Below are 72089 nucleotides of genomic sequence, written 5' to 3'. Positions count from 1 at the left end.
TTCAAGAAGTAACTTGTGCAAACGCTATCAATTTTAAAACAGTTTCAAACATTAAATAGCCATCAATTCAGGTAAATTTCAAATTACTTAAACAATAGTGTGGGTAGGTCATCGAACAATGTCTAAAGTTAAGCTGATTCGGGCATGGTTAGTACTTGCATGGGAGACTACCTGAGTAAACCAGCTGGAGTAAATGTTTGGTTGGTTCCATCACATACATGTCAAAGATATGAGGCAACGTTCGTGCATCATTTTTACTGTAATGTCAATTATTTATAGTAGAAAGACATTGCAATTTATGTATTTTTTTCAAATTCATGTAAAGTTTTCGATTTTCCCTATTATTTTCAAAGAACAAGGTGTTGATGCGGTCGGCACATAGTGCGTTTTAGCTGTTAAATTACCGTAAAAAGTTGTTCAAAGTGAACGCAAAGTTGTACAAAGTGATTGCAAAGTTTGTAGATGTATATGCACGTTTGACCTAACTTCTTGGCATATAGAAACCCGCAGTTGTAAAGTCAAAAAATGAATAAAAGCCAGATAAATGCAGCCTATATGAGCAGAGTGTCACATGAGCTGATTGACTGTAAAAATGACAGAAAACAGAGTGCACAGTTGGTAAAAGCGTTCGAAACGTTGGCGTGGCTGCTTGTATATTTGTATATAGTCATTGGCACGACAACCCCGCAGTTAAATTTTCAAAACATTAAGTAAATGTATAGAAAATGTCCTATATAGAAACAGATTATGGCCACTGGGAACCGACAATTCGAATACAAACAGCTTACAAAGTTGTGAAAACCGATTGCAAAGTTGGTAGATTCGATTGGGAATGTTACATATGATATTATACTGACGGGTTCTATAGTTGAAAGTTCGAAAACAAGAATACATATTTCGTAAAATGCCGTTAAAATAGAGTAGTTTTACTCGAAGCATGTAAAGGTCATAGGTCAATTCAAGAAGTAACTTGTGCAAACGCTATCAATTTTAAAACAGTTTCAAACATTAAATAGCCATCAATTCAGGTAAATTTCAAATTACTTAAACAATAGTGTGGGTAGGTGATCGAACAATGTCTAAAGTTAAGCTGATTCGGGCATGGTTAGTACTTGCATGGGAGACTACCTGAGTAAACCAGCTGGAGTAAATTTTTGGTTGGTTCCATCACATACATGTCAAAGATATGAGGCAACGTTCGTGCATCATTTTTACTGTAATGTCAATTATTTATAGTAGAAAGACATTGAAATTTATATATTTTTTTCAAATTCATGGAAAGTTTTCGATTTTCCCTATTATTTTCAAAGAACAAGGTGTTGATGCGGTCGGCACATAGTGCGTTTTAGCTGTTAAATTACCGTAAATAGTTGTTCAAAGTGAACGCAAAGTTGTACAAAGTGATTGCAAAGTTTGTAGATGTATATGCATGTTTGACCTAACTTGTTGGCATATAGAAACCCGCAGTTGTAAAGTCAAAAAATGAATAAAAGCCAGATAAAAGCAGCCTATATGAGCAGAGTGTCACATGAGCTGATTGACTGTAAAAATGACAGAAAACAGAGTGCACAGTTGGTAAAAGCGTTCGAAACGTTGGCGTGGCTGCTTGTATATTAAACCTACGTCATTGGCACGACAACCCCGCAGTTAAATTTTCAAAACATTAAGTAAATGTATAGAAAATGTCCTATATAGAAACAGATTATGGCCACTGGGAACCGACAATTCGAATACAAACAGCTTACAAAGTTGTGAAAACCGATTGCAAAGTTGGTAGATTCGATTGGGAATGTTACATATGATATTATACTGACGGGATCTATAGTTGAAAGTTCGAAAACAAGAATACATATTTCGTAAAATGCCGTTAAAATAGAGTAGTTTTACTCGAAGCATGTAAAGGTCATAGGTCAATTCAAGAAGTAACTTGTGCAAACGCTATCAATTTTAAAACAGTTTCAAACATTAAATAGCCATCAATTCAGGTAAATTTCAAATTACTTAAACAATAGTGTGGGTAGGTCATCGAACAATGTCTAAAGTTAAGCTGATTCGGGCATGGTTAGTACTTGCATGGGAGACTACCTGAGTAAACCAGCTGGAGTAAATGTTTGGTTGGTTCCATCACATACATGTCAAAGATATGAGGCAACGTTCGTGCATCATTTTTACTGTAATGTCAATTATTTATAGTAGAAAGACATTGCAATTTATGTATTTTTTTCAAATTCATGTAAAGTTTTCGATTTTCCCTATTATTTTCAAAGAACAAGGTGTTGATGCGGTCGGCACATAGTGCGTTTTAGCTGTTAAATTACCGTAAAAAGTTGTTCAAAGTGAACGCAAAGTTGTACAAAGTGATTGCAAAGTTTGTAGATGTATATGCACGTTTGACCTAACTTCTTGGCATATAGAAACCCGCAGTTGTAAAGTCAAAAAATGAATAAAAGCCAGATAAATGCAGCCTATATGAGCAGAGTGTCACATGAGCTGATTGACTGTAAAAATGACAGAAAACAGAGTGCACAGTTGGTAAAAGCGTTCGAAACGTTGGCGTGCTGCTTGTATATTTGTATATAGTCATTGGCACGACAACCCCGCAGTTAAATTTTCAAAACATTAAGTAAATGTATAGAAAATGTCCTATATAGAAACAGATTATGGCCACTGGGAACCGACAATTCGAATACAAACAGCTTACAAAGTTGTGAAAACCGATTGCAAAGTTGGTAGATTCGATTGGGAATGTTACATATGATATTATACTGACGGGTTCTATAGTTGAAAGTTCGAAAACAAGAATACATATTTCGTAAAATGCCGTTAAAATAGAGTAGTTTTACTCGAAGCATGTAAAGGTCATAGGTCAATTCAAGAAGTAACTTGTGCAAACGCTATCAATTTTAAAACAGTTTCAAACATTAAATAGCCATCAATTCAGGTAAATTTCAAATTACTTAAACAATAGTGTGGGTAGGTGATCGAACAATGTCTAAAGTTAAGCTGATTCGGGCATGGTTAGTACTTGCATGGGAGACTACCTGAGTAAACCAGCTGGAGTAAATTTTTGGTTGGTTCCATCACATACATGTCAAAGATATGAGGCAACGTTCGTGCATCATTTTTACTGTAATGTCAATTATTTATAGTAGAAAGACATTGAAATTTATATATTTTTTTCAAATTCATGGAAAGTTTTCGATTTTCCCTATTATTTTCAAAGAACAAGGTGTTGATGCGGTCGGCACATAGTGCGTTTTAGCTGTTAAATTACCGTAAATAGTTGTTCAAAGTGAACGCAAAGTTGTACAAAGTGATTGCAAAGTTTGTAGATGTATATGCATGTTTGACCTAACTTGTTGGCATATAGAAACCCGCAGTTGTAAAGTCAAAAAATGAATAAAAGCCAGATAAAAGCAGCCTATATGAGCAGAGTGTCACATGAGCTGATTGACTGTAAAAATGACAGAAAACAGAGTGCACAGTTGGTAAAAGCGTTCGAAACGTTGGCGTGGCTGCTTGTATATTTAACCTAAGTCATTGGCACGACAACCCCGCAGTTAAATTTTCAAAACATTAAGTAAATGTATAGAAAATGTCCTATATAGAAACAGATTATGGCCACTGGGAACCGACAATTCGAATACAAACAGCTTACAAAGTTGTGAAAACCGATTGCAAAGTTGGTAGATTCGATTGGGAATGTTACATATGATATTATACTGACGGGTCCTATAGTTGAAAGTTCGAAAACAAGAATACATATTTCGTAAAATGCCGTTAAAATAGCGTAGTGTTACTCGAAGCATGTAAAGGTCATAGGTCAATTCAAGAAGTAACTTGTGCAAACGCTATCAATTTTAAAACAGTTTCAAACATTAAATAGCCATCAATTCAGATAAATTTGAAATTCCTTAAACAATAGTGTGGGTAGGTGATCGAACAATGTTTATAGCTCAGCTGAATAGGGCATGGTTAGTACTTGCATGGGAGACTACCTGAGTAAACCAGCTGGAGTAAATTTTTGGTTGGTTCCATCACATACATGTCAACGATATGAGGCAACGTTCGTGCATCATTTTTACTGTAATGTCAGTTATTTATTGTAGAAAGACATTGAAATTTATGTATTTTTTCAAATTCATGGACAGTTTTCGATTTTCCCTATTATTTTCAAAGAACAAGTTTTTGATGCGGTCGGCACATAGTGCGTTTTAGCTGTTAAATTACCGTAAAAATTGTTCAAAGTGAACGCAAAGTTGTACAAAGTGATTGCAAAGTTTGTAGATGTACATGCATGTTTGACCTAACTTGTTGGCATATAGAAACCCGCAGTTGTAAAGTCAAAAAATGAATAAAAGCCAGATAAAAGCAGCCTATATGAGCAGAGTGTCACATGAGCTGATTGACTGTAAAAATGACAGAAAACAGAGTGCACAGTTGGTAAAAGCGTTCGAAACGTTGGCGTGGCTGCTTGTATATTTAACCTAAGTCATTGGCACGACAAACCCGCAGTTAAATTTTCAAAACATTAAGTAAATGTATAGAAAATGTCCTATATAGAAACAGATTATCGCCACTGGGAACCAACAATTCGAATACAAACAGCTTACAAAGTTGTGAAAACCGATTGCAAAGTTGGTAGATTCGATTGGGAATGTTACATATGATATTATACTGACGGGTTCTATAGTTGAAAGTTCGAAAACAAGAATACATATTTCGTAAAATGCCGTTAAAATAGAGTAGTTTTACTCGAAGCATGTAAAGGTCATAGGTCAATTCAAGAAGTAACTTGTGCAAACGCTATCAATTTTAAAACAGTTTCAAACATTAAATAGCCATCAATTCAGGTAAATTTCAAATTACTTAAACAATAGTGTGGGTAGGTGATCGAACAATGTCTAAAGTTAAGCTGATTCGGGCATGGTTAGTACTTGCATGGGAGACTACCTGAGTAAACCAGCTGGAGTAAATTTTTGGTTGGTTCCATCACATACATGTCAAAGATATGAGGCAACGTTCGTGCATCATTTTTACTGTAACGTCAATTATTTATAGTAGAAAGACATTGAAATTTATGTATTTTTTTCAAATTCATGGAAAGTTTTCGATTTTCCCTATTATTTTCAAAGAACAAGGTGTTGATGCGGTCGGCACATAGTGCGTTTTAGCTGTTAAATTACCGTAAAAAGTTGTACAAAGTGAACGCAAAGTTGTACAAAGTGATTGCAAAGTTTGTAGATGTATATGCATGTTTGACCTAACTTGTTGGCATATAGAAACCCGCAGTTGTAAAGTCAAAAAATGATTAAAAGCCAGATAAAAGCAGCCTATATGAGCAGAGTGTCACATGAGCTGATTGACTGTAAAAATGACAGAAAACAGAGTGCACAGTTGGTAAAAGCGTTCGAAACGTTGGCGTGGCTGCTTGTATATTTAACCTAAGTCATTGGCACGACAAACCCGCAGTTAAATTTTCAAAACATTAAGTAAATGTATAGAAAATGTCCTATATAGAAACAGATTATGGCCACTGGGAACCGACAATTCGAATACAAACAGCTTACAAAGTTGTGAAAACCGATTGCAAAGTTGGTAGATTCGATTGGGAATGTTACATATGATATTATACTGACGGGTTCTATAGTTGAAAGTTCGAAAACAAGAATACATATTTCGTAAAATGCCGTTAAAATAGAGTAGTTTTACTCGAAGCATGTAAAGGTCATAGGTCAATTCAAGAAGTAACTTGTGCAAACGCTATCAATTTTAAAACAGTTTCAAACATTAAATAGCCATCAATTCAGGTAAATTTCAAATTACTTAAACAATAGTGTGGGTAGGTGATCGAACAATGTCTAAAGTTAAGCTGATTCGGGCATGGTTAGTACTTGCATGGGAGAATACCTGAGTAAACCAGCGGGAGTAAAATTTTGGTTGGTTCCATCACATACATGTCAAAGATATGAGGCAACGTTCGTGCATCATTTTTACTGTAATGTCAATTATTTATAGTAGAAAGACATTGAAATTTATGTATTTTTTTCAAATTCATGGAAAGTTTTCGATTTTCCCTATTATTTTCAAAGAACAAGGTGTTGATGCGGTCGGCACATAGTGCGTTTTAGCTGTTAAATTACCGTAAAAAGTTGTACAAAGTGAACGCAAAGTTGTACAAAGTTATTGCAAAGTTTGTAGATGTATATGCACGTTTGACCTAACTTCTTGGCATATAGAAACCCGCAGTTGTAAAGTCAAAAAATGAATAAAAGCCAGATAAATGCAGCCTATATGAGCAGAGTGTCACATGAGCTGATTGACTGTAAAAATGACAGAAAACAGAGTGCACAGTTGGTAAAAGCGTTCGAAACGTTGGCGTGGCTGCTTGTATATTTGTATATAGTCATTGGCACGACAACCCCGCAGTTAAATTTTCAAAACATTAAGTAAATGTATAGAAAATGTCCTATATAGAAACAGATTATGGCCACTGGGAACCGACAATTCGAATACAAACAGCTTACAAAGTTGTGAAAACCGATTGCAAAGTTGGTAGATTCGATTGGGAATGTTACATATGATATTATACTGACGGGTTCTATAGTTGAAAGTTCGAAAACAAGAATACATATTTCGTAAAATGCCGTTAAAATAGAGTAGTTTTACTCGAAGCATGTAAAGGTCATAGGTCAATTCAAGAAGTAACTTGTGCAAACGCTATCAATTTTAAAACAGTTTCAAACATTAAATAGCCATCAATTCAGGTAAATTTCAAATTACTTAAACAATAGTGTGGGTAGGTGATCGAACAATGTCTAAAGTTAAGCTGATTCGGGCATGGTTAGTACTTGCATGGGAGACTACCTGAGTAAACCAGCTGGAGTAAATTTTTGGTTGGTTCCATCACATACATGTCAAAGATATGAGGCAACGTTCGTGCATCATTTTTACTGTAATGTCAATTATTTATAGTAGAAAGACATTGAAATTTATATATTTTTTTCAAATTCATGGAAAGTTTTCGATTTTCCCTATTATTTTCAAAGAACAAGGTGTTGATGCGGTCGGCACATAGTGCGTTTTAGCTGTTAAATTACCGTAAATAGTTGTTCAAAGTGAACGCAAAGTTGTACAAAGTGATTGCAAAGTTTGTAGATGTATATGCATGTTTGACCTAACTTGTTGGCATATAGAAACCCGCAGTTGTAAAGTCAAAAAATGAATAAAAGCCAGATAAAAGCAGCCTATATGAGCAGAGTGTCACATGAGCTGATTGACTGTAAAAATGACAGAAAACAGAGTGCACAGTTGGTAAAAGCGTTCGAAACGTTGGCGTGGCTGCTTGTATATTTAACCTAAGTCATTGGCACGACAACCCCGCAGTTAAATTTTCAAAACATTAAGTAAATGTATAGAAAATGTCCTATATAGAAACAGATTATGGCCACTGGGAACCGACAATTCGAATACAAACAGCTTACAAAGTTGTGAAAACCGATTGCAAAGTTGGTAGATTCGATTGGGAATGTTACATATGATATTATACTGACGGGTCCTATAGTTGAAAGTTCGAAAACAAGAATACATATTTCGTAAAATGCCGTTAAAATAGCGTAGTGTTACTCGAAGCATGTAAAGGTCATAGGTCAATTCAAGAAGTAACTTGTGCAAACGCTATCAATTTTAAAACAGTTTCAAACATTAAATAGCCATCAATTCAGGTAAATTTGAAATTCCTTAAACAATAGTGTGGGTAGGTGATCGAACAATGTTTAAAGCTAAGCTGAATAGGGCATGGTTAGTACTTGCATGGGAGACTACCTGAGTAAACCAGCTGGAGTAAATTTTTGGTTGGTTCCATCACATACATGTCAACGATATGAGGCAACGTTCGTGCATCATTTTTACTGTAATGTCAGTTATTTATTGTAGAAAGACATTGAAATTTATGTATTTTTTCAAATTCATGGACAGTTTTCGATTTTCCCTATTATTTTCAAAGAACAAGTTTTTGATGCGGTCGGCACATAGTGCGTTTTAGCTGTTAAATTACCGTAAAAATTGTTCAAAGTGAACGCAAAGTTGTACAAAGTGATTGCAAAGTTTGTAGATGTACATGCATGTTTGACCTAACTTGTTGGCATATAGAAACCCGCAGTTGTAAAGTCAAAAAATGAATAAAAGCCAGATAAAAGCAGCCTATATGAGGAGAGTGTCACATGAGCTGATTGACTGTAAAAATGACAGAAAACAGAGTGCACAGTTGGTAAAAGCGTTCGAAACGTTGGCGTGGCTGCTTGTATATTTAACCTAAGTCATTGGCACGACAAACCCGCAGTTAAATTTTCAAAACATTAAGTAAATGTATAGAAAATGTCCTATATAGAAACAGATTATCGCCACTGGGAACCAACAATTCGAATACAAACAGCTTACAAAGTTGTGAAAACCGATTGCAAAGTTGGTAGATTCGATTGGGAATGTTACATATGATATTATACTGACGGGTCCTATAGTTGAAAGTTCGAAAACAAGAATACATATTTCGTAAAATGCCGTTAAAATAGCGTAGTGTTACTCGAAGCATGTAAAGGTCATAGGTCAATTCAAGAAGTAACTTGTGCAAACGCTATCAATTTTAAAACAGTTTCAAACATTAAATAGCCATCAATTCAGGTAAATTTGAAATTCCTTAAACAATAGTGTGGGTAGGTGATCGAACAATGTTTAAAGCTAAGCTGAATAGGGCATGGTTAGTACTTGCATGGGAGACTACCTGAGTAAACCAGCTGGAGTAAATTTTTGGTTGGTTCCATCACATACATGTCAACGATATGAGGCAACGTTCGTGCATCATTTTTACTGTAATGTCAGTTATTTATTGTAGAAAGACATTGAAATTTATGTATTTTTTCAAATTCATGGACAGTTTTCGATTTTCCCTATTATTTTCAAAGAACAAGTTTTTGATGCGGTCGGCACATAGTGCGTTTTAGCTGTTAAATTACCGTAAAAATTGTTCAAAGTGAACGCAAAGTTGTACAAAGTGATTGCAAAGTTTGTAGATGTACATGCATGTTTGACCTAACTTGTTGGCATATAGAAACCCGCAGTTGTAAAGTCAAAAAATGAATAAAAGCCAGATAAAAGCAGCCTATATGAGGAGAGTGTCACATGAGCTGATTGACTGTAAAAATGACAGAAAACAGAGTGCACAGTTGGTAAAAGCGTTCGAAACGTTGGCGTGGCTGCTTGTATATTTAACCTAAGTCATTGGCACGACAAACCCGCAGTTAAATTTTCAAAACATTAAGTAAATGTATAGAAAATGTCCTATATAGAAACAGATTATCGCCACTGGGAACCAACAATTCGAATACAAACAGCTTACAAAGTTGTGAAAACCGATTGCAAAGTTGGTAGATTCGATTGGGAATGTTACATATGATATTATACTGACGGGTCCTATAGTTGAAAGTTCGAAAACAAGAATACATATTTCGTAAAATGCCGTTAAAATAGAGTAGTTTTACTCGAAGCATGTAAAGGTCATAGGTCAATTCAAGAAGTAACTTGTGCAAACGCTATCAATTTTAAAACAGTTTCAAACATTAAATAGCCATCAATTCAGGTAAATTTGAAATTACTTAAACAATAGTGTGGGTAGGTGATCGAACAATGTTTAAAGTTAAGCTGATTCCGGCATGGTTAGTACTTGCATGGGAGACTACCAAAGTAAACCAGCTGGAGTAAATTTTTGGTTGGTTCCATCACAAACATGTCAACGATATGAGGCAACGTTCGTGCATCATTTTTACTGTAATGTCAATTATTTATAGTAGAAAGACATTGAAATTTATGTATTTTTTCAAATTCATGGAAAGTTTTCGATTTTCCCTATTATTTTCAAAGAACAAGTTGTTGATGCGGTCGGCACATAGTGCGTTTTAGCTGTTAAATTACCGTAAAAAGTTGTTCAAAGTGAACGCAAAGTTGTACAAAGTGATTGCAAAGTTTGTAGATGTATATGCATGTTTGACCTAACTTGTTGGCATATAGAAACCCGCAGTTGTAAAGGAAAAAAATGAATAAAAGCCAGATAAAAGCAGCCTATATGAGCAGAGTGTCACATGAGCTGATTGACTGTAAAAATGACAGAAAACAGAGTGCACAGTTGGTAAAAGCGTTCGAAACGTTGGCGTGGCTGCTTGTATATTAAACCTACGTCATTGGCACGCAACCCCGCAGTTAAATGTTCAAAACATTAAGTAAATGTATAGAAAATGTCCTATATAGAAACAGATTATCGCCACTGGGAACCGACAATTCGAATACAAACAGCTTACAAAGTTGTGGAAACCGATTGCAAAGTTGGTAGATTCGATTGGCAATGTTACATATGATATTATACTGACGGGTCCTATAGTTGAAAGTTCGAAAACAAGAATACATATTTCGTAAAATGCCGTTAAAATTGGGTAGTGTTACTCGAAGCATGTAAAGGTCATAGGTCAATTCAAGAAGTAACTTGTGCAAACGCTATCAATTTTAAAACAGTTTCAAACATTAAATAGCCATCAATTCAGATAAATTTCAAATTACTTAAACAATAGTGTGGGTAGGTGATCGAACAATGTCTAAAGTTAAGCTGATTCGGACATGGTTAGTACTTGCATGGGAGACTACCTGAGTAAACCAGCTGGAGTAAATTTTTGGTTGGTTCCATCACATACATGTCAAAGATATGAGGCAACGTTCGTGCATCATTTTTACTGTAATGTCAATTATTTATAGTAGAAAGACATTGAAATTTATGTATTTTTTCAAATTCATGGAAAGTTTTCGATTTTCCCTATTATTTTCAAAGAACAAGATGTTGATGCGGTCGGCACATAGTGTGTTTTAGCTGTTAAATTACCGTAAAAAGTTGTTCAAAGTGAACGCAAAGTTGTACAAAGTGATTGCAAAGTTTGTAGATGTATATGCATGTTTGACCTAACTTGTTGGCATATAGAAACCCGCAGTCGTAAAGTCAAAAAATGAATAAAAGCCAGATAAAAGCAGCCTATATGAGCAGAGTGTCACATGAGCTGATTGACTGTAAAAATGATAGAAAACAGAGTGCACAGTTGGTAAAAGCGTTCGAAACGTTGGCGTGGCTGCTTGTATATTTAACCTAAGTCATTGGCACGACAACCCCGCAGTAAAATTTTGAAAACATTAAGTAAATGTATAGAAAATGTCCTATACAGAAACAGATTATCGCCACTGGGAACCAACAATTCGAATACAAACAGCTTACAAAGTTGTGAAAACCGATTGCAAAGTTGGTAGATTCGATTGGGAATGTTACATATGATATTATACTGACGGGTCCTATAGTTGAAAGTTCGAAAACAAGAATACATATTTCGTAAAATGCCGTTAAAATAGCGTAGTGTTACTCGAAGCATGTAAAGGTCATAGGTCAATTCAAGAAGTAACTTGTGCAAACGCTATCAATTTTAAAACAGTTTCAAACATTAAATAGCCATCAATTCAGGTAAATTTGAAATTCCTTAAACAATAGTGTGGGTAGGTCATCGAACAATGTCTAAAGTTAAGTTGATTCGGGCATGGTTAGTACTTGCATGGGAGACTACCTGAGTAAACCAGCTGGAGTAAATTTTTGGTTGGTTCCATCACATACATGTCAACGGTATGAGGCAACGTTCGTGCATCATTTTTACTGTAATGTCAGTTATTTATTGTAGAAAGACATTGAAATTTATGTATTTTTTCAAATTCATGGAAAGTTTTCGATTTTCCCTATTATTTTCAAAGAACAAGTTTTTGATGCGGTCGGCACATAGTGCGTATTAGCTGTTAAATTACCGTAAAAATTGTTCAAAGTGAACGCAAAGTTGTACAAAGTGATTGCAAAGTTTGTAGATGTATATGCATGTTTGACCTAACTTGTTGGCATATAGAAACCCGCAGTTGTAAAGTCAAAAAATGAATAAAAGCCAGATAAAAGCAGCCTATATGAGCAGAGTGTCACATGAGCTGATTGACTGTAAAAATGACAGAAAACAGAGTGCACAGTTGGTAAAAGCGTTCGAAACGTTGGCGTGGCTGCTTGTATATTTAACCTAAGTCATTGGCACGACAAACCCGCAGTTAAATTTTCAAAACATTAAGTAAATGTATAGAAAATGTCCTATATAGAAACAGATTATCGCCACTGGGAACCAACAATTCGAATACAAACAGCTTACAAAGTTGTGAAAACCGATTGCAAAGTTGGTAGATTCGATTGGGAATGTTACATATGATATTATACTGACGGGTCCTATAGTTAAAAGTTCGAAAACAAGAATACATATTTCGAAAATGCCGTTAAAATAGCGTAGTGTTACTCGAAGCATGTAAAGGTCATAGGTCAATTCAAGAAGTAACTTGTGCAAACGCTATCAATTTTAAAACAGTTTCAAACATTAAATAGCCATCAATTCAGGTAAATTTGAAATTACTTAAACAATAGTGTGGGTAGGTGATCGAGCAATGTTTAAAGTTAAGCTGATTCGGGCATGGTTAGTACTTGCATGGGAGACTACCTGAGTAAACCAGCTTGGAGTAAATTTTTGGTTGGTTCCTTCACAAACATGTCAACGATATGAGGCAACGTTCGTGCATCATTTTTACTGTAATGTCAATTATTTATAGTAGAAAGACATTGAAATTTATGTATTTTTTCAAATTCATGGAAAGTTTTCGATTTTCCCTATTATTTTCAAAGAACAAGTTTTTGATGCGGTCGGCACATAGTGCGTTTTAGCTGTTAAATTACCGTAAAAATTGTTCAAAGTGAACGCAAAGTTGTACAAAGTGATTGCAAAGTTTGTAGATGTATATGCATGTTTGACCTAACTTGTTGGCATATAGAAACCCGCAGTTGTAAAGTCAAAAAATGAATAAAAGCCAGATAAAAGCAGCCTATATGAGCAGAGTGTCACATGAGCTGATTGACTGTAAAAATGACAGAAAACAGAGTGCACAGTTGGTAAAAGCGTTCGAAACGTTGGCGTGGCTGCTTGTATATTTAACCTAAGTCATTGGCACGACAAACCCGCAGTTAAATTTTCAAAACATTAAGTAAATGTATAGAAAATGTCCTATATAGAAACAGATTATCGCCACTGGGAACCAACAATTCGAATACAAACAGCTTACAAAGTTGTGAAAACCGATTGCAAAGTTGGTAGATTCGATTGGGAATGTTACATATGATATTATACTGACGGGTTCTATAGTTGAAAGTTCGAAAACAAGAATACATATTTCGTAAAATGCCGTTAAAATAGAGTAGTTTTACTCGAAGCATGTAAAGGTCATAGGTCAATTCAAGAAGTAACTTGTGCAAACGCTATCAATTTTAAAACAGTTTCAAACATTAAATAGCCATCAATTCAGGTAAATTTCAAATTACTTAAACAATAGTGTGGGTAGGTGATCGAACAATGTCTAAAGTTAAGCTGATTCGGGCATGGTTAGTACTTGCATGGGAGACTACCTGAGTAAACCAGCTGGAGTAAATTTTTGGTTGGTTCCATCACATACATGTCAAAGATATGAGGCAACGTTCGTGCATCATTTTTACTGTAACGTCAATTATTTATAGTAGAAAGACATTGAAATTTATGTATTTTTTTCAAATTCATGGAAAGTTTTCGATTTTCCCTATTATTTTCAAAGAACAAGGTGTTGATGCGGTCGGCACATAGTGCGTTTTAGCTGTTAAATTACCGTAAAAAGTTGTACAAAGTGAACGCAAAGTTGTACAAAGTGATTGCAAAGTTTGTAGATGTATATGCATGTTTGACCTAAATTGTTGGCATATAGAAACCCGCAGTTGTAAAGTCAAAAAATGAATAAAAGCCAGATAAAAGCAGCCTATATGAGCAGAGTGTCACATGAGCTGATTGACTGTAAAAATGACAGAAAACAGAGTGCACAGTTGGTAAAAGCGTTCGAAACGTTGGCGTGGCTGCTTGTATATTTAACCTAAGTCATTGGCACGACAAACCCGCAGTTAAATTTTCAAAACATTAAGTAAATGTATAGAAAATGTCCTATATAGAAACAGATTATCGCCACTGGGAACCAACAATTCGAATACAAACAGCTTACAAAGTTGTGAAAACCGATTGCAAAGTTGGTAGATTCGATTGGGAATGTTACATATGATATTATACTGACGGGTCCTATAGTTAAAAGTTCGAAAACAAGAATACATATTTCGAAAATGCCGTTAAAATAGCGTAGTGTTACTCGAAGCATGTAAAGGTCATAGGTCAATTCAAGAAGTAACTTGTGCAAACGCTATCAATTTTAAAACAGTTTCAAACATTAAATAGCCATCAATTCAGGTAAATTTCAAATTACTTAAACAATAGTGTGGGTAGGTGATCGAACAATGTCTAAAGTTAAGCTGATTCGGGCATGGTTAGTACTTGCATGGGAGACTACCTGAGTAAACCAGCTGGAGTAAATTTTTGGTTGGTTCCATCACATACATGTCAAAGATATGAGGCAACGTTCGTGCATCATTTTTACTGTAACGTCAATTATTTATAGTAGAAAGACATTGAAATTTATGTATTTTTTTCAAATTCATGGAAAGTTTTCGATTTTCCCTATTATTTTCAAAGAACAAGGTGTTGATGCGGTCGGCACATAGTGCGTTTTAGCTGTTAAATTACCGTAAAAAGTTGTACAAAGTGAACGCAAAGTTGTACAAAGTGATTGCAAAGTTTGTAGATGTATATGCATGTTTGACCTAAATTGTTGGCATATAGAAACCCGCAGTTGTAAAGTCAAAAAATGAATAAAAGCCAGATAAAAGCAGCCTATATGAGCAGAGTGTCACATGAGCTGATTGACTGTAAAAATGACAGAAAACAGAGTGCACAGTTGGTAAAAGCGTTCGAAACGTTGGCGTGGCTGCTTGTATATTTAACCTAAGTCATTGGCACGACAAACCCGCAGTTAAATTTTCAAAACATTAAGTAAATGTATAGAAAATGTCCTATATAGAAACAGATTATCGCCACTGGGAACCAACAATTCGAATACAAACAGCTTACAAAGTTGTGAAAACCGATTGCAAAGTTGGTAGATTCGATTGGGAATGTTACATATGATATTATACTGACGGGTCCTATAGTTAAAAGTTCGAAAACAAGAATACATATTTCGAAAATGCCGTTAAAATAGCGTAGTGTTACTCGAAGCATGTAAAGGTCATAGGTCAATTCAAGAAGTAACTTGTGCAAACGCTATCAATTTTAAAACAGTTTCAAACATTAAATAGCCATCAATTCAGGTAAATTTCAAATTACTTAAACAATAGTGTGGGTAGGTCATCGAACAATGTCTAAAGTTAAGCTGATTCGGGCATGGTTAGTACTTGCATGGGAGACTACCTGAGTAAACCAGCTGGAGTAAATGTTTGGTTGGTTCCATCACATACATGTCAAAGATATGAGGCAACGTTCGTGCATCATTTTTACTGTAATGTCAATTATTTATAGTAGAAAGACATTGCAATTTATGTATTTTTTTCAAATTCATGTAAAGTTTTCGATTTTCCCTATTATTTTCAAAGAACAAGGTGTTGATGCGGTCGGCACATAGTGCGTTTTAGCTGTTAAATTACCGTAAAAATTGTTCAAAGTGAACGCAAAGTTGTACAAAGTGATTGCAAAGTTTGTAGATGTATATGCATGTTTGACCTAACTTGTTGGCATATAGAAACCCGCAGTTGTAAAGTCAAAAAATGAATAAAAGCCAGATAAAAGCAGCCTATATGAGCAGAGTGTCACATGAGCTGATTGACTGTAAAAATGACAGAAAACAGAGTGCACAGTTGGTAAAAGCGTTCGAAACGTTGGCGTGGCTGCTTGTATATTTAACCTAAGTCATTGGCACGACAAACCCGCAGTTAAATTTTCAAAACATTAAGTAAATGTATAGAAAATGTCCTATATAGAAACAGATTATCGCCACTGGGAACCAACAATTCGAATACAAACAGCTTACAAAGTTGTGAAAACCGATTGCAAAGTTGGTAGATTCGATTGGGAATGTTACATATGATATTATACTGACGGGTCCTATAGTTAAAAGTTCGAAAACAAGAATACATATTTCGAAAATGCCGTTAAAATAGCGTAGTGTTACTCGAAGCATGTAAAGGTCATAGGTCAATTCAAGAAGTAACTTGTGCAAACGCTATCAATTTTAAAACAGTTTCAAACATTAAATAGCCATCAATTCAGGTAAATTTCAAATTACTTAAACAATAGTGTGGGTAGGTCATCGAACAATGTCTAAAGTTAAGCTGATTCGGGCATGGTTAGTACTTGCATGGGAGACTACCTGAGTAAACCAGCTGGAGTAAATTTTTGGTTGGTTCCATCACATACATGTCAAAGATATGAGGCAACGTTCGTGCATCATTTTTACTGTAACGTCAATTATTTATAGTAGAAAGACATTGAAATTTATGTATTTTTTTCAAATTCATGGAAAGTTTTCGATTTTCCCTATTATTTTCAAAGAACAAGGTGTTGATGCGGTCGGCACATAGTGCGTTTTAGCTGTTAAATTACCGTAAAAAGTTGTACAAAGTGAACGCAAAGTTGTACAAAGTGATTGCAAAGTTTGTAGATGTATATGCATGTTTGACCTAAATTGTTGGCATATAGAAACCCGCAGTTGTAAAGTCAAAAAATGAATAAAAGCCAGATAAAAGCAGCCTATATGAGCAGAGTGTCACATGAGCTGATTGACTGTAAAAATGACAGAAAACAGAGTGCACAGTTGGTAAAAGCGTTCGAAACGTTGGCGTGGCTGCTTGTATATTTAACCTAAGTCATTGGCACGACAAACCCGCAGTTAAATTTTCAAAACATTAAGTAAATGTATAGAAAATGTCCTATATAGAAACAGATTATCGCCACTGGGAACCAACAATTCGAATACAAACAGCTTACAAAGTTGTGAAAACCGATTGCAAAGTTGGTAGATTCGATTGGGAATGTTACATATGATATTATACTGACGGGTCCTATAGTTAAAAGTTCGAAAACAAGAATACATATTTCGAAAATGCCGTTAAAATAGCGTAGTGTTACTCGAAGCATGTAAAGGTCATAGGTCAATTCAAGAAGTAACTTGTGCAAACGCTATCAATTTTAAAACAGTTTCAAACATTAAATAGCCATCAATTCAGGTAAATTTCAAATTACTTAAACAATAGTGTGGGTAGGTCATCGAACAATGTCTAAAGTTAAGCTGATTCGGGCATGGTTAGTACTTGCATGGGAGACTACCTGAGTAAACCAGCTGGAGTAAATGTTTGGTTGGTTCCATCACATACATGTCAAAGATATGAGGCAACGTTCGTGCATCATTTTTACTGTAATGTCAATTATTTATAGTAGAAAGACATTGCAATTTATGTATTTTTTTCAAATTCATGTAAAGTTTTCGATTTTCCCTATTATTTTCAAAGAACAAGGTGTTGATGCGGTCGGCACATAGTGCGTTTTAGCTGTTAAATTACCGTAAAAATTGTTCAAAGTGAACGCAAAGTTGTACAAAGTGATTGCAAAGTTTGTAGATGTATATGCATGTTTGACCTAACTTGTTGGCATATAGAAACCCGCAGTTGTAAAGTCAAAAAATGAATAAAAGCCAGATAAAAGCAGCCTATATGAGCAGAGTGTCACATGAGCTGATTGACTGTAAAAATGACAGAAAACAGAGTGCACAGTTGGTAAAAGCGTTCGAAACGTTGGCGTGGCTGCTTGTATATTTAACCTAAGTCATTGGCACGACAAACCCGCAGTTAAATTTTCAAAACATTAAGTAAATGTATAGAAAATGTCCTATATAGAAACAGATTATCGCCACTGGGAACCAACAATTCGAATACAAACAGCTTACAAAGTTGTGAAAACCGATTGCAAAGTTGGTAGATTCGATTGGGAATGTTACATATGATATTATACTGACGGGTCCTATAGTTAAAAGTTCGAAAACAAGAATACATATTTCGAAAATGCCGTTAAAATAGCGTAGTGTTACTCGAAGCATGTAAAGGTCATAGGTCAATTCAAGAAGTAACTTGTGCAAACGCTATCAATTTTAAAACAGTTTCAAACATTAAATAGCCATCAATTCAGGTAAATTTCAAATTACTTAAACAATAGTGTGGGTAGGTCATCGAACAATGTCTAAAGTTAAGCTGATTCGGGCATGGTTAGTACTTGCATGGGAGACTTCCTGAGTAAACCAGCTGGAGTAAATGTTTGGTTGGTTCCATCACATACATGTCAAAGATATGAGGCAACGTTCGTGCATCATTTTTACTGTAATGTCAATTATTTATAGTAGAAAGACATTGCAATTTATGTATTTTTTTCAAATTCATGTAAAGTTTTCGATTTTCCCTATTATTTTCAAAGAACAAGGTGTTGATGCGGTCGGCACATAGTGCGTTTTAGCTGTTAAATTACCGTAAAAAGTTGTTCAAAGTGAACGCAAAGTTGTACAAAGTGATTGCAAAGTTTGTAGATGTATATGCATGTTTGACCTAACTTGTTGGCATATAGAAACCCGCAGTTGTAAAGTCAAAAATTGAATAAAAGCCAGATAAAAGCAGCCTATATGAGCAGAGTGTCACATGAGCTGATTGACTGTAAAAATGACAGAAAACAGAGTGCACAGTTGGTAAAAGCGTTCGAAACGTTGGCGTGGCTGCTTGTATATTTAACCTAAGTCATTGGCACGACAAACCCGCAGTTAAATTTTCAAAACATTAAGTAAATGTATAGAAAATGTCCTATATAGAAACAGATTATCGCCACTGGGAACCAACAATTCGAATACAAACAGCTTACAAAGTTGTGAAAACCGATTGCAAAGTTGGTAGATTCGATTGGGAATGTTACATATGATATTATACTGACGGGTCCTATAGTTAAAAGTTCGAAAACAAGAATACATATTTCGAAAATGCCGTTAAAATAGCGTAGTGTTACTCGAAGCATGTAAAGGTCATAGGTCAATTCAAGAAGTAACTTGTGCAAACGCTATCAATTTTAAAACAGTTTCAAACATTAAATAGCCATCAATTCAGGTAAATTTCAAATTACTTAAACAATAGTGTGGGTAGGTCATCGAACAATGTCTAAAGTTAAGCTGATTCGGGCATGGTTAGTACTTGCATGGGAGACTACCTGAGTAAACCAGCTGGAGTAAATGTTTGGTTGGTTCCATCACATACATGTCAAAGATATGAGGCAACGTTCGTGCATCATTTTTACTGTAATGTCAATTATTTATAGTAGAAAGACATTGCAATTTATGTATTTTTTTCAAATTCATGTAAAGTTTTCGATTTTCCCTATTATTTTCAAAGAACAAGGTGTTGATGCGGTCGGCACATAGTGCGTTTTAGCTGTTAAATTACCGTAAAAAGTTGTTCAAAGTGAACGCAAAGTTGTACAAAGTGATTGCAAAGTTTGTAGATGTATATGCATGTTTGACCTAACTTGTTGGCATATAGAAACCCGCAGTTGTAAAGTCAAAAAATGAATAAAAGCCAGATAAAAGCAGCCTATATGAGCAGAGTGTCACATGAGCTGATTGACTGTAAAAATGACAGAAAACAGAGTGCACAGTTGGTAAAAGCGTTCGAAACGTTGGCGTGGCTGCTTGTATATTTAACCTAAGTCATTGGCACGACAAACCCGCAGTTAAATTTTCAAAACATTAAGTAAATGTATAGAAAATGTCCTATATAGAAACAGATTATCGCCACTGGGAACCAACAATTCGAATACAAACAGCTTACAAAGTTGTGAAAACCGATTGCAAAGTTGGTAGATTCGATTGGGAATGTTACATATGATATTATACTGACGGGTCCTATAGTTAAAAGTTCGAAAACAAGAATACATATTTCGAAAATGCCGTTAAAATAGCGTAGTGTTACTCGAAGCATGTAAAGGTCATAGGTCAATTCAAGAAGTAACTTGTGCAAACGCTATCAATTTTAAAACAGTTTCAAACATTAAATAGCCATCAATTCAGGTAAATTTCAAATTACTTAAACAATAGTGTGGGTAGGTGATCGAACAATGTCTAAAGTTAAGCTGATTCGGGCATGGTTAGTACTTGCATGGGAGACTACCTGAGTAAACCAGCTGGAGTAAATTTTTGGTTGGTTCCATCACATACATGTCAAAGATATGAGGCAACGTTCGTGCATCATTTTTACTGTAACGTCAATTATTTATAGTAGAAAGACATTGAAATTTATGTATTTTTTTCAAATTCATGGAAAGTTTTCGATTTTCCCTATTATTTTCAAAGAACAAGGTGTTGATGCGGTCGGCACATAGTGCGTTTTAGCTGTTAAATTACCGTAAAAAGTTGTTCAAAGTGAACGCAAAGTTGTACAAAGTGATTGCAAAGTTTGTAGATGTATATGCACGTTTGACCTAACTTGTTGGCATATAGAAACCCGCAGTTGTAAAGTCAAAAAATGAATAAAAGCCAGATAAAAGCAGCCTATATGAGCAGAGTGTCACATGAGCTGATTGACTGTAAAAATGACAGAAAACAGAGTGCACAGTTGGTAAAAGCGTTCGAAACGTTGGCGTGGCTGCTTGTATATTTAACCTAAGTCATTGGCACGACAAACCCGCAGTTAAATTTTCAAAACATTAAGTAAATGTATAGAAAATGTCCTATATAGAAACAGATTATCGCCACTGGGAACCAACAATTCGAATACAAACAGCTTACAAAGTTGTGAAAACCGATTGCAAAGTTGGTAGATTCGATTGGGAATGTTACATATGATATTATACTGACGGGTCCTATAGTTAAAAGTTCGAAAACAAGAATACATATTTCGAAAATGCCGTTAAAATAGCGTAGTGTTACTCGAAGCATGTAAAGGTCATAGGTCAATTCAAGAAGTAACTTGTGCAAACGCTATCAATTTTAAAACAGTTTCAAACATTAAATAGCCATCAATTCAGGTAAATTTCAAATTACTTAAACAATAGTGTGGGTAGGTCATCGAACAATGTCTAAAGTTAAGCTGATTCGGGCATGGTTAGTACTTGCATGGGAGACTACCTGAGTAAACCAGCTGGAGTAAATGTTTGGTTGGTTCCATCACATACATGTCAAAGATATGAGGCAACGTTCGTGCATCATTTTTACTGTAATGTCAATTATTTATAGTAGAAAGACATTGCAATTTATGTATTTTTTTCAAATTCATGTAAAGTTTTCGATTTTCCCTATTATTTTCAAAGAACAAGGTGTTGATGCGGTCGGCACATAGTGCGTTTTAGCTGTTAAATTACCGTAAAAAGTTGTTCAAAGTGAACGCAAAGTTGTACAAAGTGATTGCAAAGTTTGTAGATGTATATGCATGTTTGACCTAACTTGTTGGCATATAGAAACCCGCAGTTGTAAAGTCAAAAAATGAATAAAAGCCAGATAAAAGCAGCCTATATGAGCAGAGTGTCACATGAGCTGATTGACTGTAAAAATGACAGAAAACAGAGTGCACAGTTGGTAAAAGCGTTCGAAACGTTGGCGTGGCTGCTTGTATATTTAACCTAAGTCATTGGCACGACAAACCCGCAGTTAAATTTTCAAAACATTAAGTAAATGTATAGAAAATGTCCTATATAGAAACAGATTATCGCCACTGGGAACCAACAATTCGAATACAAACAGCTTACAAAGTTGTGAAAACCGATTGCAAAGTTGGTAGATTCGATTGGGAATGTTACATATGATATTATACTGACGGGTCCTATAGTTAAAAGTTCGAAAACAAGAATACATATTTCGAAAATGCCGTTAAAATAGCGTAGTGTTACTCGAAGCATGTAAAGGTCATTGGTCAATTCAAGAAGTAACTTGTGCAAACGCTATCAATTTTAAAACAGTTTCAAACATTAAATAGCCATCAATTCAGGTAAATTTCAAATTACTTAAACAATAGTGTGGGTAGGTCATCGAACAATGTCTAAAGTTAAGCTGATTCGGGCATGGTTAGTACTTGCATGGGAGACTACCTGAGTAAACCAGCTGGAGTAAATGTTTGGTTGGTTCCATCACATACATGTCAAAGATATGAGGCAACGTTCGTGCATCATTTTTACTGTAATGTCAATTATTTATAGTAGAAAGACATTGCAATTTATGTATTTTTTTCAAATTCATGTAAAGTTTTCGATTTTCCCTATTATTTTCAAAGAACAAGGTGTTGATGCGGTCGGCACATAGTGCGTTTTAGCTGTTAAATTACCGTAAAAAGTTGTTCAAAGTGAACGCAAAGTTGTACAAAGTGATTGCAAAGTTTGTAGATGTATATGCATGTTTGACCTAACTTGTTGGCATATAGAAACCCGCAGTTGTAAAGTCAAAAAATGAATAAAAGCCAGATAAAAGCAGCCTATATGAGCAGAGTGTCACATGAGCTGATTGACTGTAAAAATGACAGAAAACAGAGTGCACAGTTGGTAAAAGCGTTCGAAACGTTGGCGTGGCTGCTTGTATATTTAACCTAAGTCATTGGCACGACAACCCCGCAGTTAAATTTTCAAAACATTAAGTAAATGTATAGAAAATGTCCTATATAGAAACAGATTATGGCCACTGGGAACCGACAATTCGAATACAAACAGCTTACAAAGTTGTGAAAACCGATTGCAAAGTTGGTAGATTCGATTGGGAATGTTACATATGATATTATACTGACGGGTCCTATAGTTGAAAGTTCGAAAACAAGAATACATATTTCGTAAAATGCCGTTAAAATAGCGTAGTGTTACTCGAAGCATGTAAAGGTCATAGGTCAATTCAAGAAGTAACTTGTGCAAACGCTATCAATTTTAAAACAGTTTCAAACATTAAATAGCCATCAATTCAGGTAAATTTGAAATTACTTAAACAATAGTGTGGGTAGGTGATCGAACAATGTTTAAAGTTAAGCTGATTCCGGCATGGTTAGTACTTACATGGGAGACTACCAAAGTAAACCAGCTGGAGTAAATTTTTGGTTGGTTCCATCACAAACATGTCAACGATATGAGGCAACGTTCGTGCATCATTTTTACTGTAATTTCAATTATTTATAGTAGAAAGACATTGAAATTTATGTATTTTTTCAAATTCATGGAAAGTTTTCGATTTTCCCTATTATTTTCAAAGAACAAGTTGTTGATGCGGTCGGCACATAGTGCGTTTTAGCTGTTAAATTACCGTAAAAAGTTGTTCAAAGTGAACGCAAAGTTGTACAAAGTGATTGCAAAGTTTGTAGATGTATATGCATGTTTGACCTAACTTGTTGGCATATAGAAACCCGCAGTTGTAAAGTCAAAAAATGAATAAAAGCCAGATAAAAGCAGCCTATATGAGCAGAGTGTCACATGAGCTGATTGACTGTAAACATGACAGAAAACAGAGTGGACAGTTGGTAAAAGCGTTCGAAACGTTGGCGTGGCTGCTTGTATATTAAACCTACGTCATTGGCACGACAACCCCGCAGTTAAATGTTCAAAACATTAAGTAAATGTATAGAAAATGTCCTATATAGAAACAGATTATCGCCACTGGGAACCGACAATTCGAATACAAACAGCTTACAAAGTTGTGGAAACCGATTGCAAAGTTGGTAGATTCGATTGGGAATGTTACATATGATATTATACTGACGGGTCCTATAGTTGAAAGTTCGAAAACAAGAATACATATTTCGTAAAATGCCGTTAAAATTGGGTAGTGTTACTCGAAGCATGTAAAGGTCATAGGTCAATTCAAGAAGTAACTTGTGCAAACGCTATCAATTTTAAAACAGTTTCAAACATTAAATAGCCATCAATTCAGATAAATTTCAAATTACTTAAACAATAGTGTGGGTAGGTGATCGAACAATGTCTAAAGTTAAGCTGATTCGGGCATGGTTAGTACTTGCATGGGAGACTACCTGAGTAAACCAGCTGGAGTAAATTTTTGGTTGGTTCCATCACATACATGTCAAAGATATGAGGCAACGTTCGTGCATCATTTTTACTGTAATGTCAATTATTTATAGTAGAAAGACATTGAAATTTATGTATTTTTTCAAATTCATGGAAAGTTTTCGATTTTCCCTATTATTTTCAAAGAACAAGATGTTGACGCGGTCGGCACATAGTGTGTTTTAGCTGTTAAATTACCGAAAAAAGTTGTTCAAAGTGAACGCAAAGTTGTACAAAGTGATTGCAAAGTTTGTAGATGTATATGCATGTTTGACCTAACTTGTTGGCATATAGAAACCCGCAGTTGTAAAGTCAAAAAATGAATAAAAGCCAGATAAAAGCAGCCTATATGAGGAGAGTGTCACATGAGCTGATTGACTGTAAAAATGACAGAAAACAGAGTGCACAGTTGGTAAAAGCGTTCGAAACGTTGGCGTGGCTGCTTGTATATTTAACCTAAGTCATTGGCACGACAACCCCGCAGTTAAATTTTCAAAACATTAAGTAAATGTATAGAAAATGTCCTATATAGAAACAGATTATGGCCACTGGGAACCGACAATTCGAACACAAACAGCTTACAAAGTTGTGAAAACCGATTGCAAAGTTGGTAGATTCGATTGGGAATGTTACATATGATATTATACTGACGGGTCCTATAGTTGAAAGTTCGAAAACAAGAATACATATTTCGTAAAATGCCGTTAAAATAGCGTAGTGTTACTCGAAGCATGTAACGGTCATAGGTCAATTCAAGAAGTAACTTGTGCAAACGCTATCAATTTTAAAACAGTTTCAAACATTAAATAGCCATCAATTCAGGTAAATTTGAAATTACTTAAACAATAGTGTGGGTAGGTGATCGAACAATGTTTAAAGTTAAGCGGATTCCGGCATGGTTAGTACTTGCATGGGAGACTACCAAAGTAAACCAGCTGGAGTAAATTTTTGGTTGGTTCCATCACAAACATGTCAACGATATGAGGCAACGTTCGTGCATCATTTTTACTGTAATGTCAATTATTTATAGTAGAAAGACATTGAAATTTATGTATTTTTTCAAATTCATGGAAAGTTTTCGATTTTCCCTATTATTTTCAAAGAACAAGTTGTTGATGCGGTCGGCACATAGTGCGTTTTAGCTGTTAAATTACCGTAAAAAGTTGTTCAAAGTGAACGCAAAGTTGTACAAAGTGATTGCAAAGTTTGTAGATGTATATGCATGTTTGACCTAACTTGTTGGCATATAGAAACCCGCAGTTGTAAAGTCAAAAAATGAATAAAAGCCAGATAAAAGCAGCCTATATGAGCAGAGTGTCACATGAGCTGATTGACTGTAAACATGACAGAAAACAGAGTGGACAGTTGGTAAAAGCGTTCGAAACGTTGGCGTGGCTGCTTGTATATTAAACCTACGTCATTGGCACGACAACCCCGCAGTTAAATGTTCAAAACATTAAGTAAATGTATAGAAAATGTCCTATATAGAAACAGATTATCGCCACTGGGAACCGACAATTCGAATACAAACAGCTTACAAAGTTGTGGAAACCGATTGCAAAGTTGGTAGATTCGATTGGGAATGTTACATATGATATTATACTGACGGGTCCTATAGTTGAAAGTTCGAAAACAAGAATACATATTTCGTAAAATGCCGTTAAAATTGGGTAGTGTTACTCGAAGCATGTAAAGGTCATAGGTCAATTCAAGAAGTAACTTGTGCAAACGCTATCAATTTTAAAACAGTTTCAAACATTAAATAGCCATCAATTCAGATAAATTTCAAATTACTTAAACAATAGTGTGGGTAGGTGATCGAACAATGTCTAAAGTTAAGCTGATTCGGGCATGGTTAGTACTTGCATGGGAGACTACCTGAGTAAACCAGCTGGAGTAAATTTTTGGTTGGTTCCATCACATACATGTCAAAGATATGAGGCAACGTTCGTGCATCATTTTTACTGTAATGTCAATTATTTATAGTAGAAAGACATTGAAATTTATGTATTTTTTCAAATTCATGGAAAGTTTTCGATTTTCCCTATTATTTTCAAAGAACAAGATGTTGATGCGGTCGGCACATAGTGTGTTTTAGCTGTTAAATTACCGAAAAAAGTTGTTCAAAGTGAACGCAAAGTTGTACAAAGTGATTGCAAAGTTTGTAGATGTATATGCATGTTTGACCTAACTTGTTGGCATATAGAAACCCGCAGTTGTAAAGTCAAAAAATGAATAAAAGCCAGATAAAAGCAGCCTATATGAGGAGAGTGTCACATGAGCTGATTGACTGTAAAAATGACAGAAAACAGAGTGCACAGTTGGTAAAAGGGTTCGAAACGTTGGCGTGGCTGCTTGTATATTTAACCTAAGTCATTGGCACGACAAACCCGCAGTTAAATTTTCAAAACATTAAGTAAATGTATAGAAAATGTCCTATATAGAAACAGATTATCGCCACTGGGAACCAACAATTCGAATACAAACAGCTTACAAAGTTGTGAAAACCGATTGCAAAGTTGGTAGATTCGATTGGGAATGTTACATATGATATTATACTGACGGGTCCTATAGTTAAAAGTTCGAAAACAAGAATACATATTTCGAAAATGCCGTTAAAATAGCGTAGTGTTACTCGAAGCATGTAAAGGTCATAGGTCAATTCAAGAAGTAACTTGTGCAAACGCTATCAATTTTAAAACAGTTTCAAACATTAAATAGCCATCAATTCAGGTAAATTTGAAATTACTTAAACAATAGTGTGGGTAGGTGATCGAACAATGTTTAAAGTTAAGCTGATTCGGGCATGGTTAGTACTTGCATGGGAGACTACCTGAGTAAACCAGCTTGGAGTAAATTTTTGGTTGGTTCCATCACATACATGTCAACGATATGAGGCAACGTTCGTGCATCATTTTTACTGTAATGTCAATTATTTATAGTAGAAAGACATTGAAATTTATGTATTTTTTCAAATTCATGGAAAGTTTTCGATTTTCCCTATTATTTTCAAAGAACAAGTTTTTGATGCGGTCGGCACATAGTGCGTTTTAGCTGTTAAATTACCGTAAAAATTGTTCAAAGTGAACGCAAAGTTGTACAAAGTGATTGCAAAGTTTGTAGATGTATATGCATGTTTGACCTAACTTGTTGGCATATAGAAACCCGCAGTTGTAAAGTCAAAAAATGAATAAAAGCCAGATAAAAGCAGCCTATATGAGCAGAGTGTCACATGAGCTGATTGACTGTAAAAATGACAGAAAACCGAGTGCACAGTTGGTAAAAGCGTACGAAACGTTGGCGTGGCTGCTTGTATATTTAACCTAAGTCATTGGCACGACAACCCCGCAGTTAAATTTTCAAAACATTAAGTAAATGTATAGAAAATGTCCTATATAGAAACAGATTATCGCCACTGGGAACCGACAATTCGAATACAAACAGCTTACAAAGTTGTGAAAACCGATTGCAAAGTTGGTAGATTCGATTGGGAATGTTACATATGATATTATACTGACGGGTCCTATATTTGAAATTTCGAAAACAAGAATACATATTTCGTAAAATGCCGTTAAAATAGCGTAGTGTTATTCGAAGCATGTAGAGGTCATAGGTCAATTCAAGAAGTAACTAGAGCAAACGCTATCAATTTTAAAACAGTTTCAAACATTAAATAGCCATCAATTCAGGTAAATTTCAAATTACTTAAACAATAGTGTGGGTAGATGATCGAACAATGTCTAAAGTTATGCTGATTCGGGCATGGTTAGTACTTGCATGGGAGACTACCTGAGTAAACCAGCTGGAGTAAATTTTTGGTTGGTTCCATCACATACATGTCAAAGATATGAGGCAACGTTCGTGCATCATTTTTACTGTAATGTCAATTATTTATAGTAGAAAGACATTGAAATTTATGTATTTTTTCAAATTCATGAAAGTTTTCGATTTTCCCTATTATTTTCAAAGAACAAGTTGTTGATGCGGTCGGCACATAGTGCGTATTAGCTGTTAAATCACCGTAAAAAGTTGTACAAAGTGAACGCAAAGTTGTACAAAGTGATTGCAAAGTTTGTAGATGTATATACATGTTTGACCTAACTTGTTGGCATATAGAAACCCGCAGTCGTAAAGTCAAAAAATGAATAAAAGCCAGATAAAAGCAGCCTATATGAGCAGAGAGTCACATGAGCTGATTGACTGTAAAAATGACAGAAAACAGAGTGCACAGTTGGTAAAAGCGTTCGAAACGTTGGCGTGGCTGCTTGTATATTTAACCTAAGTCATTGGCACGACAACCCCGCAGTTAAATTTTCAAAACATTAAGTAAATGTATAGAAAATGTCCTATATAGAAACAGATTATGGCCACTGGGAACCGACAATTCGAACACAAACAGCTTACAAAGTTGTGAAAACCGATTGCAAAGTTGGTAGATTCGATTGGGAATGTTACATATGATATTATACTGACGGGTCCTATAGTTGAAAGTTCGAAAACAAGAATACATATTTCGTAAAATGCCGTTAAAATAGCGTAGTGTTACTCGAAGCATGTAACGGTCATAGGTCAATTCAAGAAGTAACTTGTGCAAACGCTATCAATTTTAAAACAGTTTCAAACATTAAATAGCCATCAATTCAGGTAAATTTGAAATTACTTAAACAATAGTGTGGGTAGGTGATCGAACAATGTTTAAAGTTAAGCGGATTCCGGCATGGTTAGTACTTGCATGGGAGACTACCAAAGTAAACCAGCTGGAGTAAATTTTTGGTTGGTTCCATCACAAACATGTCAACGATATGAGGCAACGTTCGTGCATCATTTTTACTGTAATGTCAATTATTTATAGTAGAAAGACATTGAAATTTATGTATTTTTTCAAATTCATGGAAAGTTTTCGATTTTCCCTATTATTTTCAAAGAACAAGTTGTTGATGCGGTCGGCACATAGTGCGTTTTAGCTGTTAAATTACCGTAAAAAGTTGTTCAAAGTGAACGCAAAGTTGTACAAAGTGATTGCAAAGTTTGTAGATGTATATGCATGTTTGACCTAACTTGTTGGCATATAGAAACCCGCAGTTGTAAAGTCAAAAAATGAATAAAAGCCAGATAAAAGCAGCCTATATGAGCAGAGTGTCACATGAGCTGATTGACTGTAAACATGACAGAAAACAGAGTGGACAGTTGGTAAAAGCGTTCGAAACGTTGGCGTGGCTGCTTGTATATTAAACCTACGTCATTGGCACGACAACCCCGCAGTTAAATGTTCAAAACATTAAGTAAATGTATAGAAAATGTCCTATATAGAAACAGATTATCGCCACTGGGAACCGACAATTCGAATACAAACAGCTTACAAAGTTGTGGAAACCGATTGCAAAGTTGGTAGATTCGATTGGGAATGTTACATATGATATTATACTGACGGGTCCTATAGTTGAAAGTTCGAAAACAAGAATACATATTTCGTAAAATGCCGTTAAAATTGGGTAGTGTTACTCGAAGCATGTAAAGGTCATAGGTCAATTCAAGAAGTAACTTGTGCAAACGCTATCAATTTTAAAACAGTTTCAAACATTAAATAGCCATCAATTCAGATAAATTTCAAATTACTTAAACAATAGTGTGGGTAGGTGATCGAACAATGTCTAAAGTTAAGCTGATTCGGGCATGGTTAGTACTTGCATGGGAGACTACCTGAGTAAACCAGCTGGAGTAAATTTTTGGTTGGTTCCATCACATACATGTCAAAGATATGAGGCAACGTTCGTGCATCATTTTTACTGTAATGTCAATTATTTATAGTAGAAAGACATTGAAATTTATGTATTTTTTCAAATTCATGGAAAGTTTTCGATTTTCCCTATTATTTTCAAAGAACAAGATGTTGATGCGGTCGGCACATAGTGTGTTTTAGCTGTTAAATTACCGAAAAAAGTTGTTCAAAGTGAACGCAAAGTTGTACAAAGTGATTGCAAAGTTTGTAGATGTATATGCATGTTTGACCTAACTTGTTGGCATATAGAAACCCGCAGTTGTAAAGTCAAAAAATGAATAAAAGCCAGATAAAAGCAGCCTATATGAGGAGAGTGTCACATGAGCTGATTGACTGTAAAAATGACAGAAAACAGAGTGCACAGTTGGTAAAAGGGTTCGAAACGTTGGCGTGGCTGCTTGTATATTTAACCTAAGTCATTGGCACGACAAACCCGCAGTTAAATTTTCAAAACATTAAGTAAATGTATAGAAAATGTCCTATATAGAAACAGATTATCGCCACTGGGAACCAACAATTCGAATACAAACAGCTTACAAAGTTGTGAAAACCGATTGCAAAGTTGGTAGATTCGATTGGGAATGTTACATATGATATTATACTGACGGGTCCTATAGTTAAAAGTTCGAAAACAAGAATACATATTTCGAAAATGCCGTTAAAATAGCGTAGTGTTACTCGAAGCATGTAAAGGTCATAGGTCAATTCAAGAAGTAACTTGTGCAAACGCTATCAATTTTAAAACAGTTTCAAACATTAAATAGCCATCAATTCAGGTAAATTTGAAATTACTTAAACAATAGTGTGGGTAGGTGATCGAACAATGTTTAAAGTTAAGCTGATTCGGGCATGGTTAGTACTTGCATGGGAGACTACCTGAGTAAACCAGCTTGGAGTAAATTTTTGGTTGGTTCCATCACATACATGTCAACGATATGAGGCAACGTTCGTGCATCATTTTTACTGTAATGTCAATTATTTATAGTAGAAAGACATTGAAATTTATGTATTTTTTCAAATTCATGGAAAGTTTTCGATTTTCCCTATTATTTTCAAAGAACAAGTTTTTGATGCGGTCGGCACATAGTGCGTTTTAGCTGTTAAATTACCGTAAAAATTGTTCAAAGTGAACGCAAAGTTGTACAAAGTGATTGCAAAGTTTGTAGATGTATATGCATGTTTGACCTAACTTGTTGGCATATAGAAACCCGCAGTTGTAAAGTCAAAAAATGAATAAAAGCCAGATAAAAGCAGCCTATATGAGCAGAGTGTCACATGAGCTGATTGACTGTAAAAATGACAGAAAACCGAGTGCACAGTTGGTAAAAGCGTACGAAACGTTGGCGTGGCTGCTTGTATATTTAACCTAAGTCATTGGCACGACAACCCCGCAGTTAAATTTTCAAAACATTAAGTAAATGTATAGAAAATGTCCTATATAGAAACAGATTATCGCCACTGGGAACCGACAATTCGAATACAAACAGCTTACAAAGTTGTGAAAACCGATTGCAAAGTTGGTAGATTCGATTGGGAATGTTACATATGATATTATACTGACGGGTCCTATATTTGAAATTTCGAAAACAAGAATACATATTTCGTAAAATGCCGTTAAAATAGCGTAATGTTACTCGAATCATGTAGAGGTCATAGGTCAATTCAAGAAGTAACTAGAGCAAACGCTATCAATTTTAAAACAGTTTCAAACATTAAATAGCCATCAATTCAGGTAAATTTCAAATTACTTAAACAATAGTGTGGGTAGATGATCGAACAATGTCTAAAGTTATGCTGATTCGGGCATGGTTAGTACTTGCATGGGAGACTACCTGAGTAAACCAGCTGGAGTAAATTTTTGGTTGGTTCCATCACATACATGTCAAAGATATGAGGCAACGTTCGTGCATCATTTTTACTGTAATGTCAATTATTTATAGTAGAAAGACATTGAAATTTATGTATTTTTTTCAAATTCATGGAAAGTTTTCGATTTTCCCTATTATTTTCAAAGAACAAGGTGTTGATGCGGTCGGCACATAGTGCGTTTTCGCTGTTAAATTACCGTAAAAAGTTGTTCAAAGTGAACGCAAAGTTGTACAAAGTGATTGCAAAGTTTGTAGATGTATATGCATGTTTGACCTAACTTGTTGGCATATAGAAACCCGCAGTCGTAAAGTCAAAAAATGAATAAAAGCCAGATAAAAGCAGTATATATGAGCAGAGTGTCACATGAGCTGATTGACTGTAAAAATGATAGAAAACAGAGTGCACAGTTGGTAAAAGCGTTCGAAACGTTGGCGTGGCTGCTTGTATATTAAACCTACGTCATTGGCACGACAACCCCGCAGTTAAATGTTCAAAACATTAAGTAAATGTATAGAAAATGTCCTATATAGAAACAGATTATCGCCACTGGGAACCAACAATTCGAATACAAACAGCTTACAAAGTTGTGAAAACCGATTGCAAAGTTGGTAGATTCGATTGGGAATGTTACATATGATATTATACTGACGGGTCCTATAGTTAAAAGTTCGAAAACAAGAATACATATTTCGAAAATGCCGTTAAAATAGCGTAGTGTTACTCGAAGCATGTAAAGGTCATAGGTCAATTCAAGAAGTAACTTGTGCAAACGCTATCAATTTTAAAACAGTTTCAAACATTAAATAGCCATCAATTCAGGTAAATTTGAAATTACTTAAACAATAGTGTGGGTAGGTGATCGAACAATGTTTAAAGTTAAGCTGATTCGGGCAAGGTTAGTACTTGCATGGGAGACTACCTGAGTAAACCAGCTTGGAGTAAATTTTTGGTTGGTTCCATCACATACATGTCAACGATATGAGGCAACGTTCGTGCATCATTTTTACTGTAATGTCAATTATTTATAGTAGAAAGACATTGAAATTTATGTATTTTTTCAAATTCATGGAAAGTTTTCGATTTTCCCTATTATTTTCAAAGAACAAGTTTTTGATGCGGTCGGCACATAGTGCGTTTTAGCTGTTAAATTACCGTAAAAATTGTTCAAAGTGAACGCAAAGTTGTACAAAGTGATTGCAAAGTTTGTAGATGTATATGCATGTTTGACCTAACTTGTTGGCATATAGAAACCCGCAGTTGTAAAGTCAAAAAATGAATAAAAGCCAGATAAAAGCAGCCTATATGAGCAGAGTGTCACATGAGCTGATTGACTGTAAAAATGACAGAAAACCGAGTGCACAGTTGGTAAAAGCGTACGAAACGTTGGCGTGGCTGCTTGTATATTTAACCTAAGTCATTGGCACGACAACCCCGCAGTTAAATTTTCAAAACATTAAGTAAATGTATAGAAAATGTCCTATATAGAAACAGATTATCGCCACTGGGAACCGACAATTCGAATACAAACAGCTTACAAAGTTGTGAAAACCGATTGCAAAGTTGGTAGATTCGATTGGGAATGTTACATATGATATTATACTGACGGGTCCTATATTTGAAATTTCGAAAACAAGAATACATATTTCGTAAAATGCCGTTAAAATAGCGTAATGTTACTCGAATCATGTAGAGGTCATAGGTCAATTCAAGAAGTAACTAGAGCAAACGCTATCAATTTTAAAACAGTTTCAAACATTAAATAGCCATCAATTCAGGTAAATTTCAAATTACTTAAACAATAGTGTGGGTAGATGATCGAACAATGTCTAAAGTTATGCTGATTCGGGCATGGTTAGTACTTGCATGGGAGACTACCTGAGTAAACCAGCTGGAGTAAATTTTTGGTTGGTTCCATCACATACATGTCAAAGATATGAGGCAACGTTCGTGCATCATTTTTACTGTAATGTCAATTATTTATAGTAGAAAGACATTGAAATTTATGTATTTTTTTCAAATTCATGGAAAGTTTTCGATTTTCCCTATTATTTTCAAAGAACAAGGTGTTGATGCGGTCGGCACATAGTGCGTTTTCGCTGTTAAAATACCGTAAAAAGTTGTTCAAAGTGAACGCAAAGTTGTACAAAGTGATTGCAAAGTTTGTAGATGTATATGCATGTTTGACCTAACTTGTTGGCATATAGAAACCCGCAGTCGTAAAGTCAAAAAATGAATAAAAGCCAGATAAAAGCAGTATATATGAGCAGAGTGTCACATGAGCTGATTGACTGTAAAAATGATAGAAAACAGAGTGCACAGTTGGTAAAAGCGTTCGAAACGTTGGCGTGGCTGCTTGTATATTTAACCTAAGTCATTGGCACGACAACCCCGCAGTAAAATTTTGAAAACATTAAGTAAATGTATAGAAAATGTCCTATACAGAAACAGATTATCGCCACTGGGAACCGACAATTCGAATACAAACAGCTTACAAAGTTGTGAAAACCGATTGCAAAGTTGGTAGATTCGATTGGGAATAATACATATGATATTATACTGACGGGTCCTATAGTTGAAAGTTCGAAAACAAGAATACATATTTCGTAAAATGCCGTTAAAATAGCGTAGTGTTATTCGAAGCATGTAGAGGTCATAGGTCAATTCAAGAAGTAACTAGAGCAAACGCTATCAATTTTAAAACAGTTTCAAACATTAAATAGCCATCAATTCAGGTAAATTTCAAATTACTTAAACAATAGTGTGGGTAGATGATCGAACAATGTCTAAAGTTATGCTGATTCGGGCATGGTTAGTACTTGCATGGGAGACTACCTGAGTAAACCAGCTGGAGTAAATTTTTGGTTGGTTCCATCACATACATGTCAAAGATATGAGGCAACGTTCGTGCATCATTTTTACTGTAATGTCAATTATTTATAGTAGAAAGACATTGAAATTTATGTATTTTTTCAAATTCATGGAAAGTTTTCGATTTTCCCTATTATTTTCAAAGAACAAGTTGTTGATGTGGTCGGCACATAGTGCGTATTAGCTGTTAAATCACCGTAAAAAGTTGTACAAAGTGAACGCAAAGTTGTACAAAGTGATTGCAAAGTTTGTAGATGTATATACATGTTTGACCTAACTTGTTGGCATATAGAAACCCGCAGTCGTAAAGTCAAAAAATGAATAAAAGCCAGATAAAAGCAGCCTATATGAGCAGAGAGTCACATGAGCTGATTGACTGTAAAAATGACAGAAAACAGAGTGCACAGTTGGTAAAAGCGTTCGAAACGTTGGCGTGGCTGCTTGTATATTTAACCTAAGTCATTGGCACGACAACCCCGCAGTAAAATTTTGAAAACATTAAGTAAATGTATAGAAAATGTCCTATACAGAAACAGATTATCGCCACTGGGAACCGACAATTCGAATACAAACAGCTTACAAAGTTGTGAAAACCGATTGCAAAGTTGGTAGATTCGATTGGGAATAATACATATGATATTATACTGACGGGTCCTATAGTTGAAAGTTCGAAAACAAGAATACATATTTCGTAAAATGCCGTTAAAATAGCGTAGTGTTATTCGAAGCATGTAGAGGTCATAGGTCAATTCAAGAAGTAACTAGAGCAAACGCTATCAATTTTAAAACAGTTTCAAACATTAAATAGCCATCAATTCAGGTAAATTTCAAATTACTTAAACAATAGTGTGGGTAGATGATCGAACAATGTCTAAAGTTATGCTGATTCGGGCATGGTTAGTACTTGCATGGGAGACTACCTGAGTAAACCAGCTGGAGTAAATTTTTGGTTGGTTCCATCACATACATGTCAAAGATATGAGGCAACGTTCGTGCATCATTTTTACTGTAATGTCAATTATTTATAGTAGAAAGACATTGAAATTTATGTATTTTTTCAAATTCATGGAAAGTTTTCGATTTTCCCTATTATTTTCAAAGAACAAGTTGTTGATGTGGTCGGCACATAGTGCGTATTAGCTGTTAAATCACCGTAAAAAGTTGTACAAAGTGAACGCAAAGTTGTACAAAGTGATTGCAAAGTTTGTAGATGTATATACATGTTTGACCTAACTTGTTGGCATATAGAAACCCGCAGTCGTAAAGTCAAAAAATGAATAAAAGCCAGATAAAAGCAGCCTATATGAGCAGAGAGTCACATGAGCTGATTGACTGTAAAAATGACAGAAAACAGAGTGCACAGTTGGTAAAAGCGTTCGAAACGTTGGCGTGGCTGCTTGTATATTTAACCTAAGTCATTGGCACGACAACCCCGCAGTAAAATTTTCAAAACATTAAGTAAATGTATAGAAAATGTCCTATATAGAAACAGATTATCGCCACTGGGAACCGACAATTCGATACAAACAGCTTACAAAGTTGTGAAAACCGATTTCAAAGTTGGTAGATTCGATTGGGAATGTTACATATGATATTATACTGACGGGTCCTATAGTTGAAAGTTCGAAAACAAGAATACATATTTCGTAAAATGCCGTTAAAATAGCGTAGTGTTACTCGAATCATGTAGAGGTCATAGGTCAATTCACGAAGTAACTTGTGCAAACGCTATCAATTTTAAAACAGTTTCAAACATTAAATAGCCATCAATTCAGGTAAATTTCAAATTACTTAAACAATAGTGTGGGTAGGTGATCGAACAATGTCTAAAGTTAAGCTGATTCGGGCATGGTTAGTACTTGCATGGGAGACTACCTGAGTAAACCAGCTGGAGTAAATTTTTGGTTGGTTCCATCACATACATGTCAAAGATATGAGGCAACGTTCGTGCATCGTTTTTACTGTAATGTCAATTATTTATAGTAGAAAGACATTGAAATTTATGTATTTTTTCAAATTCATGGAAAGTTTTCGATTTTCCCTATTATTTTCAAAGAACAAGTTGTTGATGCGGTCGGCACATAATGCGTTTTAGCTGTTAAATTACCGTAAAAAGTTGTTCAAAGTGAACGCAAAGTTGTACAAAGTGATTGCAAAGTTTGTAGATGTATATGCATGTTTGACCTAACTTGTTGGCATATAGAAACCCGCAGTTGTAAAGTAAAAAATGAATAAAAGCCAGATAAAAGCAGCCTATATGAGCAGAGTGTCACATGAGCTGATTGACTGTAAAAATGACAGAAAACAGAGTGCACAGTTGGTAAAAGGGTTCGAAACGTTGGCGTGGCTGCATGTATATTTAACCTAAGTCATTGGCACGACAACCCCGCAGTAAAATTTTGAAAACATTAAGTAAATGTATAGTAAATGTCCCACATAGAAACAGAGTATCGCCACTGGGAACCGACAATTCGAATACAAACAGCTTACAAAGTTGTGAAAACCGATTGCAAAGTTGGTAGATTCGATTGGGAATGTTACATATGATATTATACTGACGGGTCCTATAGTTAAAAGTTTGAAAACGTGAATACATATTTCGTAAAATGCCGTTAAAGTAGCATAGTGTTACTCGGATCATGTAGAGGTCATAGGTCATTTCAAGAAGTTACGAGTGCAAACGCTATCAATTTTAATACAGTTTCAAACATGAAATCGCCACCAATTCTGGTCAATTTCAAATTATTCAAACAGTAATGTGGGTAGATCGAATAAAAGTCAGATGAAAGCAGCCTATATTAGCAGAGTGTCACATGAGCTGACTGACTGACTGTAAAATGATAAAAAACAGCGTGCACAGTTAGTTGGTAAAAGCGTCTAAAACGTTGGCGGCGTTCCTTACATATTTAACCTAAGTAATTGGCAAGACAACCCAGCAGTTAAATTTTGAAAACATTAAGTAAATGTATAGAAAATGTTCCATATTTAAGCAGATTATCGCCACTGCGAACTGAAAATTCGAATACAAACTGCTTACAAAGTTGTGAAAACTGATTGCAAAGTTGGTAGATTCGATTGTGAATGTTACATATGATATTGAAACATATGATAGATTGAAAACATGAATACATAGTTCGTAAAATGCCGTTAAAGTAGCGTAGTGTTATTCGGAGTATGTAGAGGTTATAGGTCAATTCAGGAAGTTACGAGTGCAAACAGTTTCAAACATGACACAGCCACCAATTCAGGTCAATTTGAAATTACTTAAACAGTAGAGTGGACGGGTGGTCGAACAAAGTCTAAATTTGTATGGTAAAACAGCTGGGGGATTTTTTTTTGTTTCATCACACACACGTCAAAGATATGAGGCAACGTTCGTGCATCTTTTTTTGTCTGTGAAGTCAATTATTTATAGTAGAAATAAATGAAAATTTATGTAATTTTTCAAATTAATGGAAAGTTTTCGAATTTCCCTATTATTTTGATGCCAATAGCTGGATAAAAGCCAGATGTGAAACGTGTGAATTTTATAATATTCAGAAAGTTTCTTTGAGCTCGATTTTAAATTCAATTGGTTTACTTTGTGTTACGATGGTAAGTTATTTCACATAACATCTTCGAACTATTTTACCATTTTAGAAAAGGGGTACTGAGCCATTCCCCATCCACAGACACACACACCCACACCCTAGATCCACTACGGCAAAATGTTGTACACAAAAAAGACAAGACTGTACGTATCTTAGCATTATTGTCTAAGCATTTTAAGGTAGAATGCTACTCAAGTTTTCTCGCTCTTCACAAGTTAGCGCACATAAAAGTGAAACGATTTCATGCCGAAATCTGTCTACAATTTTCTATTATGTAATTTTATTTCTGTACATGGCCTCAGCCCATCGTACAAAATGTAATGGGTAGAAAAGTGCATAGCACGTTTTAAAAACAACATCCATATAAACATATGGTACTAAGTTAAGCTGGATTCATATTCATCTCGTCGCTTGAAAACTTTTAAAAGACACAGAGCTAGATCATATATGGTGTGGTAGTTTATGTAGTGACGAAGTAAGCCCAGACTGTCAGTATTTGCATAATTGCATAGGGTTATTGACAAAAGTTCAGCCCTTAGATCATTGAAAATGAACATATAAAAACAAAGTGAATTTCATTTTCTACCATGCTAAATTCAAACGTATCACTGCAAAAACTAAAAATTTATTCATCTAACCGTATTGTTTGTGTCTGCCTAATTCAACATTATATTTATGGCATACTATCAAGTTTCGTACAGTTTGTTGTTTCACTGTAAATCTGTTTTTCGAAGACGGTAAAATGATATGCATATAGTCGCAGTTTAGCAGTGGTCTCAATTGACTTCAATGACTACATCTCCCTTTTATGAACCCACTTAAAATATAGTAAATTTTCTAAAACATCAAAAAAACGTGTAAAAAAATATGTTTGAAAAATATGATTCATCGCATAGTTTGACTAATACAATAAGTTGACTACATTTGGTTGATACACTTGAAACAAAACAGTATATATGCCATCATTAACTTGAAGAATACAAAACTAATGAACCAAACTAGGAAAGTACAGTGTCGTGTTGTCGTATCAATCCCCACACTTTACTAACTGAGCGAACACTAACACAAGACAAACGGACCTATTCAGGACCACCACATCCTTCAGAGAGTGACTACCATTACATTATTGTTTCAAATGTTGTTTTAATATTTAACATCAGTTGCTTGAACACAATTTTCATTACACCATCACGGAATCACCGAATAAAAGCTTGCCCATTTATAACAACTTTTTTTTATTTGCTGCTGTTGGGCTGAGGCGGCCCAACTTCACGATTGACGTTTAAAGCTCGTTGCCACCAAGATGCTCATTTCTATGCAATTTCAGCTGAATATGATAGTTACCTTACTGAGTCAAGTGGTTTAAACGATGATAATTATTTTAATTAATACTGTTTGTGTTATTATGTTCTAATCTACGATCATAAATCTATTCACTTCCAAAATTTACGGGCCTGCTAATGGTACTGTCATGTCAATGCGGACGCATGTTTAACTATGACTGCTGTGCACTGTTGGCATTTATTTGTATTGGCATATCCCACAGGATTGTCACTTTTTCATTACTGTATCTGGTTGGTGTTCATACACCACTCTCCTGCTGTCTTGATCTTGTAATGTCTATGATTTTTCCATTGCATAAATGTATATAGCTGATTGTGTTTTTGAATGTATTCTGTCTTTGATAATTCAGGGCAGCCCATCACAATATGGTGGATGGTCTCCTCATAACTGCCTCATACTCTGCACTGGGGATGCGTGTCAATGATACGATATGATTTATTTGCTAAGCTCTCATCTTGTACTGCAACACTCATGTAGACTTTCTGTTTCTGCTTTGAGTCCAGCATATACATACATATGAGTGACTACAACAAATGTCTGAAAGGTCAACTGGTGACCGTAATTCGTTCATTGCTATCACGTACGGCTAATCATCATGTAATAATCAAAACGGTCACTAAGTTACGTGTAGTGAAACTGTCAGTCTGGTATACAGGATACAACGACTTAGTCAATACTGATTGATTTGGTAGCACCACACTTTGGATCGAGATTGGCTTCTGGCAGTCTTGATCATGCTTCCTCCAAAACATGTAATTACTTACATCTCAACATAAGTATGCCGACTTTGTTTTATATTGGACACGGGATGAACGCACGATAAAAAGGGTGGCGTGTATTGTGTGATATGAGTGCAATGATTTGGCTGTGTGTAATGTCAAGCAATCAGTTTAGCAATCATTTCCTCCCCAGTGCACTAAAGAATGGTATGGTTATCGCTACATAAAAAAATACATGGCACAAAATTCTGATTCACTAGTCTCATTCTATATACAAGTCTTATAATAATCTACAGTATCTAGTCTCATTATGTCGATGGCAAGAGCAATTCATTTCTCTTTGAGGCTTGTTATTTCATCATTACTCTGGGATTAAACTACTTTTTATTGAATATAATTAATGTTATTTTTGTAACTGTTTAATTAATACTAATTTATATTTGATACTCTCAAAATAATGACACTGACTTTGGCATACTGTTCTTTTTATTTAATGATTCCTTTCTTTTTTTTAGTTTTATTTTGCTGACCCAAATTTTCACATACCCTTTTTATCTAGCCATGAAGGCCGGGATGTATTGCATATGTGAGGTATATGGGTTCCATGGGTTCTGATTCTGAACTGTTTGTTCACTAAACAGTATATAAATGTTTAATTAATCTAGGTCCTCATGAAATTTAAATAAGCCAGGCAAACTCAGTGATTAAACACAAGATTGGCGGATTTCGACTGTACCAACTTGGATATTCATAATGAGGACAATAATTTATTACCATATTATAGCACACAGGAAGAGAACACACAACGATCACATATATAAACTAATTATTAACTTGTTATTCATGCATTTTACAGGAAACTCTTCGCTTTAGGGTAGGTTGTCAACAGTTACAAATGTAGTTAAATAATCAATCCAAACACGTTAAATAAATGTGCAAATACTTACATAAAGATATTAAGTTGGGTGGCATGCAAATATAATTTTGACAAAATAGATGTAATGCATATCAAGTAGAATGCATGTATATAATTTATAGTCATGACACATGTAAGGGCATCCCATTCTTTATTATGACATGTGAGCTACTAGTATACTATTAAAATGTCAAAAATTATGATATTAACACATAAATTATCAGTTTGAATGTATTGCATTCATAGTGCGCATTCATTTACTGTTTGCATTGCTTATTAGAGTGGCTCTATGTATCTACATCCTGAAATAATGAAAAATATTATTAATAAATCCATATTTATTTTTATTGCTGGTTTGAGTCTAAATCATTAAGTGTTTTAGTCAACATGTTCAAAAATGTCATCTATTACATTTAGTCTATGTGTGTTAATAGTATGTGTTAGTGATGCACATTAATTGACATATTTGGGTATGTGTATGTATGTGGGTTTGTTCAATCATGAACTTGGCACAGTTTATTGTTTAGTGAAATCACATGATACATTTTCATGATAAACAAGCCATGCATGGCACAGTCCCTGTTAGTTAAGATATATAATTTTGTTTATAGTAATATAGTTCAAACATAAACATGTCAGAGATATGGATCAGAAGTTGATGCTTGATTATGGTGATTTTTCAACACTGAAATGATTGACATTCAGTCATCTTGTATCTGATCATCAAACGAGTACTTGTCCATATTGTTAAAATGGCCATACATCTGTATATCTATAACATGATATACATATATAAAATATTACCATAATCAGTCAAATCATGTCAGAGATACGGTTCTAGAACCACATTTATTAAAACAAAATGCCCACCAGTCAGCCATTTTGAATCAAATTTGAGAAATAAAATGATGTGCATCAGGGAGCCATAATGTCTCATGTATGTACCAAGTTTTGAACAAAATTCATCCATAAATATAATTTGATAATTAAATGATAATTTTTAAGCACAAAAATGGCTGCCATTCAGCCATCTGGAATCAGATCATGAAACAAATTGATGTGCATATGTATAATATTATATGCAATGTACATGTTTGTGCATGGGTGAAGTTTGAATGTAATCGGTCCAGACATGTTTAAGATATGGGTCTGGACACATGCATGCATGCATGCATGCACAGACGCACAGAGGTCAATTCATAGATTTTTAGTCTCCGTTCGGAGTAGTTTGATTTTTGATTTATCTGTTTGGTCGTCTCTTATTTGTTTTTATAGTAGTTTTTCTCAATTTTGGTCAAAATTATTATTTCTCACTCAAATCATAAATGACAATATGTTAAAGGGCGATGGTTGCCGCGCTGCGCATTTGTGTTGATAAACAAAGTATGAGGTTTGACCTGGGCGTGACCTTTACTAAATACCACCGGGCGACTTTACGATACATTCCAATCACCTAAAAAAATAAGTAAATAAAGCTTGGTAACGTCTCAGTTTGTACTCGTTGAAGCGCTACAGAAGAATTCCACATGAAAAAACAATGTAGGCTGTAGCACTTTAAACAAGTCAATGAAGTCGTGAGTGAGTAAACAACATTAAAATGCATAGACCATTTTGAATCAGAAGTGTTACATGACTCACAGTGTAGTTGTAAAGTCTGATTGCAACCATACAATTACGATACGTCAAAGACATAGCTCTAGAAAAACATTAGTTATTAAAAAAAATCAACCATTTTAAATCTGATCTAAAAAACAAGGTTTTAACAATAAACTGTCCATGTATAATAGATATTCAAAATTTGGTTAAATTTTTAACATTAAAATTTCTGCTATAATATATAATATTAATATATAGTATATAATATCAAAGCAATCGGATTTGCAAGAAGTAAAAAATATTACGTTTTACCAAAAATATTCATCAAAATTACAGAATTGAAGATATCATGAAATGAACAAATCTGAGAGAGGTCTACCCATATACACCAAGTATCAAAGTATGTTTTCAATAGTTGAAATAGTCAAGAAAGTACAATGACAAAACTGGCTATCAGGTAAACATTGAACTACATCTCAGCTTTCAAATGATGTGTGGGTTTTATAGAAGCATTTTAGTAGCTTTTATAGAGCATACTCTGAACAACAGATTAATTTAAACACACTTTACCCCTGTTGCGAGTTTAATAAAAAAAACAAAAGTCTGATCCTGCTAGATGAAAGAGCTCCACAAATGGGTTATTTACATCTGTTGAGTGAGATATAGTGATCACACTGCTCTAATAGGGACCAGTTCAGAAGAGCTAACCGTGTCCTTGTTTCTTACTTTACAATACATTAATTCTATAAATATATGTTGAGATAACATCTGATTACATAACATCTGATTACATAGCATCTGATTACATAGCATCTGATTACATGGCATCTGATTACATAACATCTGATTACATAGCATCTGATTACATAACATCTGATTACATAGCATCTGATTACATAGCATCTGATTACATAGCATCTGATTACATAGCATCTGATTACATAACATCTGATTACATAGCATCTGATTACATAACATCTGATTACATAGCATCCGATTACATAGCATCTGATTACATAGCATCTGATTACATAACATCTGATTACATAGCATCTGATTACAAAGCATCTGATTACATAACATCTGATTACATAGCATCTGATTACATAGCATCTGATTACATAGCATCTGATTACATAGCATATGATTACATAGCATATGATTACATAACATCTGATTACATAGCATCTGATTACATAGCATCTGATTACATAGCATCTGATTACATAACATCTGATTACATAGCATCTGAGTACATAGCATCTGATTACATAACATCTGATTAGATAGCATCTGATTACATAGCATCTGATTACATAGTATCTGATTACATAACATCTGATTACATAACATCTGATTACATAGCATCTGATTACATAGCATCTGATTGCATAACATCTGATTACATAGCATCTGATTACATAACATCTGATTACATAGCATCTGATTACATAACATCTGATTACATAGCATCTGATTACATAGCATCTGATTACATAGCATCTGATTACATAACATCTGATTACATAGCATCTGATTACATAACATCTGATTACATAGCATCTGATTACATAGCATCTGATTACATAGCATCTGATTACATAGCATATGATTACATAGCATATGATTACATAGCATATGATTACATAACATCTGATTACATAGCATCTGATTACATAGCATCTGATTACATAGCATCTGATTACATAGCATCTGATTACATAACATCTGATTACATAGCATCTGAGTACATAGCATCTGATTACATAACATCTGATTAGATAGCATCTGATTACATAGCATCTGATTACATAGCATCTGATTACATAACATCTGATTACATAACATCTGATTACATAGCATCTGATTACATAACATATGATTACATAGCATCTGATTACATAACATCTGATTACATAGCATCTGATTACATAGCATCTGATTACATAACATCTGATTGCATAACATGTGATTACATAGCATCTGATTACATAGCATCTGATTACATAGCATCTGATTACATAGCATCTGATTACATAACATCTGATTACATAGCATCTGTTTACATAACATCTGATTACATAGCATCTGATTACATAGCATCTGATTACATAGCATCTGATTACACAAATGATAATAGAAAACTGAGAATGTATATAAAGTTTAAAAACATAAAATCATAATGACTTGTTTCAGAATAAGCGGTCATGTTTTAGAAATAAAGAAGGGTAGACCTACCCAACCAAAAACACCTTTTTGAATGTACCCAGATCAAAATGTATAATGAAGAACATTTCTTCATGGAATGTCTTAGGTATCAAACAGAAAGACAAAAGTTATTTAAAAATATCAATATTCAAGAAGAATTAAAAAGAGATGTCCAGATATTTAAATATATTATGAGTTCAAGAGAAGACGTACTAATAAGACAAGTTGGTGAATACTTATACAAAATATTTGAAATCAGAAATAACAATAACTGACATTTTACTTTTACTTTAGTTTTATATGTATTGTACTTTATTACTAACATTTCATTGCTGTCAACCAATGGAAACTATTTCTAAGGATGCAATACATTCATTATTATTATTATTATAACTGCAATAGTATATACCATAACTGTAATAAAATAAGTACATTGGATACAATTTTATAAATAAAAAAAACAAATAAATAAATAATTATGAATAATCACTTTAACTGTGATTTGAAGGACATTCGATGATGTTTTTTAAGAAATAAAAGAAGAGCGCCCTCAATAGGTGACTATCTAATTGTAGTCCTCCTCCTCGAATATTAAGATAGAGATGCAGGTTCAAGAGCACTTGGGAGTGAATTTTTTTTTTTTTGCTTTTTATTATCCAAACAGTCATGGTTATAGACTGTTAAAATTTTGTAGAATTGTAAATAGTGGAACATACTCAAAAAACGATTTTAAAATATAGATAACAGGTGCAAACATTCTCTCTTTTGAATGCTTAGCAAGATTTAGCAAGGCTGTACATAAATAATAAAAAGAAACATGGTGAAAAAAAGAAATGACGGATCTCCATATTATGCACTATATTTAACTTTTTACAAAACGATAATACATTTAAATTGGGAACTGTTACAGCCATTTTAATTATGAGCATTATCAAACTTCTTACTGAGTGAATTGTTATGCAAATTAGCAATTATCTCAGCTTCTTTTTAGTGCACATCCCAGAACTTTAAAAAAAAATAGCTCCGAGACGCTTTGACCTTTTGTTTTGAAATTTTCACAAATGATTGACAATGTGTTTATCTTCAAAACGCCGTCTGGGCATTGTTTTTGGTTGAACAGTGTTACAACAATCGTACAGACAACTAGCCTGGGTGTTAATTTATGCATAAACTTGAAGTTGTGAAATTTGAGCTGCTGCCCTGCAATATTAACAACTGGTAGACAGTTTTCAAGACGGGACTTTCTTCATAGTAAACAGATGTACCCATCAACCAATTTTGACACGAAACAGAAGCATGGTTTAGAAGCTAATTTTTTTTAAATCACTTTTGACCAAAAAAGCACAGTGTCTATAAAAAAAAACTACTAACAAAATTTTAAAATTCGTACAATAAGCTCTCCGAAAATATATAATTTTGTGGACAAGGGAGGTCATCTTGGTTTCCTAATTAACTAATTAAAATACCTGTCAGGTAAATTGCATCTCTACCTTAATTGGTTTGGGGGAGTTTTAAAGATTATATTAATTGTAAAAAGTCAAAGTAGTCTGTTTATTTATCAATGTCATTAATAAAAAAGAATAATGAATCAAAGATCCTTGGAAAACTCCACACTTGACCGATTTAAGGGGTGACATGCAATTATTGAGATGTTTACAGTCTGTTTGCGGTTTCAAGATAGTATAAAAACCAGAGAAGTGGAAGACCCATTATCCCATTGTATGCAAGTTTGTACAGGAGGATATCATGGTCTATACAGTATCAAAAGTTTTTTTGAGATCGATGAAGATACCAAAGGTAATAAATACGTTGTACATATCGGTATTATCAGCGATTCAACTATTTTATTGAATTGAGCTTGGTCTATAATTATTTACATCCCAAACAGATCCTTTTTTATATGGGAGTGATTACTGCAAACTTTGGAAAATAACCTTGGGTCAAGGAACCATTAATGACATGTTCAAGTGGTCAGGAAATGGAGTGCACATACAGCATCATGACTTTATTTAGATCTCGAATTTGACTTATTATTTTGTGTTCGCTGAATGGACGAAATGAGTTTGGATACCGGTAGTTTTCATTTAAAAAAATCCCTAAAACAGTTTGCCATGAAATTTTAGAGGCAAGGTCAAGCACATTTTTTGTAAAGAAATTATTAAAACTGTTTTTGCAATTTCAGATTTATTTGATAAATATTCATCAGAATTATCATTCCCTTTTAATTTACTTGGGGATGATAAATTTGTGTTTGTGTTAAATTTAGAACCTCATTAATTACCTTCCATGTTTCATTCATATTGCCTTTCAATAGTAGAAACTTTGAATTTCTTTATTTGCGTTTTATACTCATCGAAGAATTTAACTATAAAATCCATGCTTGCCCGCAGCTCATTCATCTGATTTTTCATTGACAGTATTAAGCTAATCTTATCGTTCAGTGATGCCAAGAGCGACAAGATGTTGGCTTGTTGTAATCCTCTGTGTTCTTTCTGTGCCATATTGGGTGAGGTCTGTGAGTTATCAGTTGAGGTTGAAAGAAAGCGCTTAGCTACGAACCATCAGATATCCTTGGCATAGTTTCACTCCTTTATTAATTCCATGATTGTCGCATCATAGTGCAGTATTTCAGTTCAAATGAATAAAATAAATAAAAAAATGTATGAAGAGTTGTGCAGAGTGTTCACAGACCCAACTTCATATCCATCTGGTGGTGGTTGTGAAGATTGTGGAACCTTGCGCACACACTCATTGTTCCTCATTGTGGGATATTTGCTCTATTAGCATGGAATGCACCTGGATTGGCTCATCTCGATATCCCGATATCCAAGCTCTCAACTCCACTTAAATGGTATTCATTATACCTACACTAATAGTAAAATGGGTCCAGTTTCTTTGAAAATTCCTTGTATATTTTGCTATAAACAATATATAGACAATATATCATATTAGTTGCTTTCTCACTTATTGCAATTAAAGCATTGTTCATATATATATAACTGTATTTAGACAGGATATAAAAGAATGATGATGACAAAACATACCTGTAATTGTCTATGATATTTTTATGCTCCACCAAACTTAAGATCTTTTTAACAGTACAGAAAAAATCTTCTACATCATCTGTCGTGGATGCTCGTGGATGCTCTGGTCCACCATAGATCTTGTTTAGATTCTTTCTATGATTTTGGCCTTCAATATTTGCAACCAGTGCAATTATTAACTCTCAGGTGAATCCTCTTATGTTCTTAATAGGCCTATCAACAAAACACAAAGATGCAATGATTCAGTTTTTTCTTCAAATTACATATACCGGTAACCTTGATTTTATAAAAGGTCCATTTTCCAACCTTTCAAGGCCAATTTCCAGTATGGCCACAATAAGGAAGTTCAAATGCATACAAATGCATACTCTAAAATGAGCATTACCTCACTACCTTTGACCTCACTACCTCATGAATATCAATCAAGACATACCCAAGACCTTGGTGGAACCTTATTCTTGGACATATGCAAACAAATTTGTTTTGATCTGATCATGTATTGTGGCCAGTTTGATTCCAAACATGCAATTAAAATTTGACAAGGAGACCAGATCTTTGACATGTTTATTCAAATTTTCTTAAAATTTGATGGAACAATTTATTATTAATGTTGATAAATACTACTTTGATTTGTAAATATGAATTAAGATAGCATCCATTTTGTTGATGATTGCTTATTCTATATACACATTGTCATGCATGTAGAATTCACTTGAAATACACACAGATAGTTTCACAACAACATACATACTAATTTGCATGGAATAATTCTGTCATTCAATCAATAACGATTCATCATGGTAATTATTATGCAAATATGAGCGTTAGTATACTTTAATTTAAATCCCACTATTTTTCAATCTATGGTTGATAATTTTAAAAATTTGGTCATCAAAACCCTAATCACAGTCCCTCTATCCCTAGTCTGGAAACGACGAGTGTTATTTTGTCTCAAACCACGTTGCAGGTAAACAAACCGGGCCAAGGGAGTCAGAAGGGTCAGACAGATTACGATACCGTCAGAATATTCATTAAAATTGGCAAAGTTATTGTCATGCAAAGCGATACCTCATTGTATGACTTCACTTTGACCTCAAATTAAGGCAACTACAACGTAAACAAAACATGTAAACAAAATTAGCACTATGAAATTTAGGGTTTTTGAACCCTGATACACATCAAAACCAGCCTACCAACTCATAAACATCCAGGTCCTAGAAAATTTGTTGCGAAAATGGATCGCTGCTGGTAAAATAGATAAACAAGCAGCCTCTCGGCTGAGATAGCTCCGCTGTTAGCAATGCACATTTCAATTAAAGAACAGAAGATATCATTAGAAAATGAACAATATGTAAAGTATCAAAACAATCAGACTTGCGGTTTTCAACAAGAAGTGGAAAATATCACTTTTTACCAAAAATTACAAAAATATTCATCAAAATTAGAGAATTGAAGATATCATCATGAAATGAACAAATCTGAGTTAGAACAACATGTAGTACCTATATATATATATAATATCAAAGCAATTGGACTTGAGGTTTTTAACAAGAAGTCGAAAATATCACTTTTTACCAAAAATTACAAAAATATTCACCAAAATTAGAAAATTGAAGATATCATTACAAAATGAACAAATCTGAGAAAGGTCCACATGTAGTACCTATATATGTAATATCAAAGCAATTGGACTTGGGGTTTTTAACAAGAAGTTGAAAATATCACTTTTTACCAAAAATGACAAAAAAACTAATCGCCGGCTAAAATATGACCTTATACAGATATCCTGATTAAAAAATTATGTGAGAAAGCCTTAATTCTGGAATATAAACAACTAAGTTGTAAAAAAACACATAGCAATGATGATGTTAAAAATAGTGACCGGCTATGTACTGATCACATGACAATGCTTTGCATATACTCGCAACACACCTTTGCCAGGGAAGGAGGCCAATTCACATCCAATACAATGACTGTTCCAGACTAAGGATAGAGGGACTGTGCCCTGATCAATATGTATTTATCTATGAATTGAAAATAGGGTTCCATACCATTAATTAAGCATACTGTAAAAAGATTTACCTTAAAGGATCTATCAAAGTATAATCCCTTTTATACCAGTACCAAGGCATCCAGTCTTCCAACAAGTAATCCAGCATGTCTTGACCATACTGAATTCTTTCATCGTCACTGAGATCTATCATATCGACACTTTTGTGCCAATTACAGACTAATGAGGTATATTTAGCCTCAGTGTCATACCCCTTATTCCTGAAGAAATTTACCATTGCTGGCGAAAACATACTTTCCGCATCCCTCACATTTAGTTTTTGTTTTCGTTTTATCTGTGCAGCTTTTTTAAGATCTATTAAAAAAAAACAGTTAATTATTAGCAGATAAATTTGTAGACATTCTTTGCATTTGTATATAATAATATAAAAATTAAGTTTTTCATTAAAATAAATGATCACTTTCCATTATAAGCAACATTAGTTATTAGGTGATGTCATCGGAATACGGACATGTTTTTTAAAATCTTTCAGTAATTCTACAGCTTGTCTGGATTTAAAAGAATCCACTTAATGTGTTTACAACATACCGTACTCGACCGCGTTAGCACCCACGCCCGGACAAGCACCCACTCCCCACTTTTGCACAATTTTTATATTTGGGGTCACATTCGGCAAAGCGCCCACCCTTTCAAAATGCAACTAATTTAAAACTTGGTCTTGCGTAACGAATCTTGGTAATCGTTTTTATATGATACAGCGTGGATATTGACCGCTGTGAACATGTTGTGAATGCGTAGAACGCGGTAACCATGCGTAAACTACGCTTCGACAATGATCTGTTAATACAAGTAAAATGCGGTAAATAAAAAAATGGTTAGTTACTAGTTTTTTGGAAAAACCATGTCGTTTATTCGCTGAAATCAATTCCAACAGATCGTACTTCAACATCGATAATTCACTTCCGCATTGCGTTACCGGAAAGTCTTCGGGCATTTCCGAAGAATTGCGTCAGTACATTTGTCAACAACCAATCACAAGACTGGTTACGAACCAGTTGAGCAAGGCTAACCGAGTCGTGACCTCAATGTGGTTCGTAACCAGTCTTGTGATTGGTTGTTGACAAATGCTGAACAGGCCACGCCTCCGACTGTGCCATGCGTTCGGGCAAACCGTTAGGAATTCCTTTATGGAGTAAATTTGAGTAGTTTTCTTGATTTATTTAGCAGATATCGGTAAAATGTAGGTAGGGCTTTGGCGAAATTTGAAGAAGCAACAAATATTCTTCAACCTGGGATTTTTTTTATATTTTATTTTTCATTCTTTTCGTCTGTTTTTTCGAGTTTAAAAAATGTGAGCTGGCTGGAGCCTTCATCCCTTGTCTATTTCTTACACTGGATACCAGCCGACCCCCCCCCCCTCCGCTCATATCGACTGCGTATTACAGTTGATTATAGTTCCTGGGCTCCCTGTGGTAATACTGTAAAATGGTTAACTATTCACTGGGTTTTAATTTGGCTTATTTCTATGAGTGAAAAATGCGCTAAATTAAAACACAGTGAATATGTAAAATTTAGCATAAAACACACTATCTAAATGATAAAACCGTGAATTTAAAATCCACTGAATATGCCCGAAATGGTAAATCAGTGAAATTTAAACCCAGTGAAAATTAGTCATTTTACAGTATATAGGTCATACATCCAACACGATTCTCATTTAGTAAATTAAAACATCACAATAACATACCGGTGTCTTGTAAAGCTTCATACAATCTGTCAAACTGAACTGGAACTTCACCATCACGTGTACACTTAGCAATATGTACCAACATATGCGAATGATTTTCACGCACATAGAAAGGCACTTTATTATAATTTTCTGGTACATACAGATGTTTACTGAAATCGACACCCTTTCTTTTCCATTTCTCAACTTGATGTTGATAAACATAAATACTCAACAATGACTTTAAACATTCATCCTTTTTTTCATCTTCATCTTCACCTTTACGTGTAACTACAATAATACAGTCCCAGTAGACTGTTTTGAGCATTATACATATGTAAATTACAGGACATGACACTTAAATTTAACACATTTATGATGCTTTAAATCACTTTTTTGATATGCCATATCAGTTGACAGAGAACAAAGGTTTCACACACTGTGGCCCATACATATATATTAGCTACTACAACACTAAAAACAAGTCATTGAAAATGACACAGTCCCCGTTAAAATTTTGAAAGTTCTCTTTGTGGTCGTCATATTAAAGCTGAGGGGTTGTCGCGAGCGTGTCCTTGAAACTTGAGTTCCAAGTGGCGTATACAACAGATTGTTTATTTACATCAAAACACGTGTCCTGTGTAGTAATAATATGGCCAAAAATAAAAACAGCCGTTATTCGGCGCCATCTTTGATCTGATTATGAAACACACTGATATGTTTAATGAATGTGCCATATACGAATGAAAATAGTACATAAATTGTGGAAATATAGTAGTAAGGCCAAAAAGTCAGATGGCTGTGAATCGGCCATCCTCGACCAGATTTTGAAACAAATTGTCATGGACATGCATCCTAACATGTATAAAGTACATGTACTGTACATGTATGTGCCAAATTTGAATGAAAACTGACAGAGCACGTCCAAGATACCGCATAAAAAAAAAACAAGATGCCTGCCAGACGACCATCTTTGATCCAATTGCGAAATAAATCATCATTGACATGTATCCTAACATGTATAATCTATGTACCAAGTTTGAATGACAACTGACAAAGCATGTTCAAAATACAACATTTTCAAAAAACAAGATGGCTGCCAGTCGGCCATTTTGAATCGAATCGCTAAACCACTGCATGTGCATATGTCCCACATAAAGTACTAGGCACATGCAAAGAATGAACGGAATCGGTCCAAGTGATTCTGAGATATGACTCCGGACGGACGCACGGATGCACGGACGGACGGAGACCAAATTATAAGTCCCCGAACGGGGACTAATAAGTAAGTTACTCATTATTTAGTTTGCTGCGATTACGAGTAAATATTGTATGTAATGGTATATTTACTAAATAGCTACCAGTCAGTAAATTTAGTATCAAATTGAAAGATAGAAAAAATAGAAAAAATCAAATTACATAATAATATCTTACCATATGGATGGGGATTATAATGAAAAGGAAACAACTTTCTCTTCAGTATATGTAAAGCATTATCAAATGAGCAACCATTCTCTTTAATAAATGTATTCAACCAAACCACATCTGCCTAAGGTATTGCTTCATGTCTCTCCAAAGGGTGATCTGCAACACATGATACATATACATCAATGTCACATGCTTTATATTATTATTTTTAATTTGAAGTCATTAATGTTATACTACATACCATTGTCCCCAAGTGTGAAATACTCTTCAATATTTTTTACACGACGAGCATAAGCTTTGGAATATCTTATAAGTGCTATTACTGATATTGGTAATCTTGATGATTCCTTGGTTCTCAAAGAATTAAATTCTCCGTCAGTGACAAAGCCTGTAAAGAAATATTCAAACTGAATTATACATTCAGTCACAGGATCCTTCTTGAACTTCATGTTGTCCTATAGAACCATACTAAATGAGTCCTAAAGTGCATGTCCTATAGGACATTATCAGTGATATAGGATAGTCTTATAGCAGTGTTTGTTCTATAAGACAGTATTGCATGTCCTATAGGACATTATCAGTGATATAGGATAGTCTTATAGCAGTGTTTGTCCTATAGGACATTATCAGTGATATAGGATAGTCTCATAGCAGTGTTTGTTCTATAAGACAGTATTGCATGTCCTATAGGACATTATCAGTGATATAGGATAGTCTTATAGCAGTGTTTGTTCTATAAGACAGTATTGCATGTCCTATAGGACATTATCAGTGATATAGGATAGTCTTATAGCAGTGTTTGTCCTATAGGACATTATCAGTGATATAGGATAGTCTCATAGCAGTGTTTGTTCTATAAGACAGTATTGCATGTCCTATAGGACATTATCAGTGATAGAGGATAGTCTTATAGCAGTGTTTGTTCTATAAGACAGTATTGCTTGTCTTATACAACTTTCTGTTTTGTAGCATTGTGACAGTATATATAACTGTGTTCTATAGTACTGTCCTATAGGATGAGCTTTATATTCCTAGATATGTGTAGGATTCTTATAGGACATGGACATTTTTTGTTGGAGTGTATTAAGACATTTTAAAACTTATACTGTTATGTACAGACAACCATTACAAACCTATAACAGTCATGTTCACCTTCTCCATTGTATTTTTTATTTCTTCTCCAAGTTCATGTAGACGAGCATCCGTTATTGATTTATATGGTACAACTCTTATAGGAATGGCGTATGGTTTCATCTTACGCTTTTCATCTGAAATTATGAACATCATAAGATGGGTTGCTGCTTGTCTTTTGTACTGAGTAATAGCCTTTGTGTACTTTAACAGCTTTTCAATTGTTGTTTTCAGTTCTTTTTTCAATGCATTCAGGAGTGTAGCATCAAGGCATAAGTCTTTCATATTGCTCAGGTCTTTCATCAAATTAGAATTTTCGACTTTCAACTGCTCAAACTTTTCAACACTCAGGCTCTTCAATGCTTTCTGCTGTTTTTCAGTACTTTCAAATGGTGAATTTAGAAGCTCAACATCCTCCTCCATTTTTTTGAGCATTACTTCAATATCATTTTTCAAGCTATCAACAGTTACTCCCATGGATTGTATAAACTTCAACCTTTCAATGTATTGTTTATGTGATTCTTGCAGTTTGCCATCTTCTAGGTCAACATCACCAAACCATTCATTCTCCAGAGATTCCTCAATATTTGGTTTTATGACTATCGCATCTGCCTTTATCCACCATTTACCATCAGGTATTTCTTTTTTAATCTGTTCAAGAGTTTTAACCTACACATACATAAATAAAATGAAAGGAGTTAATTATATATCTTTACATTATCTGTGGTTATAGTTGACTAAACATGAATATCTAGGACAGCTTGAATGATCAAACTACAGAGAAGAAATTTACAAATCAAAGTGATGTGTCAGTGTTCCACTTAGCCTGACAAGTTGGCGTAGGTGGCGCACTGGACTGCTGCGGTGGTGGGGATCGCAGCAGCCCAGGGCGCCACCTACGCCAACTTGTCAGACTATGTTCCACTAAGTTTGAAGAAAACATAAGACCTGGTTCCAGACAATGGCCACCAGTCGCCCATTTTTCACTGAATTACGAAATTACTATTGTACTATGTGTAAGGTATTAAGTATGTTTTAGGTTTGAAATGAATTGGTTCAGCAGTGTTCAGAATACAGCTCCGTAAGCTTGCACACACAGACCAACCCATAAGTTCTCGTTTTGGATTTCATCTGCATGGGCTGGGATTAAAACAGAACATTAATTGTGTGTAAATTCAATTCATGAGGTTTTTTTAAAAAATTATTTTACCTTTATATCTTTACCTATATCTTTCTTGTACTCACTTTCTAAAATTCCTCTGGTTTTAGAAACACTCGCTATGTTGACTTTTGCCTAATAGGATACAATCATAAGCAATCCCACACTTATTAGTTGTGTTCACGTTACACGAAGTACGGGCTAAGATTTAAGCTGATTTAGGCTTATCTAGCATATTTGCATTTCGGCTAGACCCAATTGCGTCCACGCACAGGGAGGGCCAGTCGTTAGCACGGGCTAAGGGGTGCCATTAGTCGGTGACCTTTGGTAAGCCGCTATTTATGAACAAAAAATGGATGACACGCGCGAGATTCTAATTTCGTTCTAATTATTTTGAAGCAACGTGCACAGGAACGCGAGAGAAGACGGACCCAACTTATTTGGATGCACAGAAACAGTATACAATGGGCGTAACAGAATACAGAGTTTTATTAATGCATGTTGTTGACAGCGAACCAAATTTATTTTGTCTACAATTGGAGCTGCTGTACGCTCTACTACAGCGACCCGATCAGTGTGGAAGCGAACCCGGAGTAATGACTGGTGGAATAGAGTCGTTATACCATATACCTTAGGTCTATGCTTATACGAACATGGGACAATTTTCACACCCAAAGGTCGTCGCAGAGGGCGCTTAGCCATGGGCTAAGCATTCGCGCATACTTCGTTAGCCCGTGCTAGACGTCTTAAATTCGGATCCGATTTAACCCGTACTTAGCATTCCTTAGCCCACGCTAAGCGTTCACGCACGTTTTCTTAGCACGGGCTAAGGAATTTGACCTCTTAGCCCGTGCTAAGGAGCTGTGCATGAACGCAACTCACATCTGGAAAAACTAAACATACAAACATAAGTCAACAGTTTTAAAAACGTTAAACAAATGAACTCCGATACCCTTACAACAAACTGTTGCAATAACAATAGATAGAATACTGTTTGTTTGAGCTTCTGTAATATTTAAATAATCACTGTAATAGATATAATGAATTGAATTTGGAAAAGACGCATATTGAGGTAATACATTACGAACTTCCATAGTATTTCCTAAAGTGCCTAGTCAATCATAATGATTCTTTTCTTGTTGATGGTAAACATAAATTAAAACTGTTTAAAAAATGTTTATTACAATGTGGTTGACTTAGATTTTCTTTAGCAACAGTTTTTGTTATATTAATAGAAAAAGCTCTCATTTCACAGATAGTACTTTAGTATTCACCTTACATGTATCTCTTATTATGTTTAGGTTGTCTCCATTCTTGTATATATCTTCTATTTCTTTAGATTCATCATTCACATTATGAGCTTCAAGAACATCATATGTGTGCTTCACAACTGAGGATATATCATCCCGCTTGACTCCCAAGCTTTTACATAATAAATATATAATATTCTTTTTTGAACACTCTTCCAGTGATTCTAGAGCACGGCCCAAGAGTTCAATGAAGTCTGGTTTCACATACCGCAGAGTTAAATTCTTGGAGATATCATTGGACATGTATGTCAATAAAAGCTGGAACAAGAGACTTGACTTTTGTTTGCTCGTTAACACAGGAAATTTATTAATAATGTCCTGCATTGCTTCACCTGCTGTCGTCTTTTGTGACTTGGTTGGGCTGAATTCTGCCATCGGTGACAATGGCACAAACTCCTCAGCAGATAATACAGGAATGTCATCTAGGTAACTGATACCATAACACAGTGCTGCTTCCTCCACATTGCCAAAATTTGTCTTCATGTATTTTGTACATCGACTTCGACATTCATTTCCTGTGTAAATTTAAGATAAAATTTAATAAATGTTTGTTTTTTTCAAATTAAACCAAAATACATTCTAAATACAGTATTAGCATGCTATCTTGAAAATGCAGACAAAAGATTGTATGAGAGCTCAGTACTTTCACCCCTGTCAGCATCCTTTATTTTATGTTTTTGTCATATTACCTTAATAATTCTGATTGGCTCATGTGAAAACCCAGGTGGTGTCACTGAACCATGCCTATAAATTGGACAGACTCAGGACAGTTAGTGTCCATCATTTCAACTTGGTATCCAGTGTTTGCTGCCACGATATTGTGTGACAAGTGATACAGGCTACATCCATCATTGTGTGAGACTTGTATGAACTGCTCTGCAATCTCCTGCTTCCAGCGGTGCCCTCCAGAATACCAGCATTCTTCTGCAAGATTCCTTTATTTCATTGACTGTCGTCCATTTCTACATCCTGGAGAATGCACACTTTCCTAAGCAATCCCCTATTTTAGTGACTTTATTCATTGTATTTTTCTGTGCTTTATTTCTTGTAATTAGTTTGTGAGGTTATTAAAGCCAGGAGCTTTAACACCATATTTTGGTGCATGTGTATTTCATTTCCAGTACTATTGTCTTGTCTACCCCACACTGGCAGTGAAAGAACCCCCTGTCCAGTGTGAGTTCTGTGGGTTCCCTCTCATTAGTAATAAGCAGGCCTTACACTGTGACAACCCCACAGTATGCAGTTTAAGATAATTATTGCTAAACAGGATACTTGCAATTGCAAGATTTCTCGCAATCTCATTGATGAATAATATCAGAATAAATATTCATTAGTTAGAGTATCTATGGATATTGATTGCAACTGTTTAATTTGCCATAATCTCAAATCAGAAAAAGCTTAGAAAGAACTCCTGTGTGCTGAAGGTATTGGAGGCATGAAGCACAAATAAGGAATACTGTATTTACATGTACTACATTGTCGCATACGACTTGTTTACCACTTCCGTGTGACTGAGAATGTTCTAGAACCGTACTGTGTCTGGGTGGAATTTTTAGAAACTGGTTGAATAGGTAATGGAACATTCTAGAAATTTGTAGTAAGTTCCATACTCATTATGTATGCTGATGTAATGGTCTATTTATAGACAGTGTGAGTATATATAGGGGAGTTGTTCAGCACTGCGATGAGATCGGAGATCTCGTTGAATTGTGTTGGAGTTAAGTATCTAGTTATTGGAGGTTTGGAGTTTTACCGAGTTATTGTACTTGATGTTTGCAGAGTATAATAATACCAGTACCAGTTGAAACCTCATCTGTTGACTCCGTGTTCGTATGTTATCATCGCCGCCAGGGAAGTCTTTATGTTACTGTTGCCATTTTGGTATTTGAACCATCACACCTGTACTATACCAATTACGGTAATATTATGTTGCGTGTGACATACATATTTACTCCTCTTGATCCTCCGGGTTGGCAATGTTGCCAGCCGGGAATGATGATCGGTTGTAGATTGTGTCCAGGATTTGCTTCCTGGCGAGAAACCGGATTCGTGTCTTTATCACAACTTGATTTTCCATAAAGGCGACACACAAGTCCAAGAAGGACAGGGCCCCTAGTTCAGCCTGACACCTACCTGAGGCGAGGGCGAGTAGGAAGACTGTTTTCCGTGACTAAAGTTTGAGTGGTGCTGATCGGAGAGGCTCAAAGGGCAGTCTGCTTAAAGCGGCCAGCACAATCGATAAGTTCCAATTGGTTGGTTCCCTCATTCGGGGTCTAGGCCTCTGATCAAACAGTAAACAGCCTCCTAATGGTAGGACAACTGGCTAGCCTCATCCCCAGAGAATCTCCAATGGTGGGTGACAAGGCTGACCTATAGCCAACAATCACTGAAAGGACAAGTCCATTACGTCTAAATGATGGACGAAAAGTCAGCTGCCTGGCCAACAGAGGGATGGCATGGATCTCCCTTCCACTACACCAATCAGTGTATCATTTTGAGGCGTAGGCTGTGTTGGTGGGATCCTTGTTCATACTGGCCAGGACATTGGCAGCCCACTCAGAAAAAGTCTGAGTGGGTCAACTGAGAGCCTTGATGCATATAAGTGGTACTCAAAGGCAGTGCACTAAGCGTTTGGGACAGCAGATCTGGAAGTCCAGAAGCACCCCTTGTGAACTAACATTTCCAACAGTAGTGGAAACCAGACCTTGCTTGGCCCGTTGGGCGCCACCTGCGTCAAAGTGCAGATGCGCTCCTGTAAAGTTTCTCCAGTACCCAGTGAATAGCGGGAAGGGAGGAAAGGTGTACACGTCCATGTGGGTCCACAGGCATCAACAAAGTGTCCCTGGCCCAGGCTCCTGGAGTCGGCAGGAGTGTTGTGTATGTCAAGAGCTTGGCACTCTGGGGTGTGGTGAATAGGTCTAACCTTGGGCCGTCCCACCGCTGAAACAGTCTGTAGCTATCCATTGGGGTATCTTGTACTTCGTGTTCTGGGGACTAAGCTGCCATGAGAGAGCTTCCGTTTGACTATTTCTCATCCCTGGAAGGTAGTGTGTGGCTAGTTCCACATTGTATTCCAGGTACCAAAGGAGAATTTGCTCCGCTAGGACTGACAACGATGGGGATCTGATCTCCCTCCTCCTTGTCGCTATAAGAGATCACCGCTGTGTTGTCCATGCGAAGCAAGACTCTTAGGTCTCGAACTATAGGTAGAAAGTGAATCAGTGCTAAGCGCAATTCTTTCAGTTCAAGCCAGTTGATATGGCAGCCCTAAATCTAATGCAGGGGCCATATTTTTCATTGGGCTTGTTCGTCCAATAGGTGCACTCCCCAACATGTGAGAGAGGCATCTGTTTCCAGAATCATAGCCATGGCGAGTGGGTCCAAGGGGATCCCCTGCCCGAGGTTGGCAATTGCTGACCACCAGGGCAAGGCATCCCTTGCTTGGTCCGAGAGTGTTACTCGCCTCTCCAATTCCCGTAAGAGAGCCTGGTGTTGCAACAAAAGTGCACTGTAACAGGCAGCTGCGTAACACGACCTGGGGGAACTACCCTGAAACTGATGATCCGCATCAGTTCTCGAAGGGAACGCTGACTACGCGCTTGACTAGGTCATTTAGTCAACAGGCCTGTGGCGACCGTACCAAGCCCATCTCCGTGTCGAACTCCCTGACCAGGAAAACCAACTGTTGTGTTGGCTGAAGGTGGGACTTGCTCGATTTACTAGAAAGCACAACCGGTCTAGAAAATCTGGTGTTAGCTTTACTGTTTGACTAACCACCCCTTGTTGGGTTGTGTAGCAACCAGCAATCTAGGTCATGGTGATGTGATGTGTACCGGCACAGCAGTAGAACCACCTGTTTCCACACTGAATACGTATGGAGCCATGCAAAACCCGAAGGGGAGCACCCTGCACTCGACTACTTGGCCCAACTGGGTGAATCGAGGAAGTCACTGACTCACTGGGTGTATCGGTATGTGTGGGTAAGTATCGCTCAAATCTAGCAAGGCTAACCAGTAAAAACAGAGCATGGAGAATAATACAGTGCTCTACGTTTCCAGGAAGCACATACTGATTTAGTCTGCTTAAGTACAGAACAGGGGGCAGCCACTTGTAGTCTTTGGAACCACCAATATTTGTGAATAGAAGCCCAGACTTAATGCCGGGTGCCCTATCCTGTGTATAGCACCCTTTGTAAGCAAACTATCTACCTCCTGTCGGATTGCTCCCGCGGGGGTCCCCTGGTAGTGCCCTGAACGGGGGCTATGCCAGCGGGGTGGAGATTGCAGCAGAATCTTGTAATCGTGTATCGCCACCTGAAGAGTCCAGGGATCGGTTACGCAATTCTTCCGTACCGGAATAGACCAGCGCAATCAGTGCAACAGAGACGTGTGGTCCGGTGGTTTCACATCAGGAGTGATCTCTCCTCCACCGAGGTGAGACCCCGCGAGGCATGTAGTAGTCGATAGGTTCCGGACTCTGCCTTCCGCCAAACATATTTTGATTTTGTAATTTTTTTTAAATTCCGCCCTACTTACATCTGATCCGACGCCTATATAAGTCCCGTTCAAATCTCACATAAGTAACAGCCAATCACAGCTCCCCTTTTATAGAGGCTGTCGGTTGTTTACTTTTCAGTGTATACAGGAAATCTTTCTGTACATTATATTTTGCCCACTTGAATAAACCATTAATAGAAAATTGCTAGTATATTTTTATTTACAAAAGAAATTCCACAGCATTTTACAATTTTTGTCATTACATTGAATATTTTTTTCACTTCCAACAAATTTGTACACTTCCAGATACATCTTCGCCAGCCAAGGTTCGTTCATTCAGTCATCGCTTCAATTTTACATCAAACACTGAGCATAATTATCTAGAATAGAAACAAAAAATAAGTAAATCGTAATGATTATAACACTGTAAACAGCTATAGTAAACAATGCAAACTGATTTTAAATTGTATAACGGTCACCTTCCCATGGCATCGACGCAGAAAATTGGAGCAAAAAAATATTTCCTGATCAATTGCGATGTGTTCCAAATAAAAAATATTTTATTCCAGTCCAAATCAGCTCAATTACTTTAATAAAGAGTATTGTATAATGTACAAAATGTTGATACAATTTGATGATTATTTAAAGCTACAGCTTCAATACCGTAGACGATTTTGGTCCGATGGTCAACAAAAAATCACCCGTCTCCAGGGCAAGCGACTGGAAAAAGACACCGGTGTTCGGTCGAACCGGTGGAAACAAAATCGTCACTCCCAGAATAACTACGCAAAATAACGATCTAAACTCAAACCATTCGAGCCACAATATTAACATAAAAATGACTTTCGTTGCATTTGACAATGATAAACTTACCGAAAAGCTGTGTTATTCTCGGTTGCTAATGTCAGTATAATCCGCCATTTTATTTGAGTGTGTTTGCCAACTGACTCTGCCCGGTGACGTCATCATGTGCGCTATACTACTATACTATACTATCCTATACTATACTATACTATGCTATACTATACTACTCAAGGAAGCTTTTGTGGTTAACCAAAACATTAAAAGTAAATAGTATCTAGAAGTGACATCATTATTAAACAATATCCAACAATATCATTCAGTTAACAACTGTGATAAATTAACCTCGGCACAAATGAAACAAATTGATTTGGGCATCAAGGATTTATTTCTAACAAGATGGAAAGGTGAGGTTCATAATGATAACAGCACCAAAGCAAATGAGAAATATAAACTGAGAACATATCGGCTAATCAAATCAGATTTAAAACTTGAGCCATATTTAGTCAAGCTAAAAAACTTTGGACTGCGTAGTGTGCTTACCAAATTTCGTCTTAGTGACCATAGTCTCAAAATTGATTTGGGTCGTCATAAAAAAATCCCATTAAACAACAGGGTTTGTGACATGTGTAACAAAGGTCTAATTGAGGATGAAATGCATTTTCTGCTGGAATGCAACAAATATAATGAGTTGCGTGACAAACTGTTCAATAAAGCTAAGGATATGATCCCAGCATTTGAAAATAAACCTGCAGAGAAAAAATTCATGGAATTGTTACAGAATGAAAACATTATTATACCAGTAGCACAGTTCATAAGTAAAAGCTTTGAAGTCAGGAAGCAGGGTCTTACTTGACATCTTAATGCCTGCTGTCAATTTTGTAATTTTATATTAGATTGTATTTTAGAGATTTTGTATTATTTAGTAATTTAGTGATTGTATTTGTTATTTAGTATATTGTGATTTTGTTTTGTTTTTTTATATATATATTTCTCCTTGTACTTTGTGACCATTTTCTTTCCCTCCGGGGATTGTGTAAGAGTCAATAAGTAAATAAATAGAAGGAGGTCTGTGATTCGTTGACTAAAATCGGCGATAGTGGGTCTCGTTGAAATCTTGTTACATAGGCATTGGGTCAGATGTATGTAGGGCGAAATTAAAAAAAAAACACGAAATCAAAATCAAAGTAAAATAATAATAAAATAAAAGGGCATTAATAACAAAAGTAATAACAAATAAAATTAAAATAAGTTTATAGCCAAAATAATTAAAACCCGTACACTACACTGTACATCAGATTTTAATCAGATGGGGGGGGGGGGCGAGAAATCTCGGGACCTCCACTATCGAGCCTCTCACTCGTCACCGCGGTACACAAGGCACCGGTAGACAAGTAGGAGGACTTTCATTCACACTTACATTATAGTACGTGTGACTGCTACAAACTAGAGTGACGCGGCCAGTCCCTGTAATGTGCACGCGGCCTTGGAAAACATCCCAGACCTTAGAACCCCAGTTGTTACAAAAAAAAAAATCACTAGGCAAAACCCTGAGGCCCGCACAAAGTCAAAAACACAAATAGCATTGCTACATGTATGTGGGTAGCAAGCTGGTAATTCCTGGTGGCAACTACCGTACGATCGCCTTGATCTTTGTGACAAAAAATAAAGGAAGGTGAAGAGCCTCTGGCGTGTTACCCTTCTTGCTATCCATTTCTGACAACACATGGGTAAAAAATGAACAAGACATGCATGAGAGCAACAAATTACAGTTAAAAAGCTGACACAAAGTGAACCGAAATCATGGCTACGAACGGGAAAAAATCTGATGAGCTGATCGCATCATTTTTATCGGACACCTCACTCAGCGCAGAGAAAAACAAGAGTGAATGGGGAGCCAATATGGTGCCGCCTCATTGCCTCAGCCACGTGGTTTGTGACCCAAGGGAAAAATCTTGAGGTCATGGGGCTTCCCCTGACCTAGATTTCTCTCTCCGTCATCACAGACTAATGCCTACAGTTCAAAATAGTCATTTTGACTGACAGGAGTCTATGGGGGGTAATTGAACGTAGTGAATTTGCGGTTTTCAACAAGAAGTCAAAACAAGCAGCCTGTCGGCTGTCGCTGTTAGCAATGCACATTACAATTAAAGAACTGAAGATATCATTAGAAAATGAACAATATATATATAAAAAGCAACGGAACAAATCTGAAAGAAGTCCACATGTAGTACCTATATATGTAATATAAAAGCAATCGGACTTGCGGCTTTTAACAAGAAGTCGAAAATATCACTTTTTACCGAAAATGACAAAAATAATCATCAAATTTAAATAATTGAAGATATCACAACGAAATTAACAAATCTGAAAGAGGTCCACATGTAATACCTATATATGTAATGTAAAAGCAATTGCACTTGCGGCTTTTAACAAGAAGTCGAAAATATCACTTTTTACCAAAAATGACAAAAATATTCACCAAAATTAGAGAATTAAAGATATCATTACAAAATGAACAAATCTGAGAGAGGTCCACATGTAGTACCTATATATGTAATATCAAAGCAATTGGACTTGCGGTTTTTAACAAGAAGTCGAAAATATAACTTTTTAAAAAAAATGAATTAGAGAATTGAAGATATCATCATGAAATGAACAAATCTGAGAGATGTCTACCCAAGGTACATATACACTAAGTATCAAAGCATTCAGGCTTGTAGTTTTCAAGAAGAAGTCGAAAAGTAAAACATTGACACGGACGACGACGGACAATCACTCATATGATAAGCTCCGCTTGACAAATTCAACAGCGGAGCTAAATATCACTCTTTATCAAAAATTACAAAAATATTTATCAAAATTAGAGAATTGAAGATATCATCAAGAAATGAACAATGTATATACCCGTTTCATTAAAATCTGTTGAATGGTACTTGAGAAACAAGTGAAAATGTGAAATTTGCTAATTAATATGGAAATTAGGTCATTTATATACATGGATTTCAAAAAAACAAATCAGGTCTGTGCATTATCCTGGAGCATCTGTGTATCAATATTCATTGAAATCCGTTGAGAGAAAAAAATGAAAGGACTTAAAATTGGCTAATTAATATGCAAGTTAGGTATTTAACATGCACTGGACTTCAACCAAAAACAAATCTGATCTGTTCAATATCTCAGGACATCCATGTACTAAGTTTCATTTAAATCTGTTGAATAGTACATGAGAAACAAATAAAAATGCTTAAAATTGGTGAATTAATATGCAGATTAGGTCATTAATAAGCACAGGATTTCAATCGAAACTAATCAGGTCTGTGCATTATCCCAGAGCGTCTATATATCAGTGGAACAGTCATGGAACAGCTAAAACTTAGCTAATTAAGTTTCATCAAAAACCAGCTTACGATTCTTGAGATATCAGTGGAACAGACGGACACGGACACACACACACACACACACACACACATACAGACACAATAACTGCAAAGACTCCCATAGTGTACATACATATCAAAATAAACACATAAACTGTTAACTTACCCTTTTTTTTGGGGTAATTTTGTTCTATGTGCAATTGCTAATGCACATTTGTTCCAAAAATCTTTATTTCGGGGTGCTTGCCAGGGTATTTTTTTCTTTTCCTGGTACAGAGATATGAACTCAACTAATGCTGCATCTTCTTCTTCAATCCACGGTTCCTCACTTTCTACGGGCAATGGTTCCTATGGGAAATGTTTGCCTTTACTTTCATTTCAATCATGTTGGCATATGTATACAATGTATGTACTAATAGTAAATACTGGCATCAGTTTACATTAATGGAATAAATATATAAAACAACTTTATGAATGTAACATCAACATTGTTTTAACAACATGACTTCCTCTTATAACCCACTACCAACAAGATATAGGGAAAGATTTCCAATGTATTACTTCAAGATCTTTCGAAAAAATAGTATGGTAAAGGTAGCACCTCTACTTACAAAATAGATGGAACAAAACCGTCAAAACACATTACTCCTTACAGTCAAAAAAACATAAAATATACCAATGACTGGCACAATCAACTTACTTCTTTGAATAATTGCCTTTGTGTAAACTTACATGTAGACTTTAGTTTCATGGATTTATCAGGAATGTGATCTCCTGGGTGAACACTTATTTCATGAATGAAAGAAAAAAAAAGGATTTAACATAAATAAAGAGCACTATTTCCAATAGTAAAAATAGTCAACATTTATATTAATAGAAAAACTGAATAAACCCGATACAATGTATGAGATATAAATAATTTTGCTGAGAAATAATCAAAGTAAACAACAACCAAATAGGACCTGCCTAATAAAATTGCTAAACCTGCCTACTTTGTTTTGTTTGATGGCGAAGGAACTCGGCCTAATTTGAACTCAGTCAGTTGTAGAAGTCGGCCAGTGGGTTAGGTACTAATGGATCGGTACCGGGTGGGTTGGGTGTTGGTATGTCGAAGAGTGACACAGTAGTGCAGTTAACAATTTCTAAAAAATCGGTTTATCTGTAGTCTATGTTTTAGTACAGACAGCCCTGATTCATATCATGGTAAAAAGTCTTGTGTTCTCGATGACATAATGATATATTCAGCTCTTAAAAAATTTAGCTTCAGTTCTGCTTAAGCATGATCTACAGGAACAACAAAAGTGTAAACAGCCGGTAAATGAATTTGTACTGAGTCACATGTAACATAGTTTGTCCATCATCATCAACCCCAGAGATAATGTGGTTTGAGTCTCATTCCTGTTCCATTTACCATCATAGACTGCATTACGCTCTCTATCAACACATATTGACTCAAGCTGTTTAGCACAGCACAGCATGACTTACAAGGAAATAATCTCTATTGTTTAGAAGCGTATTTATAGTACTGTATACTGTAAATGGGTTAATCATTCACTGGATTTTAATTTTGCTTGAGTTTGTGGCATAGAAAGAGGGTCCTATTTCACTGTGACAACGAAAGTATTGTCAACATTTGGCGTAAAGGATCCTCGCGTTGTCCTCTCATCATGGCTCTCGTTCGAGATATTTTCTTCAAAGCTGCCAAATCAAATTTTCATGTCATGGTCACCCACATCAGTGGAATTAATAATAACATTGCCGATTCTTTATCCCGATTGCAGGTACAGAGATTCCGTTCATTGGCACCACAAGCAACAAAATACCCAGTCAACACAAGGGACTACATCAAGCAACTCCAACATCTACTGCCATAGGTAACCTCGAAGAAAAAGCCAAATACTACGCCTATCACTCTCTAGCCGTCTCGACACGGCGAACATATGCTGCAGGTCAGTCTCGGTATTTCAAGTTTTGTCTCGCTCATGGCATTCCGGGTCTACCTATCACTCAACACTCAACACCATTATTCGTTACATATCTTGCATCGACTGGGCTAGTCTACAACACCATAAAACTGTACCTGACTGCCACCCTGACTGCACATCGAAGCAGGACATGTCAACGATATATCTGACTGGAACACTCTACACCGCACCTTACAAGGAATCAAGCGACATCACAGTGTGCCTACTCGCCAACGACTTCCTGTTACTATTGGTATACTTCGGAAACTGAAAAACGCCCTCCGTGCATCTCATTCTCTTCACCCTATTGACCAACTTATGATGTGGTCAGCATTCACCATCGCATTTTTCGGCTTTCTTAGAGTTAGCGAATTCACCGCCTCTTCTCCAACATATTACGACACAGCTACAACCCTACTCCATGCAGATATACACATCGATGACACTCTCTGTGGGCTCAATGTTCACATAAAGGCATCGAAGACTGATCCTTTTCGGCAGGGTCAAAACATTGTCATCGCTGCTTCTGATTCATCAGTATGTGCGGTACGTGCGTATCACCGTTATTCTGCAAACATCTCTCACTTGCGACAGAGTCCTGCATTTCAATTCACCAACGGTGACTACCTTACCCGCCAGAAGCTTACACATGTGTTGCAAATTCACCTCGTTCAGGGTGGTGTACCTAATATCACCCAATTCACCAGCCATAGTTTTTGAAGCGGAGCTGCCACCACCGCTGCAGCTGCAGGAATTCCGGATTGGTTAATCAAATGCCTTGGATGATGGAAGAGTGATGCCTACCAAACCTACATTAAGACGCCAATGAAAACTCTTTGCAAGGTACCCGGAATCAGGGTACAACATTCCTTGAACAATTGAACTATCAAAGTAATTTTTAGCTTTGTGCAATGTTTTACTCGCATTCGTAATTCACTTTATTATTATGTTATTCATTAATTTAAAAACAAAAAACAAAAAAACATTTAATTTGACTTTATGCATCGTTTTACTCACATTCGTAATTCATTTTACTATTTATGTCATTCATTAATTTTTAAAAAGCATTTAACTTGACTTTGTGCATCGTTTTACTCGGATTCGTAATTCTTTATGCATTCGCTGAGCACATGCCTTACACTTTTGCGTTATCGTCGCATTCAAACCACTTTTGCTCTTGTCATTTGATTTTTATTCTTATTTTGTTTTGAGTAGCCTCCATGCTACCACCTCATCAAAGCAAATTAAATCTTGCTTGCATGACTTGCATTTTCTAACACAATCATGCTCGTTGTTCTCTATGCGTAATTTGGGGGCTGTCACTGCAGCATACACAGCCTTGCTTGGGTACCACGGTGTGCTTGCCTCAGTGTTAGTCTAAATTGTGACTCGTACGGTGGCAACAACTCTTACGACGCCTACTTGTGAGGTTGCCGTAGTGACCACCAACACTCAGGTACCACGTTGTTCATGTCATGATGTAATTCAAATCTGCGAATTGCATCATGGGGTCAGCTGCTATGACGCCTGCACGTGAGGGTGTGATGCTCCCCCCATACCTACCTACCGGCATCCTTGTCTCTGTGTCATTTATTTGGTCTTACCCCACTTGATTTAACTACGGTAGTCCCATCAGTGTTAACTAAATGATAAAATTGTTAATTTATAACTCAATGAATATGCCTGAAATGGTTAATCGGTGAAATATAAACCCAGTGAAAATAACATCTCTATTCCCAGTCATTGTATTAGTTGTGAATTGGCCTTCTTCCCTGGTATGCGCAAAGCATTGTCATGTGATCAGTACACAGTCGGTCACTATTTTTGACACATTGCTATGTGTTTTTTTCAACTTAGTCTTTTATTCCAGAATTCAAGCTTTTTCACATAATTTTTTAATCAGGATATCTGTACAAGGTCTTATTGTAGCCGGCTAGTAGTTTGTTAATTATTTTACCAGCAGCGACACATTTTTGCAACAAACTTTCATACCTTTACCCCGAAATTTGTCGTATTTGACATTTGGGGTGATTGAATAATATTTTATTTACCCTTCTTCTCGATGTGAAACCAATATTTATCTTCGATTTTGACATTTTATGATCGAAACATATCATTAAGAATTGGTGGGCTGATTTGTTATTTGTCACACTGCATTTTATTAATGTTAAATTGAGCGATTTTTATGTATGCTCTTTTCGATAGTAAATGCAAATGATGACATTTTGAAATGACAATGAACGCTATTCAGTGCTAAAAAAATCTATTTGTATACAAAAATTGAAGCATTGTTTTATACCTGTTTATCGAGTAGTCATTAGTTGTTGTATAGTTGACTTTAATTGTTATGAAACCCCAAGAATCACAGGTTTTTCAAACGACCACGTTAACATGAACGACGCAATTTTGACAAGATTTGTTTAGCAATGTCAGCATGTTTGTATGCAAAGTTTTTTCCCTATTTAAGATGATGAACATATTTCCCGATATTAATCTTTACATGGCAGGAACTGGATGTTTATGAGTTGGTAGGCTGGTTTTAATCAGGGTTCAAAAACACAAAATTTCATAGTGCTAATTTTGTTTACTTGTTTTGTTTAAGTTGGAGTTGCCTTAATTTGAGGTTAAAGTGAAGTCATACAATGAGATATCGCTTTAGCAGAGCATTCCATTGAAACGATCGATTCATTGTTCCCTGCAATATTCTAGTTTTTACAACTGAAAAAGACCATATATTTTGATACTTAATATAGCTTTAGAAGTTCAAGAAGTCTTTCTTTAGTGGCATATTGACATTATTATTCATGAATAACGCACTTAAATTTGAGGTACTTTTTCAGGGATCACAACTTGGAACACTTCTAACAACCCTGATTGGTTGGCCCCTTCTATTCGTCATGTTCGATGTTTTTTTTCAGTTATTGGATAGCTTAAACCTAGTTGTAGTTGGTGGATCTGTTTATTGTGCTTGTTTTATTATATTATATACAGTATACAAGGCATATTTTTAATTCACTTTTTCCGTTCAAAATAAAGATTCCTTGTCATTTAAATTTTCATGTCATTATCATAGGAAATAGAACAACAATCCAGATGTCACAACATTACAGAAAGAACTGAATAAACAACAAGAAGAGATCACCATCCTCAAAGAAAAACTAAGGTTAAAAGAACAGAAGGAAGAAGAAACACAGATAAAAATATACAATCTCATTATTGAGAACAAATCAAATACTATACAATCAACATTCATAAGGGAAGAGTTGACAAGGAAAAATAAAGAAATTAACAGTCTGAAAAGTGAGCTCACTAGATTGTATTCTATCAGTAATGAAGAAAGCTTTGAAAAATTGCATTCACATATAGATGAAGTCATCACTAAAGAAATTAGAAGTATCTAGGAAGCGATACCTATGAAAATTACAGATGAGATACAGTTACCAGAAACACAGAATGACAGGAAAGATAGGAAAAGCTGGATTACAGTAATTTCACCAGCAAAAAAGAAGAAACCTTCAACATCAATGTAAGAGAGACCTTACCATCAAGTAAGACAATATAACCCTAGGAATTACAAAAAGCAAACTCAGCGCAGTTATCTGCGTAACGTCCCTGGCAGAGCTGAACATCATGAGTGATTCACAAACATCTAACATCAGTAACAACAGACTAACAAAAAATCAAATGGTTCTAACTTATCGAGGAGCAACTATTAACACAATAAAGCAAGCTATCGTTAAAAATGAATTCCCATTATCATTCATTATCAGTATCGTGCGCAACTTAGATTTGGGTAAATCATGTGCTTCGGATTGTCTTAGTGCCAAGCATTTTAAATTTGCTGGTCCTACACTTAATCTGCACCTAGCCATGTGTATTTCTGCAATGTTTTGTCATGAATCTGTTCCGGATAACATGACAAAATTTGTTATTGTGCCACTAATTAATTAAACATAAAGCTGGTGATGTGACTAGTTTAGATAATTATCGCGCGATTGCAATAACCACCGTCATTTCCAAAATTGTTGAGCATATAATGATGTCTAGATGCCAGGAGTTTATTGTCCTAACTGACAATCAGTTTGGATTTAGGAAAAAACATTCAACGAATCTGTGTGTATTTCTGTTAAAAGAAGAAATACGTCATTATAATTCGCTAATTCGTATCTAACAGAGTACGCCAAGGCGGTGTTATGTCGCCTATGTTATTTAATGTATATATTAATAATCTGAATATCCAACTGAATGACACTTCGAGTGGGTGTCTAGTTGGTGATAAGTTGTGATTAGCTATGCTGATGATATGTGTGTGCTATCGCCCTCTTAAGATGACTTTTGGAAATATGTGGTCGATTTGCACATGACCATTCTTATCTTTTAAATGAAACAAATATTATCTAATTATCAAAATTAAAAACAATTGATGAGAAATTAAAAGAAAAGTTCACAAGTGAGTGGGAAAAATGAAATAAATAATGACAATAGAAAAAAGTCAAATTCTAAAAATAAACTATGAACCTACAAACTTTTTAAAACCAAAATTGAACAAGAAAACTACTTAACAATTATGAAAAACAATGAACTTCGCAAATCCTTAACAAAATTTAGACTTGGCAACCACTGTCTGAAAATTGAAACAGGCCGGC

At 35.4% G+C, this 72089-nt stretch overlaps 1 protein-coding gene across 1 annotated transcript; it reads right to left on the bottom strand.

The window, feature by feature from the left end:
- Positions 1-45270: 45270 nt before the first annotated feature.
- LOC144341759 (uncharacterized) lies at positions 45271-65758 on the bottom strand. The gene is made up of 9 exons (XM_085508167.1): positions 65646-65758; positions 56767-57317; positions 55544-55627; positions 54336-55002; positions 53444-53590; positions 53209-53358; positions 50120-50402; positions 48038-48250; positions 45271-47911 (listed from the first exon to the last, which is right to left on the bottom strand). The coding sequence occupies exons 2-6, from the start codon at positions 57283-57285 to the stop codon at positions 53324-53326; spliced, it is 1452 nt and encodes a 483-aa protein (XP_085364293.1). The 5' UTR covers positions 57286-57317; positions 65646-65758; the 3' UTR covers positions 45271-47911; positions 48038-48250; positions 50120-50402; positions 53209-53323.
- Positions 65759-72089: the final 6331 nt, after the last annotated feature.

Source organism: Saccoglossus kowalevskii, chromosome 14 (genome assembly GCF_978046115.1).
Source record: "Saccoglossus kowalevskii chromosome 14, keSacKowa6.1, whole genome shotgun sequence".
Taxonomy (NCBI): domain Eukaryota; kingdom Metazoa; phylum Hemichordata; class Enteropneusta; family Harrimaniidae; genus Saccoglossus; species Saccoglossus kowalevskii.
Note: the sequence above shows the minus strand (reverse complement) of the source record. Positions and strands in the feature narration are given on the sequence as shown.

Coding starts and splice junctions, on each gene's coding strand:
- LOC144341759 (XM_085508167.1), bottom strand. CDS start 57,285: ATGAAGACAAATTTTGGCAATGTGGAGGAAGCAGCACTGTGTTATGGT. Junction 55,003..55,543: donor ATATAGGTAAAGATATAAAG/GTAAAATAATTT, acceptor ATGTATGTGTAG/GTTAAAACTCTTGAACAGAT. Junction 53,359..53,443: donor TTTCACACTTGGGGACAATG/GTATGTAGTATA, acceptor CATGTGTTGCAG/ATCACCCTTTGGAGAGACAT.